General features: G+C 44.7%; 3 protein-coding genes across 3 annotated transcripts; all 3 read right to left on the bottom strand.

Moving 5' to 3' along the window:
* Positions 1–38,805: 38,805 nt before the first annotated feature.
* LOC125518189 (mediator of RNA polymerase II transcription subunit 15a-like) lies at positions 38,806–50,201 on the bottom strand. The gene is made up of 10 exons (XM_048683109.1): positions 49,902–50,201; positions 49,178–49,289; positions 48,104–48,206; positions 44,369–45,586; positions 43,474–43,544; positions 40,685–42,127; positions 39,787–40,128; positions 39,415–39,600; positions 39,251–39,339; positions 38,806–39,173 (listed from the first exon to the last, which is right to left on the bottom strand). The coding sequence occupies exons 1-10, from the start codon at positions 50,045–50,047 to the stop codon at positions 38,975–38,977; spliced, it is 3,909 nt and encodes a 1,302-aa protein (XP_048539066.1). The 5' UTR covers positions 50,048–50,201; the 3' UTR covers positions 38,806–38,974.
* A 2,985-nt stretch (positions 50,202–53,186) lies between these two features.
* Positions 53,187–55,966, bottom strand: LOC125524943 (coatomer subunit beta'-2-like). The gene is made up of 7 exons (XM_048689971.1): positions 55,897–55,966; positions 55,745–55,803; positions 54,550–55,347; positions 54,302–54,433; positions 54,056–54,201; positions 53,787–53,858; positions 53,187–53,633 (listed from the first exon to the last, which is right to left on the bottom strand). The coding sequence occupies exons 3-7, from the start codon at positions 54,886–54,888 to the stop codon at positions 53,510–53,512; spliced, it is 813 nt and encodes a 270-aa protein (XP_048545928.1). The 5' UTR covers positions 54,889–55,347; positions 55,745–55,803; positions 55,897–55,966; the 3' UTR covers positions 53,187–53,509.
* Positions 55,967–57,633: 1,667 nt separating this feature from the next.
* LOC125525372 (cysteine-rich receptor-like protein kinase 44) lies at positions 57,634–61,483 on the bottom strand. Its single transcript, XM_048690370.1, has 4 exons — positions 61,111–61,483; positions 60,736–60,955; positions 60,518–60,644; positions 57,634–57,932 (listed from the first exon to the last, which is right to left on the bottom strand). The coding sequence occupies exons 1-4, from the start codon at positions 61,394–61,396 to the stop codon at positions 57,708–57,710; spliced, it is 858 nt and encodes a 285-aa protein (XP_048546327.1). The 5' UTR covers positions 61,397–61,483; the 3' UTR covers positions 57,634–57,707.
* Positions 61,484–72,089: the final 10,606 nt, after the last annotated feature.

Genomic DNA, 72,089 nt, shown 5'->3' with positions numbered 1-72,089 from the left:
GGAAAGTTGCATGGCAATATATCTCGGAATGGCTATGGAAATGCCATAATAGGTAGGTATGGTGGCTGTTTTGAGGAAGATATAAGGAGGTTTGTGTGTGAAAGAGCGTATCATATCACGGGGTTTGGATGCACCGGCGAAGTTTGCACCAACTCTCAATGTGAGAAAGGGCAATGCACGGTACCGAAGATGCTAGCAATGATGGAAGGGTGAGAGTGCGTATAATCCATGGACTCAACATTAGTCATAAAGAACTCACATACTTATTGCAAAAATCTACAAGTCATCAAAAACCTCGGCACTACACGCATGCTCCTAGGGGGATAGATTGGTAGGAAAAGACCATCGCTCGTCCCCGACCGCCACTCATAAGGAAGACAATCAAAAAACACCTCATGTTTCAAGTTTGTTACACAACGTTTACCATACGTGCATGCTACGGGACTTGCAAACTTCAACACAAGCACTTCTCAAATTCACAACTACTAAACTAGCACGACTTTAATATTATTACCTCCATATCTCAAAACAATCATCAAGCATCAAACTTCTCTTAGTATTCAAAACACTCATAAATTTTTTTTACTAATCTTGAATACCTAGCATATTAGGATTATTTAAGAAAACCACCATGCTATTTAAGACTCTCGAAATAATCTAAGTGAAGCATGAGAGATCAATAGTTTCTATAAAACAAATCCACCACTGTGCTCTAAAAGATATAAGTGAAGCACTAGAGCAAATGACAAACTACTCCGAAAGATATAAGTGAAGATCAATGAGTAGTCGAATAATTATGCAACTATGTGAAGTTTCTCTAACATTTAATAATTTCATATCTTGGTTTTTTATTCAAACAGCAAGCAAACCATAAGTAAGTAAAATGACGCTCCAAGCAAAACACATATCATGTGGCGAATAAAAATATAGCTCCAAGTAAAGTTAACGATGAACGAAGACGAAGGAGGGGATGCCTTCCGGGGCATCCCCAAGCTTAGGCTCTTGGTTGTCCTTGAATATTACCTTGGGGTGCCTTGGGCATCCCCAATCTTAGGCTCTTGCCACTCCTTATTCGATAGTCCATCAAATCTTTACCCAAAACTTGAAAAATTCACAACACAAAACTTAACAGAAAACTCGTGAGCTCTGTTAGCGAAAGAAAGCAAAACACCACTTCAAGGTACTGTAATGAACTCATTCTTTATTTATATTGGTGTTAAACCTACTGTATTCCAACTTCTCTATGGTTTATAAACTATTTTACTAGCCATAGATTCATCAAAATAAGCAAACAACACACGAAAAACAGAATCTGTCAAAAACAGAACAGTCTGTAGTAATCTGCAACTAACTCAAACTTCTGGAACCCCAAAAATTCTAAAATAAATTGCTGGACCTGAGTAATTTATCTATTAATCATATTCAAAAAGAATTAACTAAATAGCACTCTCCAAATAAAAATGGCAGCAATTCTCGTGAGCGCTAAAGTTTCTGTTTTTTACAGCAAGATCAACAAGACTTTCCCCAAGTCTTCCCAACGGTTCTACTTGGCACAAACACTAATTAAACACATAAAACCACATCTAAACAGAGGCTAGATGAATTATTTATTACTAAACAGGAACAAAATTCAAGGAATAAAATAAAGTTGGGTTGCCTCACAACAAGCGCTATCGTTTAATGCCCCTAGCTAGGCATGATGATTTCAACGATGCTCACATAAAGGATAAGAATTGAAACATAAAGAGAGCATCATGAAGAATATGACTAGCACATTTAAGTCTAACCCACTCCCTATGCATAGGGATTTTGTGAGCAAACAACTAATGGGAACAATAATCAACTAGCATAATCAACTAATGGGAACAATAATCAAGTTTCCTCTCTATGTGCTTAAAGTTTCAAAGTTACGCTTGTTCTGCCTTCCTATGCTAGTTGATTATTTTATTTTTACCCCGCAAAAAAATAATCAACTATCATAGAAAGGCAGAACAAGCGTAACTTTGAAACTTTAAGCACATAGAGAGGAAACTTGATATTATTGCAATTCCTACAAGCATATACTCCTCCCTCAAAATAATTTTCAGTACCATCATGAATGAATTCAACAATATAACCAGCACCTAAAGCATTATTTTCATGATCTACAAGCATAGAAATTATATTACTCTCCACATAAGCAAAATTCTTCTCATTCGAAATAGTGGGAGTATCATAAAAAACTCGAATACTATAAATTGTTTCCACATTAAAAGAGTAATGTTCAGAAAAGGGGTAACCATAATCATGACAAGTTTTATAAATATAATCACTACTTTTATAGCATAAGTATCATCACAATAATCATCATAAGTAGGAGGCATGCTATCATCATTATAAATTTGCATATCAAAACTTGGGAGACTAAAAATATCATCTTCATTAAACATAGCATCCCCAAGCTTGGGACAAACATTAATTGCAGCAAATATATTCTCAAAAACATCATCTTCATCAAACATAGCATCCCCAAGCTTGGGCCTTTTCATATCATAAGCATAATCACTCTCATCATTAATAGTATGGATAGCACCAATAGTATAGCAAATATCATATTCTTCCAAGCAAGTGCCAAAAAGATTCTCAAGATCATAGGAAGTATCATTATCTTCCACAATTATATTTTCATGAGGCACAATAGTAATAGGAGCAACATTATTTGGGGGAGTTATCTTTTTACCTCTCTTCCTTTTTCTTTTCTTCTTCTTAACCACATCATGTGTGGGTTCAATTCTCTTTTTGGAGCTCCTTATTAATGAGATTGGTTGAATAGGAGGCTCCTCCTCGTTACCTGATTCATCATAAGAAATAATAGGAGGGTATTGGGAAGTCTCTTCCCTTTCATTAGTATTCTCTTCATCTTCTATTGTTTTCTTTTCTTTATGTAATTGGCAATATAAGGATTTTCAATGCAAGTCACCGCACAATACATATAAATTTCTTCTAGATCAAAGCCAAGAATTTTATAACGGGAAAATTCTGGAAGATAGTTAGTTATACGTTTCATTTCTTCATAGCCCACAAGAAAACTAAGTTCATTATAATGTGCAAGGGAAATCAAGTCATCACAATTTTTGGACACAATTAGATCATGAAACAATTTGCATCGGATAGCTAAATGACCACTTTCATTGCAAAGTCCGCAAGTATGGCCAAGAAAATTTAAATTTTCAGCACAATCATCTAGCCTTTCTTGCAACCATTTAGTTTTTAAATGCTTATGCCTCTTGCAATATCTATATTCCCTATTTGGTATATACTTGCAAACCCAATGCACTCCACAAAAATTGACATGTTTATAGGAGACATTTTCATCATAACTAGTGCAATCATTATTAGTACTATGGATATTCAAGGAGTTAATACTAACAACATTGCAATCATTCAAAGATTTAGTGCCAAAAATTTTAATGCATTCTTCTTCTAACACTTTGGCACAATTTTCCTTTCCATCATACTCACGAAAGATATTAAAAAGATGAAGCGTATGAGGCAAACTCAATTCCATATTTTTTTAGTTTTCTTTTTATAAACTAACTAGTGCTAAAACAAGAAACAAAAAGACTCGATTGCAAGATCTAAAGATATACCTTCAAGCACTCACCTCCCCGGCAACGGCGCCAGAAAAGAGCTTGATGTCTACTACACAATCTTCTTCTTGTAGACGTTGTTGGTGTTGGAAATATGCCCTAGAGGCAATAATAAATTGATTATTATTATATTTCCTTGTTCATGATAATCGTTTATTATCCATGCTAGAATTGTATTGATAGGAAACTCAGATACATGTGTGGATACATAGACAACACCATGTCCCTAGTAAGCCTCTAGTTGACTAGCTCGTTGATCAATAGATGGTTACGGTTTCCTGACCATGGACATTAGATGTCGTTGATAACGGGATCACATCATTAGGAGAATGATGTGATGGACAAGACCCAATCCTAAGCCTAGCACAAGATCATGTAGTTCGTATGCTAAAGCTTTTCCAATGTCAAGTATCATTTCCTTAGACCATGAGATTGTGCAACTCCCGGATACCGTAGGAGTGCTTTGGGTGTGCCAAACGTCACAACGTAACTGGGTGGCTATAAAGGTACACTATGGGTATCTCCGAAAGTGTCTGTTGGGTTGGCACGAATCGAGACTGGGATTTGTCACTCCGTGTAAACGGAGAGGTATCTCTGGGCCCACTCGGTAGGACATCATCATAATGTGCACAATGTGATCAAGGAGTTGATCACGGGATGATGTGTTACGGAACGAGTAAAGAGACTTGCCGGTAACGAGATTGAACAAGGTATCGGGATACCGACGATCGAATCTCGGGCAAGTATCGTACCGCTAGACAAAGGGAATTGTATACGGGATTGATTAAGTCCTTGACATCGTGGTTCATCCGATGAGATCATCGTGGAACATGTGGGAGCCAACATGGGTATCCAGATCCCGCTGTTGGTTATTGACCGGAGAACGTCTCGGTCATGTTTGCATGTCTGCCGAACCCGTAGGGTCTACACACTTAAGGTTCGATGACGCTAGGGTTGTAAAGGAAGTTTGTATGTGGTTACCGAATGTTGTTCGGAGTCCCGGATGAGATCCCGGACGTCACGAGGAGTTCCGGAATGGTCCGGAGGTAAAGATTTATATATGGGAAGTCCTGTTTTGGTCACCGGAAGAGTTTCGGGGTTTATCGGTAACGTACCGGGACCACCGGGAGGGTCCCAGGGGGTCCACCAAGTGGGGCCACCAACCCCAGAAGGTTGCGTGGGCCAAGAGTGGTGAGGGACCAGCCCCTTAGTGGGCTGGTGCGCCTCCCACAAGGGCCCATGGCGCCTAAGAGGTGGGAAGGGGGCAAACCCTAAAGGGGATGGGCCTTAGGGCCCATCTAGCTGCGCCTCCCTCTCCTCTCCCCTCTTGGCCGCCACCCCCTATGCCATCTAGGGCTGCCGCCCCCCCTAGGGGTGGGAACCCTAGAGGGGGTGCAGCCTCCTCCCCTTCCCCTATATATATGAGGCCTAGGGCTGTCCCATAACATACGTGATTCGATCTCTGCCTGATGGTGCAGCCCTCCCTCTCTTTCTCCTCATATCCCGTGGTGCTTGGTGAAGCCTTGCAGGATTGCCACGCTCCTCCATCACCACCACGCCGTTGTGCTGCTGCTGGATGGAGTCTTCCTCAACCTCTCCCTCTCTCCTTGCTGGATCAAGGCGTGGGAGACGTCACCGGGCTGCACGTGTGTTGAACGCGGAGGTGCCGTGCGTTCGGCACTTGGTCATCGGTGATTTGAATCACGACGAGTACGACTCCATCAACCCCGTTCACTTGAACGCTTCCGCTTAGCGATCTACAAGGGTATGTAGATGCACTCTCCTTCCCCTCGTTGCTAGTCTCTCCATAGATAGATCTTGGTGACACGTAGGAAAATTTTGAATTTCTGCTACGTTCCCCAACAGTTGGGCCTCCAAGTGCAGAGGTTTGTAGGACAGTAGCAAATTTTCCTCAAGTGGATGACCTAAGGTTTATCAATACGTAGGAGGCATAGGATGAAGATGGTCTCTCTCAAGCAACCCTGCAACCAAATAACAAAGAGTCTCTTGTGTCCCCAACACACCCAATACAATGGTAGATTGTATAGCTGCACTAGTTCGGCGAAGAGATGGTGATACAAGTGAAATATGGATAGTAGATAATGGTTTTTGTAATCTGAAAATATAAAAACAGCAAGGTAACTAATGATAAAAGTGAGCGTAAACGGTATTGTAATGCTAAGAAACAAGGCCTATGGTTCATACTTTCACTAGTGCAAGTTCTCTCAGCAATAATAACATAATTGGATCACATAACTATCCCTCAACATGCAACAAAGAGTCACTCCAAAGCCACTAATAGCGGAGAACAAATGAAGAGATTATGGTAGGGTACGAAACCACCTCAAAGTTATTCTTTCCAATCGATCCATTGGACTATTCCTATAAGTGTCACAAACAGCCCTAGAGTTTGTACTAGAATAACACCTTAAGATACAAATCAACCAAAACCCTAATGTCACCTAGATACTCCAATGTCACCTCAAGTATCCGTGGGTATGATTATACGATATGCATCACACAATCTCATATTCATCTATTCAACCAACACATAGAACCTAAAAGAGTGCCCCAAAGTTTCTACCGGAGAATCACGGCGAAAACGTGTGCCAACCCCTATGCACAGGTTCATGGGCGGAACCCGCAAGTTGATCACCAAAATATACATCAAGTGAATCACGTGATATCCCATTGTCACCATAGATACGCACGACAAGACATACATCAAGTGTTCACAAATCTTTAAAGACTCAATCCGATAAGATAACTTCAAAGGGGAAACTCAATCCATTACAAGAGAGTAGAGTGGGGAGAAAACATCATAAGATGCAACTATAATAGCAAAGCTCGTGATACATCAAGATCGTACCACCTCAAGAACACGAGAGAGAGAGAGATCAAACACATAGCTACTGGTACATACCCTCAGCCCCGGGGGAGAACTACTCCCTCCTCGTCATGGAGAGCACCGGGATGATGAAGATGGCCACCGAAGAGGTATTTCCCCCTCCGGAAGGGTGCCGGAATGGGTCTAGATTGGTTTTTGGTGGCTACGGAGGCTTCTGGCGGCGGAACTCCCGATCTATTGTGCTCCCCGATCGTTTTAGGGTATATGGAGATATATATAGGCGGAAGAAGTACGTCAGGGGGGCCACGAGGGCCCCACGTAGATGGAGGGCGCGCCCAGGGGGTGGGCGTGCCCCCCTGCCTCGTGGCTTCCTCGTTGCTTCCCTTACATGGACTCCAAGTCTCCCGGGTTGCCTCTGGTCCAAAAATAAGTTCCGTGAAGTTTCAGGTCAATTGGACTCCGTTTGATTTTCCTTTTCTGCGATACTCTAAAACAAGGAAAAAAACATAAACTGGCACTGGGCTCTGGGTTAATAGGTTAGTCCCAAAAATGATATAAAAGTGTATAATAAAGCCCATAAACATCCAAAACAGAAGATAATATAGCATGGAGCAATCAAAAATTATAGATACGTTGGAGACGTATCACACGGTTCCACTCTATTTGCAGCCTTGTCCACCATTGGCTGAAACTCTACCATGGACAGTGCCCGATCAGATATCGGCATTCCCAGGTATTTCATTAGGATAGAACCTAGTTCACAGTTCATCATGTGGGCAGCTCACAGTTGTGATTCCAAGTCACCACCCATAACAAAGGCCTCACTCTTGTCAAAATTAATTTTAAGCCCTGACATCTCCTCAAAGCACATAGGCAGGAATTTGAGATTGATAATCTCTTGCTCAGAGTTTTTGACAAATATCAGGGTGTCATCGGCGTATTGAAGATGGGTAATCCCCCCTGTAATGATTGATGACGCAACCCCAGATATGTGACCAGCCACCTTGGCATGGTCCAACATACCGGCTAGAGCATCGACAATAATGGTGAAGATGAGTGGCGATATAGGATCTCCTTGTCTAACCCCTCACTTGTTTGTAAAACATGGACCGATGTGGCCATTTATATTAACGGACGTTTGTCCCCTCTCACCAATTGTCGCATCCAGCTTATCCATGATTGCTCCCTGACTATAGCGCCAGAAAAGCTCATGTCTGCTAGGACTACGCGGTATTTCCCCAAAGAGGAAGGGATGATGCAGCACAGCGACGGTAGGTATTTCCCTCGGTGATGAAACCAAGGTTATTGAACCAGTAGGAGAACCAAGCAACACAACGTAAACAACACCTGCACACAAATAACAACACCTCGCAACCCGACATGTTAAAGGGGTTGTCAATCCCTTTCGGGTAACAATGCCAGAAATTTGTAGTAGATTGAAATAGTAGATCGTAAATAAAATAAAGTACAGCAAAGTATTTTTCGTATTATTAGTTTAATAGATCTGAACAAAATGCAAAGGAAAAGTAGATCGCATGCAAATATATGAGAAAGAAGACCCGGGGGCCGTAGGTTTCACTAGTGGCTTCTCTCGAGAAAAATAGCAAACGGTGGGTAAACAAATTACTGTTGGGAAATTGATAGAACCTCAAATAATTATTACAATATCCAGCCAATGATCATTACATAGGCATCACGCCAAGATTAGTAGACCGACTCCTACCTGCATCCACTACTATTACTCCACACATCGACCGTTATCCAGCATGCATCTAGTGTATTAAGTTCATGGAAAAACGGAGTAATGCAATAAGAACGATGACATGATGTAGACAAGATCCGTTTATCTATTGCGTAGATATAGATCCCATCTTTTTATCCTTAGTAGCAACGATACATATGTGTCGGTTCCCTTTCTGTCACTGGGATCAAGCACCGTAAGATCGAACCCACTACCGGGCACCTCTTCCCATTGCAAGATAAATAGATCAAGTTGGCCAAACAAAACCCAAATATCGGAGAAGAAATACGAGGCTATAAGAGATCATGCATATAAGAGATCAAAGAAACTCAAATAACTTTCATGGATATAAAAAGGTATGACTGATCATAAACTCAAAGTTCATCAGATCCCAACAAACACATCGCAAAGAGATTACATCATATGGATCTCTAAGAGACCATTGTATTGAAAATTCAGCGAGAGAGAGAGAAAGCCATCTAGCTACTAACTATGGATCCGAAGGTCTACAAAGAACTACTCACGCATCATCGAAGAGGCACCAATGGAGGTGGTGAACCCCATCCGAGATGGTGTCTAGATTGGATCTGGTGGTTCTGGACTCTGCGGCGGCTGGATGAATATTTCATCGACGCTTCTAGGGTTCTGGTATTTTTGGGGTATTTATAGAGCAAAGAGGCGGTCCGGGGGCACCCGAGGTGGGCACAACCCACCAGGGCGCGTCTGGGCCTCCTAGCGCCCCCTGGTGGGTTGTCCCCTCCTCGGGACTCCCCCCAGGTGCAACCAGGGCCCAACATGTTCCTTCTGGTCGATAAAACATCTCCGTAAAGTTTCGTCGCATTTGGACTCTGTCTGATATTGATTTTCTGTGATGTAAAAAAACACGGAAAAAATAGGAACTGGCACTTGGCGCTATGTCAATAGGTTATTACCAAAAAATGATATAAAATGATTATAAAACATCCAAGATTGATAATAAAATAGCATGGAACAATCAAAAAATTATAAATACGTTGGATACGTATCAGCATCCCCAAGCTTAACTCCTACTCGTCCTCGAGTAGGTAAGTGATAAAAACAGACTTTTTGATGTGGAGTGTTGTTTAACATGTCATATCATATTGTTTCCTTTATAACATGGACAATTGGACTTTTTATGTGATTCAAAGCAATAGTCTAGTTTTGACATAATAATTTAGATACTCAAGCATATCAACAAGCAACCATGCCTTTCAAAATACCAATGCTTAAATAAGTTATCCCTTGCCCACCATGCTCAAAGATTGATCCATTCATGAAACACACTTGAATATTAGCTACACCCAATACTTAAGTACAATCATATTGCCTCCTAGTTGGTGCTTTTATGAGAGAAGATGGAGACTCAAATTCAAAATAAAATTTGCATAAAGTAAAAGAAGGGCCCTTCGCAGAGGGAAGTAGGGATTTGTAGAGGTGCCAGAGCTCAAAGCGAAAAACTTAGAGATAGAAAACATTTTGGGAGGTGTATCCATCCCACCAACGAAAACGACTTAGAGTTCCCAACACTTCCCATGCTAGATATGCCATAGGCGGTTCCCAAATAGAAAATAAAGTTTATTCCTTTTTCCACCATGACTTTCACTTTCCATGGCTAACCGTATCCACGGGTGCCCTCCATACCAACACTTTCCAAGGAATTTATTATTTGACAACATAAAGTAAATTCAATTATTCTTTTTTGCATTTCGGGACTGGGCATCCCTAAGACCTTTGCCTTACTCTCTTGCAATGGCAAGTGAATAAACACTCATCTTGAGAATAACACATCCAGCATGGAAAATATTAGCCACCCCTCACCGCTCCGTGAGCGAAACAAACACACAAAAGAGAAGTTTACTTTGAAAAAGAGATGGCACATGCAAATTTGCTTAGAACGGCAAGAGAATGCCGCATATAGGTAGATATAGTGGACTCATGTGGAAAAACTAGGTTAAAGGTTTTTGGATGCACAAGTAGTGATCATACTTAGTGCAAAATGAAGGCTAGCAAAAGATTGGGAAGCGACCAACCAAGAAACGGATAATCTCATAAGCAAGCATTAAGCATAATTAACATCGAATAATGCACCACAAGTAGGATATAATTTTCATTGCATGATTATTGACTTTCGTACTTGCATAGGGAATCACAAACCTTAACACCAATATTCTTACTAGAGCACAATTACTCATCAACATAACTCACATATCACATCATCATATCTCAAAACTATTACTAAGAATCAAGTTTATTTTGTCCAATGATCTTCAAGAAAATTTTTTTCTTTATCCTTCTTGGATATCTATCACTTTGGGACTAATTTTCACATGTTGCTTTTCATAAGCTCAAACAAATATAAGTGAATATCATGAGCATAACAAATTTTCTTTCTCTCAAAATAATTTAAGTGAAGCAAGGAGAGAATTTCTTCAAAATTTTGCTAACTCTCAAATAAATCTAAGTGATGCAATAGAGCATTTCTTCAAAAATACTAAGCACACAGTGCTCAAAAAGATATAAGTGAAGCACTAGAGCAAGTCCATTGCTCATAAAAATTCAAGTGAAGCATAGAGAACAATTCTAACAAGTCATGACATAATTTTGGCTCTCTCAAATAGGTGTGTCCAGCAAGGATTGATGACTTAAAACACAAAATAAAACAAGCAAAGACTCATATCATACAAGACGCTCCAAGCAAAACACATGTCATGTGACGAATAAAAATATAGTTTCGAGTAAAATACCGATGATCGTTGGAAGAAAGCGGGGATGCCACTCGGGGGCATCCCCATGCTTAGTTGGTTGCTCATTTTTGGATAATAGCTTGGGATGCCGGGGCATCCCCAAGCTTAGGCTCTTCCATCCTTCCTTCATCCATCGTAAGATAACCCAAAACTTGAAAACTTCAATCACACAAAACTCAACAAAACCTTCATGAGATCCGTTAGTATAATAATAATAAATCACTACTATAAGTATTGTATCAAACCAATTCATATTTTGTTTTTGTATTATATCTACTGTATTCCAACTTTTCTATGGAAAAAACTCATCAAATAAAACCATAGAGCCATCAAAATAATCACACAACACAAAGAAAACAGAATCTGTCAAAACAGAACAGTCTGTAGAAATCTGACTATTTCGAATACTTCTGTAACACAAAAAATTCTGAAAAAATAGGACAGCCTGAGAAATTTGTATATTGATCTACTGCAAGTGGAATGGGTATTTTATCGCTCTCTGATAAAAATGAAAATTAATTGCGTAAGCGTAAAAGTTTATGTTTTTTCAGCAAGATCAAACAAATATCACCCAAGAAGATCCTAAAGGATTTACTTGGCACAAACACTAATTAAAACATAAAAACACAATCATAACAGTAGCATAATTGTGCTAACACACAAAAACAGGAAGCGAAAAAGCAAAAATAAAATTTATTCATTGGGTTGCCTCCCAATAAGCGCTATAGTTTTACGCACTTAGCTAGGCATAAGGCAAGGATCTAAGTTTTGTCTTCCAGAGTTTCGACAACTTTTGTAAGGGTTTTCTCAAACCCGAGAGGCTCTTTACGCTTCGCTAAATTCTCCGGGAAAGAAACCATCTTAAGATCCAAAATATCCAATCGCTTGTTGCAAAGAGTAATCAGGGTATTCATGCGATTGATACTACCATTGAGGTGTTTGAGGGGTTCGTTATATTTCTGTATTTCAACCATATGTTTATGCAAATCACCAAGTTTATCCAACAGTTGAACTCCCTCAGGGGTAAAAGAAATCCCCTTCTTTTGAGGAGGAATTCCCAAAATCCCTTCCAAAATTTCATAGGCAGCGCTTGCATCAAGTTCAATAAAATTTCCTTTAGCGGCAAAATTCAGAAGTTGTCTATGATGCAAAGCTAATCCTATGTAAAAATTACGAAGCAAAACCTTAGCATCCCCCTTTAGAATGGAAATACCATATGATTCCATAAGCCTATACCAGGCATCTTTCAAATTTTCTCCTTGTCTTTGTTTGAAGTAAAGAACTTCAAAATCTGGTGACAAAGGAGGAGTAGGGATGCTAGCCATCGGGACTAGAGACAAGAGATCGGCGAAAAAGAAAGGAGAATAAAACGGAAAAAAATTGTGAAGTGGGGGAGAGGAAAACGAGAGGCAAATGGAAAATAATGTAAATTGCGAGGAGATGAGATTTTTGATTAGGAACCTGGTTATGTTGAAGATCATCCTCGGCAACGGCGCTAGAAATTCCTATTAATTGCTCCCTTGCTATTGCACTAAAAAAGCTCTTGTCTGCTAGGACTATGTCAGTATTTCCCCAAAGAGGAAGGGATGATGCAGCACAGCGACGGTAGGTATTTCCCTCAATGATGAAACCAAGGTTATCGAACCAGTAGGAGAACCAAGCAACACAACGTAAACAGCACCTGCACACAAATAACAACACTTCGCAACCCGACGTGTTAAAGGGGTTGTCAATCCCTTTCGGGTAACAATGCTAGAAATTTGTAGTAGATTGAAATAATATATCGTAAATAAAATAAAGTGCAGCAAAGTATTTTTGTATTTTTGGTTTAATAGATCTAAATAAAAATGCAAAGGAAAAGTAGATCGCAAGCAAATATTTCAGAAAGAAGACCTGGGGGCGTGGGTTTTGTCGTGGATCTAAGACTGACAGTAGAATGGGGGGTAGGTATGAGGAGGCAAGATCCTAGCTATGGAGTAGTTGTACACACGAGTTTTACGAGTTCAGGCCCTTCTCGGAGGAAGTAACAGCCCTACGTCTCGGTGCCCTGAGGCGGTCGACTGGATTATACGTGTGTGTGTGTGTGTGTCTGTTTACAAAAGTGCGAACCCCTGTCCCAGAGGAGGGGGGTGGCTTATATAGAGTGCGCCAGGACCCCAGCTCCCCTCCGTTACACAAGGTTCAATGTTCATAAAGGTGGGGCGTTACTGGTAACGTCTACAATAAAGTGTTATAAATGCCCATAATGCTATGGTTTAAGTCGCGACCGTTGCAGAGTGGAGGGCTTCTCGTCTTCTGGTGGTCGAGTTTCTTCAAGGTGGTCGAGTGTCTTCAAGGAAGTCGAGTGAGCACATCTTCATGGTCGAGTGGATGATATTTTCTCTTCAACTGCTTCTGATTTTTTTGTAAAGATGTCCTCGGGGAGGGTATGCTGGACAGGTCCATGACCCTACCCTAGGTACATAGCTTCATCATTAGCCCCCGAATGGATCAGGGTTCAAATGAGGAAGGGGTTGAGAACACTTTCGACCCACTCTTTGTGCTATGAATATGCCTTGTCCTGAAACAATGAGTTGAGGAGACGACGTGGACTCCTTTCTCAGTCGCCTTGGTCCATTCTTGGTTGTTGTCGAGTGAACTTTCATGGTTGAATTCCGAATGATGATGTAGAGGGTGTTTGTCTTCAGTCTGACAGGTTGTTCCGCTCTCCGAGGATCTCGCGGGATTCGAATTTTGGGAAGTGCGTCAGACGGGAGGAAACGAGGTCATCGGGACGGATTAGGTAAGTCTCCTCGATCCTCGCGCCACCTTTTTCGCCACGCACTGCACACGCGACTATTGCGGGATTTGTTTAGATCGCTTGGGTCCACTAGTCAGCCACTTGGCGGAAGGTCTTATAAAAGGTCTCGGGCCAGGCCTCTGCTCCGCACGCCACCATTCTCTCTTCTCTTTCTCCCGATCTCTCTGCCACTCTCGCTTCCGCCTCGTCGCCGGACCTCCGCTCGAGCTCGATCTGCCACCATGGGGAAGGATAAGACGGCGGCGCTGGAACGCGTGAAGAAGGCGACCGCGAAGGCGAAGGGTAAGCGGACCAGCCGGGGAAGATCCTCCTCGACGTCCGGCCTGCCAGCGGGCTGGATCCAGGGCGACTGGATCCGCTCAGCAATCATGCAGGACGACCTCGACGACCTGGTGGAGGGGGGATTGATCCCCCACAAGTCGGCTCGGCTCCCGAGGGACGAAACTGAGCCGCAGCCTAGAGAGGGTGAGTGTGTCCTCCTAGCAACCCACGTAGATCGCGGATTCTCGCTGCCTCCCCACCCTTTCTTCCGGGGTTTTTTGAACTTCTTTGGGGCTCAGCTCCACCATTTCGCTCCAAACACCATAGTCTATCTGGCCGCTTTCGTGTCCATGTGCGAAAACTTCTTGGGCTGTCGACCGCACTGGGGGCTTTTCAAACACATCTTCACTTGCCGTTCCCAGTCGGTCAAAAAGGCCAAGTCGAGTGACGAGAGGACGCGGGTGATCCAGATGTGCGGTGGTCTGGGGATCCAGATGAGGAGCAAGAGTACTTTCCCAGTGATGATCCTTCCTGACTCGGTCTGGGGCTGGCAGTCGACTTGGTTTTACTGCAAGGATCAGCCAACCCGTGGCCAGTCGACTGGACTTCCTCCTTTCTCCTTGGCTCGAGTGGAGAAGCCTGCTCCCCTGAAGGTAGTTCCAGAAGAGAAGGCGCAGGTCAAGGAGCTAGTCGAACGGGTCGTCCAGCTTGTCCGCGACGGAGTGACCGGGATGGATCTGCTGAAGGTCTTTCTCGGTCGACGCATCCAACCTCTTCAGGCGTGCGATCATCCGATGTGGATGTACTCTGGGCTCGAAGATACCACTCGGATCCACCCGGAGGAGGTCAGCGAGGATATCTTGGAGAACTGGTTGAGGGGAATCACTGGCAACAAAGACAACCCTCGGGGATCCAGGAGGGCGATTCCATTCGACAACTCGCGCCAGCTGGAGCAGGTATATTTCTGTTTTATCAAGTATCTTTCCGATTCACCACGTGATGTCCCGTTTGTGGTCGACTGAATGTCTTTTGATTGTTATCCTTTCAGGCCCTCATTGAAATGTACTCGATGCCCAACGGAGTGCAGGACCCCGGCGCTGAAGAAGAAGGGAGCGGGGGCGAGAGCGGCGAGGAGCATTCGGAAGCCGAGGAGGACGAGGAGAGCAATGAATCAACCGATGAGGAACAAGTCGACTCGCCTCCTCGCAGGGAGAGGAGGTCCAAGCACACTCATGACCCGGCACGTGCTCCGGACTTGGTGGCTGCGCCGATCGAGCAATCCTCAAAGCGCCCCAGGACGTCTTCCTCGACGCTGACTGAGAAGCCTCCAAAGCAATCCAAGGTCGCGCCGCTTCCAGCGTCGAAAGTGCCGAAAGCCATCTCTTCCAAACCGCCCAAAGCTTTGCCTCGGATCAAAGTGACCGTTCCTACTATCTCCGGGTAACCATCTGACTTGTCCTTTATGTGGATTCAATTAACTGGGTGTAACTGATTGAATGCGGGCCTTTGCAGTGCTGCTACGTCAGGGACCTCTTCATACCAGTACCGGGATGAGGAAATGGAGGATGCGGTGACCTCTAACCCAGGTATGAACTCTTGCGATTTCGATTCTTGATCCTTTTAGGGTCGAGTGGTTCACTTGGGGTCGAATGTTCTGTCTGGCAGCTCCACCCAACATCATTGACCTTCCGGACGACGACGAAGATGTGGCTCCTAAGCCTAGGAAGAGCAAGAAGGTAACAGCTGGCAGGGTGGCTCGGCAGGAACCAACTGCAACGCCTCCCGTCTATCAAGCTGAAGATGCGGGCAGGGCCACTGTGACGTTCGCTGCACTCTTGCCGAGTGGGCACCCCACGCAGTCGACCGCGCCTGTGGTTCCTTCAACTATCCAACTCCACACCACGGAGCCTCAAGCAGCTGCACCTGGGTCGTCTGCACATTTTTTCACCAGCTACCCCGTCCCAGACAACCAGTCGGAAGCGGCTGCGGAAGCCATCCGACAGGCTGATATGATGATGGAGCGGGTGAAGATAGTGCACGAGAGCAGTCAGGCTGCCTACGACGCTAGTGCCGCTCTTCGGGCCAACGTCGAGGTGAGTAGACTTTCCGACTGTTTTTGTTCTCGAAAAATCTTCTTCTGCACATTCTCCTATTGTTCGCGTTGAATTAGAGCACCCACTGGGTGTTGCTGTCGTTTTTGGTAGTTTCGCTCTTCCACTCGGTCTGGGCGAGTGGGATCAGAACCAGTGGGGGCACGCCAAGTGCACCCACTGGGTGTAGTCCCCGAGACCGCGGTTGACTGCTGGCAGTCGACTGTGGTCTGAGTTATTCTTTTCTTGATGGCGCAATTGTTCTTTCTCTCTCTCTTTTCTTTACTCCTTGCACTCGACTCCGGCGGGCCGGGCGAGTGGGATCAGAACCGGTGGGGGCACGCCAAGTGCACCCACTGGGTGTACTCCCCGAGACCGCGGTCGACTGCTGGTAGTCGACTGGGGTCTGAACAGCTTGTTGTCCACTTCTTTAGGTTTTATTCATTCGGAAAGGAACTGCTTTCGAACCTATCGATTGACCTGTCTCTTGCCTCCTGCAGAAGTCTTGTACTCTTATCTCCAAGTTTGCCAAACTCGAAGAGAAGCAGAGGCAACTCAACTTAGACTTGGAATTGGCTCAGCAAAATCTGAAAAAAGCTCAAGACGAGGCCGCTGGTATGGAAGGTAACTGATTGCCGACTGAATTTCAATATATCTCTTTGATCTCTTTTTTGATTCGATTATTTCTTTTGCAGAGAAAATGAAGTTGGCTCTGGACAAGAAGGACTCGGACCTCGCCGCCGCGCAAAAAGCAGCCCAAGACAAAACCGCTCTCGCAGAGAAGAAGCTTGCTTCAGTCGGAACACTTGAAGGAGAGGTGACTAGACTGACATCTTGTCTTAATGAAGCTAACCGCGAAGTGACCAGCCTGAAGAAGGATAAGGTCGCCCTGAACGAAAAGTTGGAGTCTGCGATCCGCAAGAGGAACGACACAGAAGCTTATCTGAGGACCCTCGCCAAGAAGCTTTATCTCGTGCTGGGAGGTATTTCTTTTAATCCGACTGTGTTGATGTTTGCCATCGGATTTTGCTCGGTTGATTGAACTGACTTTTGGCTGCAGAACTTTTTCAAGACTTTGACGAAGAAACTGGGAGGGTCAAGACAGGTCTGGACCCTATCGCTTCCCCGGTCTGCGACGAAACTGCGATGAACGTGCTCCGACTGGAGTCCCGTATCGCCAGCGCCACGAGCTACCTCGCACGCCTAAAGGAGGTTGTCTCTCGAATCGACTCGACGCTTTGGCCGGAGGCGATGCTTCAGAATGATCTAGAATCTCTGATGACTCGACTGAACGAAATTCCTGACCGAGTGCAAGAATGGAAGAAATCCTCCGCCCGGTGTGGTGCTGACGTGGCGCTGTCCCTGGTGCGAGTCCATTGCAAGGAGGTTTGTGAAGACAAGCTGGCTGCGATCAAAGTCGCTAACACCAAAAAGCAGGACTTCCAGTCCTTCATGGAGACTTTCATTGTTGCCGCCACTCGGATCGCTGATGGGATCGATCTGGACTCATTCGTGGAGCCTGCCAGTCCTCCTCCGGCTGAGTGAACAATCTTATGAAACTTGGATACGCTTTAAATTTGCCTCGGAATGCCGAGGGGTTTCTGTAACCGTTAAACTCCTTCGGGCTTGGTGCCCGAGTACTTTTGATTCGCTGCTTGGAACCTTTTAGTATTTATCTGAATTTGGTTTATCTCCGAATGTGCTTGTGTTTGACTTCGGTTGGACTTTGCTTGCTGCACCTCTTCGTCCTTGTGGATAGGGATGGAGCGGACGTTGTATTTGTGCCGCAGCTCCGAAGGAGAAGGTCGAAGTCGACCTGCACCTCGTCGTCCTTGCGGATAGGGATGGAGCGGACGTTGTATTAGTGCCGCAGCTCCGAAGAAGAAGGTTGCAGTCGACCTGCACCTCGTCGTCCTTGCGGATAGGGATGGGTCTCAAACTTAGGCGAGTACTGGACTGCAGCTAAGCCCCCGAGTGGGAGGATTGCTCTCCACTCGGTAGGATTTTTCCAAACTTAGGCGAGTGCTGGACTGTCGTTAAGCCTCTTAGTGAGAGAACTTAGGCGAGTGCTCGACTGCAGCTAAGCCCCCGAGTGGGCGGACTGCTCTCCACTCGGTAGGATTTTTTCAAACTTAGGCGAGTGCTGGATTGCCGTTAAGCCTCTTAGTGAGAGAACTTAGGCGAGTGCTCGACTGCAGCTAAGCCCCCGAGTGGGCGGACTGCTCTCCACTCGGTAGGATTTTTTCAAACTTAGGCGAGTGCTGGATTGCCGTTAAGCCTCTTAGTGAGAGAACTTAGGCGAGTGCTCGACTGCAGCTAAGCCCCCGAGTGGCAGGACTGCTCTCCGCTCGGTAGGATTTTTTCAAACTTAGGCAAGTGCTGGACTGCCGTTAAGCCTCTTAGTGAGAGAACTTAGGCGAGTGCTCGACTGCAGCTAAGCCCCCCGAGTGGGAGGACTGCTCTCCACTCGGTGGGATTTTTTCAAACTTAGGCGAGTGCTGGACTGCCGTTAAGCCTCTTAGTGAGAGAACTTAGGCGAGTGCTCGACTGCAGCTAAGCCCCCGAGTGGAAGGATTGCTCTTCACTCGGTATGATTTTTTCAAACTTAGGCGAGTGCTGGACTGCCGTTAAGCCTCTTAGTGAGAGAACTTAGGCGAGTGCTCGACTGCATCTAAGCCCCCCGAGTGGGAGGACTGCTCTCCACTCGGTGGGATTTTTTCAAACTTAGGCGAGTGCTGGACTGCCGTTAAGCCTCTTAGTGAGAGAACTTAGGCGAGTGCTCGACTGCAGCTAAGCCCCCGAGTGGAAGGATTGCTCTTCACTCGGTAGGATTTTTTCAAACTTAGGCAAGTGTTGGACTTTCGTTAAGCCTCTTAGTGAGAGAACTTAGGCGAGTGCTCGACTGCAGCTAAGCCCCCCGAGTGGGAGGACTGCTCTCCACTCGGTAGGATTTTTTCAAACTTAGGCTAGTGCTGGACTACCATTAAGCCTCTTAGTGAGGGAACTTAGGCGAGTGCTTGACTGCAGCTAAGCCCCCGAGTGGAAGGATTGCTCTTCACTCGGTAGGATTTTTCCAAACTTAGGTGAGTGCTGGACTGCCATTAAGCCTCTTATTGAGAGAACTTAGGCGAGTGCTCGACTGCAGCTAAGCCCTCGAGTGGGAGGACTGCTCTCCACTCGGTAGGATTTTTTCAAACTTAGGCGAGTGCTGGACTGCCGTTAAGCCTCTTAGTGAGAGAACTTAGGCGAGTGCTCGACTGCAGCTAAGCCCCCGAGTGGGCGGACTGCTCTCCACTCGGTAGGATTTTTTCAAACTTAGGCGAGTGCTGGATTGCCGTTAAGCCTCTTAGTGAGAGAACTTAGGCGAGTGCTCGACTGCAGCTAAGCCCCCGAGTGGAAGGATTGCTCTTCACTCGGTAGGATTTTTTCGAACTTAGGTGGAATGGATTCGCGACTAAGCCCACCCACTGGGGGATTTTAGGAGTAAATAAGAACAACACAATCGAATGAGAGAACCGTAAGCTCTTGTCTTTGATAAACGAATTACAAAAGGTGTTGCTTATTACATTTTATTCGAACAAGTGTTTAAGTATAAAAGGGGCGGAGCAGCTCCGCGTTCCAAGCCCGTGGCTCGTCTTTCTGATGCTCGATACTGTAAAGATGGTATGCTCTGTTGTGGAGAACTTTGGTGACGATGAAGGGGCCTTCCCAAGTTGGAGCGAGCTTGTGTGGTTTCTGCTGATCCACTCGAAGAACCAAGTCTCCTTCTTGAAAGGCCCGACCCCTCACATTCCTGGCGTGGAATCGACGCAAATCTTGCTGATAAATGGTCGAGCTGATCAAGGCCATCTCTCTTTCCTCCTCTAAGAGATCGACTGAATCTTGCCGGGCATGCTCTGCTTCTGCTTCGGAGAAGAGTTCAACTCGGGGTGCGTTGTGGAGCAAGTCACTTGGCAGAACAGCTTCGGCTCCGTAGACTAAGAAGAAAGGAGTTCTTCCAGTCGACCGATTAGGAGTTGTCCTTAAACCCCACAGAACTGACGGAAGTTCATCAACCCAAGCACCCGCTGCGTGTTTGAGATCACGCATCAGTCGGGGCTTCAGTCCTTTGAGAATTAGGCCCTTGGCTCTTTCTGCTTGTCCGTTCGACTGCGGGTGAGCAACAGAAGCATAGTCGACTCGAGTGCCCTGAGAGGCACAGAAAATTCGAACTCATCGGAATCGAAGTTTGATCCGTTGTCCGTGATGATGCTGTGTGGGACTCCATATCGGAACGTCAATTCTCTGATAAAACTGACAGCGGTGCTAGCGTCAAGGTTCTTGATGGGTTTGGCTTCGATCCATTTGGTAAACTTGTCGACTGCAACGAGCACGTGAGTGAAGCCGCTTCTGCCGGTCCTCAGCGGTCCAACCATATCCAGTCCCCAAACAGCGAAGGGCCAGACGAGGGGGATGGTCTTCAGGGCTGACGCTGGCTTGTGAGACATATCGGAGTAAAATTGACAGCCTTCACATCTGTCGACTATATCTTTCGCCATCTCATTTGCTCGTGGCCAATAGAATCCAGCTCGGTATGCTTTAGCCACGATGGCCCGAGAGGACGCATGGTGACCACAGGTCCCCGAGTGGATGTCATTGAGGATCATTCGACCTTCTTCTGGTGTTATGCACTTCTGACCGACTCCAGTCACACTTTCTCTAAATAGCTGCCCTCTTATCACAGTAAAAGCTTTAGATCGGCGGATGATCTGTCGAGCTTCTTCTTCATCCTCTGGGAGCTCTTTCCTGAGGATGTACGCAATGTAGGGCACCGTCCAGTCGGGAGTAATGGCCAGAACCTCCATGATTAGGTCGACCACAGCTGGGACCTCGACTTCAGTCGGATCCGTGGCGCTCTTGGCTTGTGGGGGCTCTTCAATGAAAGGGTCTTCCTGAACTGTCGGTGTGTGAATATGCTCCAAGAACACATTGTTGGGAATGGCCTCTCTCTTGGAACCTATCTTTGCCAATTCACCGGGTGCTTGATTTTTCAATCGGGGGATGTGGTGGAGTTCTAACCCCTCGAATCTCAAGCTTTCTCACCGCGTTGCAGTAACTAGTCATGGCTGGGCTTCTGACGTCCCACTCCTTCATCACTTGATTAACTACCAAATCTAAGTCGCCATAGACCATGAGGCGACGGACGCCGAGTGAGATGGCCATGCGCAACCCATACAGGAGTGCTTCATACTCTGCTTCATTGTTGGAGGAATCAAAGTGAATCTGGAGGACATATCTGAGCTTGTCTCCTCGGGGGATACCAGAACTACTCCAACACCAGAACCGTTCAACATCTTGGATCCGTCAAAGAACATGGTCCAGTGCTCTGAGTGAACTTGAGTCGGCAGTTGCTGTTCGATCCACTCGGCGAGGAAATCTGCTATTGCTTGGGACTCGATAGCTTTCTTTGCCTCAAACTTGATATCCAAGGGAAGGAGTTCAATCGCCCATTTTGCCACTTGACCAGTTGCATCCCTGTTGTGGAGAATCTCTGACAATGGAGCGTCGCTGATGACTGTAATAGAGTGATCTGAGAAGTAGTGTGCAACCTTCTTCATGGTCATGTAAATTCCATAGACAAGCTTCTGATAGTGAGGATATCTCTGCTTTGACGGGGTCAGGACTTCAGAAATATAATAAACTGGGCGTTGAACTTTGTACGCTTTTCCTTCTTCTTCCCGCTCGACCGTAAGTACTGTACTGACGACTTGTCCAGTGGCTGCTATATAAAGCAAAAGAGGCTCTTTGCTGATTGGAGCAGCAAGCACCGGCTGGGTGGAAAGCAGGGCTTTTAGCTCTGCAAATGCTGTATCAGCTTCTGGAGTCCACTCGAACGCATCTGATTTCTTCATCAGTCGGTAAAGAGGCAGGGCCTTTTCATCGAGGCGAGAAATGAATCGACTTAGGGCGGCCAAGCAACCAGTAAGCTTCTGGACATCATGCACACGCACTGGGCGTTTCATCCGAAGTATAGCACCAACTTTCTCTGGGTTAGCATCGATTCCTCGTTCGGAAACAAGAAAACCGAGTAACTTTCCGCCTGGAACTCCAAATGTGTACTTTGATGGATTGAGCTTGATATCATACCTTCTGAGGTTGGCAAAGGTTTCAGCGAGGTCGGTCAGCAGGTCAGAACCTTTACGTGACTTGACCATAATGTCATCCATGTATGCTTCCACATTCCGACTGATCTGAGTGAGCAGGCACTTCTGAATCATTCGCATAAATGTGGCTCCGGCGTTCTTCAAGCCGAATGGCATTGTGACATAATAGAAGCACCCGAACGGGGTGATAAAAGCTGTCTTTATTTCATCGGGTCCGTACAGACGGATCTGGTGGTGTTGGGGAACGTAGCAGAAATTCAAAATTTTCCTACGTGTCACCAAGATCTATCTATGGAGAGACCAGCAACGAGGGGAAGGAGAGTGCATCTACATACCCTTGTAGATCGCTAAGCGGAAGCGTTCAAGTGAACGGGGTTGATGGAGTCGTACTCGTCGTGATTCAAATCACCGATGACCAAGTGCCGAACGCACGGCATCTCCGCGTTCAACACACGTGCAGCCCGGTGACGTCTCCCACGCCTTGATCCAGCAAGGAGAGAGGGAGAGGTTGAGGAAGACTCCATCCAGCAGTAGCACAACGGCGTGGTGGTGATGGAGGAGCGTGGCAATCCTGCAGGGCTTCGCCAAGCACCACAGAAGAGGAGGGAGAGAGAGAGATGCAGGGCTGCACCAACGAGAGATCGAATCGCGTGTATTATGGGCAGCCCTAGGCCTCATATATATAGGGGAGGGGAGGGGCTGCGCCCCCTCTAGGGTTCCCACCCCCTAGGGGGGCGGCAGCCCTAGATGGGGATCAAGGATGGCGGCCAAGAGGGGGAGAGGAGAGGGAGGCGCACCAATATGGGCCTTAAGGCCCATATCCCTTAGGGTTTGCCCCCTTTCCACCTCTTAGGCGCCATGGGCCCTTGTGGGAGGCGCACCAGCCCACTAAGGGGCTGGTCCCTCACCACTCTTAGCCCACGCAAGCCTCTGGGGTTGGTGGCCCCACTTGGTGGACCCCCGGGACCCTCCCGGTGGTCCCGGTACATTACCGATAAACCCCGAAACTCTTCCGGTGACCAAAACAGGACTTCCCATATATAAACCTTTACCTCCGGACCATTCCGCAACTCCTCGTGACGTCCGGGATCTCATCCGGGACTCCGAACAACATTTGGTAACCACATACAAACTTCCTTTACAACCCTAGCGTCATCGAACCTTAAGTGTGTAGACCCTACGGGTTCGGGAGACATGCAGACATGACCGAGACGTTATCCGGTCAATAACCAACAGCGGGATCTGGATACCCATGTTGGCTCCCACATGTTTCACGATGATCTCATTGGATGAACCACGATGTCAAGGACTTAATCAATCCCGTATACAATTCCCTTTGTCTATCGGTACGATACTTGCCCGAGATTCGATCGTCGGTATCCCGATACCTTGTTCAATCTCGTTACCGGCAAGTCTCTTTACTCGTTCCGTAACACATCATCCCGTGATAAACTCCTTGATCACATTGTGCACATTATGATGATGTCCTACCGAGTGGGCCCAGAGATACCTCTCCGTTTACACGGAGTGACAAATCCCAGTCTCGATTCGTGCCAACCCAACAGACACTTTCGGAGATACCCATAGTGTACCTTTATAGCCACCCAGTTACGTTGTGACGTTTGGCACACCCAAAGCACTCCTACGGTATCCGGGAGTTGCACAATCTCATGGTCTAAGGAAATGATACTTGACATTAGAAAAGCTTTAGCATACGAACTACATGATCTTGTGCTAGGCTTAGGATTGGGTCTTGTCCATCACATCATTCTCCTAATGATGTGATCCCGTTATCAACGACATCCAATGTCCATGGTCAGGAAACCGTAACCATCTATTGATCAACGAGCTAGTCAACTAGAGGCTTACTAGGGACATGGTGTTGTCTATGTATCCACACATGTATCTGAGTTTCCTATCAATACAATTCTAGCATGGATAATAAACGATTATCATGAACAAGGAAATATAATAATAACTAATTTATTATTGCCTCTAGGGCATATTTCCAACAGGTGGTACCTGGAGTAGGCATCCAAAAAGGACAAACGCTCGCACCCAGCAGTCGAGTCGACTATCTGATCGATGCGAGGGAGAGGGAAGTGATCTTTCGGGCAGGCCCGATTGATATGCTTGAAATCGATGCACATGCGGAGTGAGTCATCTTTCTTTGGGACATGACAACATTGGCTAACCACTCGGAGTGGTAAATCTCTTGGATAAACTCAGCTGCCAAAAGCCGAGCCACCTCTTCACCGATTGCTTTTCTTTTCTGGACGGCGGACCGTCGAAGATGCTCTTTGACTGGTTTCACTTTCGGGTCGACTCGCAAACGATGCTCAGCCAGTCCCCTGGGAACACCTGGCATGTCAGAAGACTTCCATGCAAAGATATGTCCCAGTTCTCACGGAGGAACTGGATAAGCGCTTCTTCCTATTTGGAGACGAGTGTGGTCGAAATGTGGGTCGGAGCTGCATTGGAGTCCGTCGGGTGAATGTGAACAGACTTTGTCTCGCCAGACGACTGGAATGCTGAATCCATGGCTGGCTTCTTGGCTCACAACAAGTCACTTGGGTCTGCATTTTTCTGGTATTCTTGCAATTCTACCACGGCCATCTGGGCATCGGCGATCTTTGAGCCCTTCTGGAAACACTCTTCCGCCTTTTTCTGATTACCAGAGATAGTGATCACTCCTTTGGGACCAGGCATCTTCAGTTTGAGGTACACGTAACAAGGTCGAGCCATGAATCGTGCATAAGCTGGCCTGCCCAGAATTGCATGATACGCACTCTGAAAATCCACGACTTCAAACGTCAACTTTTCTTTGAGGTAATTTTTGGCATCACCGAAAACCACGTCAAGTGCAATCTGACCGAGGGACGCAGCCTTCTTGCCTGGGATGACCCCATGGAAACTCATGTGGCTTTCACTGAGTCTGGACATCGGAATGCCCATTCCTTTCAACGTTTCTGCGTACAGAATGTTCAGGCCACTGCCACCGTCCATCAGGACCTTTGTCAGTCGAGTGCCTTTGACCACCGGGTCGACCACCAGCGCTTGCCTCCCAAGGGTGGCGATGTGCGCTGGGTGATCAAACTGGTCAAACGTAATGGCAGTCTGCGACCATTTCAAGTAATTGGGTGTCGTCGGAGCGATCATGTTCACTTCTCTGTTGATGACTTTCAATCGACTCTTGTTTTCAACATCAGCAAAAATCATCAGAGTGGAATTCACGTGAGGATAACCATCATCATCTTCCCCTTCACTCTCAGCCTTGTCTACCTCCTTCTCCTTTTCCTTGGGCTGTTTCTCTCGGAACTGCTGGATCAGGAGCCGACACTGTCGAGTGGTATGCTTCGGGTAAATGAAATTACCTTCTTCGTCTTTTTTGGTGTGGATATGGCACGGCAGATCCAACACGTCATTTCCATCTTGATCTTTTACTTTCTTGGGGTTCCACGGCCCTTTGGGCTTCCCCTTGAACTTTCCTTGAACCACAGCCAAGGCCTCACCCGGAGCAGCTGGTTCGGCCTTGCGTTTTTGTTTCTGACTGGAGTTTCCTCCTCCGGCTTCATGGGCGACTGCTTTGTGCTTGCCGCTCCGCAGTCGCTCCTCCTCTTCACCATTGGCATACTTGGTGGCGATTTCCATCATCCGAGTCAAAGTCATGTTTCCTATCCAACCGAATTTCAGATTCAACTCTCGGTACCTGACGCCTTCCTTGAAAGCACAAATTGCCTGATGATCAGACACATCTTCCACCATGTGGTGCAGGGTGATCCACCTCTGGATATAATCTCTCAAAGTTTCATTCAGTTTCTGGACGCAACACTGTAATTCTGTCAAACCTGCTGGCCGCTTGCAAGTACCCTCAAACGTTCTTACAAACACTCGGGCGAGATCTTCCCAAGTATAGATGCTGCCAGGCGCCAACTGATTCAGCCACGCCCTAGCCGAGCCCTCCAACATCAGAGGAAGGTGTTTCATGGCCACCTCATCATTGCCGCCACCAATCTGGTCAGCCACTCGGTAGTCTTCGAGCCAGGTGTCAGGCTTGGACTCTCCGGTGAACTTACTGACTCCAGTCGCCAACCTGAAGTTGGGGGGAATCACTGCAGCTCTGATAGCTCTGCTGAAGCACTCTGGGCCAGAGACATGCACCCTGTTGCTAGTTTGCGGGCCTCTGTCATGGCCATCTCGGTGAGCTCTGTTTCTGTCGACCAAGCCTTGTACGAGAATAGATCTCGCATCAAAGCCTGGCTCCCTGGGGTCAACTGGAATACCTCTTCCGACGCTATTAGGGCGCCTGTCTTCTTGTGGCCGCGGCACGTACGACCCACTCCTTGGAGGAGGCGTGGGCACTCGACGGCGACCATCGCGACCGGCTCGACGATCATACTGCTCCTGGTTTCTGTACTGATCACGCCGCTCTCCACGTCCCTCACGCCTCGGGGGCGATCTCGGGCTATGGGCCGACTGGACCGTATCTGCGATCACAGATCTGCTATGGATCCTATCTCGCGACTAAGACACGGCCTTATTCTGCTCTCCTGCTGCCCGGAGCAAGTCCTGATCTGCGCCAGACCTCGGCCAGCTTCTGACTGGGAAGGTTGAATTGACTCTGCTATCCGGGCCGCAGCTGCTAGGCTTTGGATCGGTGTTCGGTATACTTGAGCCGGAGGTGGAAAAAGTTGGCGTCGGCTGGACTCAGGAGCACGTTGACGAGCGCGATCATCGAGTGCGCGCTGTAGGTTCTCCAGCCGAGTGCGCTCAGCCAGATTGGCCAAGCGAGCCTGTTCCAAGGCTTGGGCCTCGGGCGTTTCTCCAACTATAGGAGTATGCAGGGCATCCATGTTTCGGCGACGAAGTTCTTCTCTCTGCTGCGAGGAGAGAGGCCCGGGGCGGTACTCCTCGTGAACGCGCGACGGATCGCCGTTCCCGTCACCTCCGTCTTCACGATCGAAGCCAGGAGGACCGCGTGGTCCATTGACCATCAGGACTTCCGCTGCCGAGTCATTGCTGCCGCACTCGGATGCAGTCTCTACGGAGCCAGTCGACAGATCAAACAGGCCGTAGAGAGACTCGTCGAGCTCGAGCGCCGCGACTTGAGGGGTGGCCGACTGGCGGGCCACCGCATGCTTCACCCACCGTTGAACCCTCGACCGGCCGGTGCGCTTGTTCCGGTGGGTCACGGGAAGGGGGAAATCCGTAGGAGTCGACTGGCACTGGGTCGACGGTTGCCGCAGGAGGACGCACGCGTGAAAGTGCGTTGCCCCGCAGGCGGGGAGCGCATCGACGTCGAGTGGTGCCTCCTGAAGCCAAGCGGAGTCGTCGGCGACAAACACGAGCGCACCGAGACGGATCTCGTGGCCCTCAGCCAAACCTCCGCCTGGAACCATGATGATGGGGATCGGAAAAATTGCAACTTCTCCAATAAGTCGCTAAGACACCTGCCCCACGGTGGGCGCCAACTGTCGTGGATCTAAGACTGACAGTAGAATGGGGGTAGGTATGAGGAGGCAAGATCCTAGCTATGGAGTAGTTGTACACACGAGTTTTATGAGTTCAGGCCCTTCTCGGAGGAAGTAACAGCCCTACGTCTCGGTGCCCTGAGGCAGTCAACTGGATTATACGTGTGTGTGTGTGTGTGTGTGTTTACAAAAGTGCGAACCCCTGTCCCAGAGGAGGAGGGTGGCTTATATAGAGTGCGCCAGGACCCCAGCTCCCCTCCGTTACACAGGGTTCAATGTTCATAAAGGTGGGGCGTTACTGGTAACGTCTACAATAAAGTGTTATAAATGCCCATAATGCTATGGTTTAAGTCGCGACCATTGCAAAGTGGAGGGCTTCTCGTCTTCTGGTGGTCGAGTGTCTTCAAGGTGGTCGAGTGTCTTCAAGGAAGTCGAGTGAGCACATCTTCATGGTCGAGTGGATGATATTTTCTCTTCGACTGCTTCTGATTCTTTGTAAAGATGTCCTTGGGGAGGGTATGCTGGACAGGTCCATGACCCTACCCTAGGTACATAGCTTCATCAGGTTTCACTAGTGGCTTCTCTCGAGAAAAATAGCAAACGATGGGTAAACAAATTACTGTTGGGAAATTGATAGAACCTCAAATAATTATGACGATATCCAAGCAATGATCATTACATAGGCATCACGTCCATGATTAGTAGATCGACTCTTGCCTGCATCCACTACTATTACTCCACACATTAACCGCTATCCAGCATGCATAGTGTATTAAGTTCATGGAAAACGGAGTAATGCAATAAGAACGATGACATGATATAGACAAGATCCATTTATCTATTGCGTAGATATATATCCCATCTTTTTATCCTTAGTAGCAACGATACATATGTGTCGGTTCCCTTTCTGTCACTGGGATCAAGGACCCTAAGATGGAACCCACTACCGGGCACCTCTTCTCATTGCAAGATAAATAGATCAAGTTGGCCAAACATAACCCAAATATCGGAGAAGAAATACGAGGCTATAAGAGATCATGCATATAAGAGATCAAAGAAACTCAAATAACTTTCATGGATATAAAAAGGTATGACTGATATTAAACTCAAAGTTCATCAGATCCCAACAAACACGCCGCAAAAAGAGTTACATCATATGGATCTCCAAGAGACCATTGTATTGAGAATTCAGCGAGAGAGAGAGAGAGAGAGAGAGAGAGAGAGAAAGCCATCTAGCTACTAACTAAAGACCCGAAGGTATACAAAGAACTACTCATGCATCATCGGAGAGGCACCAATGGAGGTGGTGAACCCCATCCGAGATGGTGTCTAGATTGGATTTCGTGGTTCTGGACTATGCGGCGGCTGGATGAATATTTCGTTAATGCTTCTAGGGTTCTGGTATTTTTGGGGTATTTGTATAGCAAAGAGGTGGTTCGGGGGGCACCCGAGGTGGGCACAACCCACCAAGGTGCGCCAGGACCTCCTGGCATGCCCTGGTGGGTTGTCCCCTCCCCGGGACTCCCCCCAGGTGAAACCAGGGCCCAACATGTTCCTTCTGGTCCATAAAAAAATCTCCGTAAAGTTTCGTGGCATTTGGATTCCGTCTAATATTGATTTTCTGCGATGTAAAAAACATGGAAAAAACAGGAACTGGCACTTGGCACTATGTCAATAGGTTAGTACCAAAAAAATGATATAAAATGACTATAAAATGATTATAAAACATCCAAGATTGATAATAAAACAGCATGGAACAATCAAAAATTATAGATACGTTGGAGACATATCAATCCACAATGGATCAAAGCCTTTAGCCTTCAACACCTCATCTAGGAAATCCCACCTCACTCTATCGTAAGCTTTCTCGAAACCGATTTTAAGTATGAACACTTCCTCCTTTGTGCGCTGAACCTCATGCAATACTTCATTTAAGACTACCACCCCATCTAGTATACTACAGCCTCGAATGAATGTCGTTTGACATGGGTCCACCACTTTATTCGCTACCGGTGCCAGGCGTGTTGCAAACCCCTTCGCGAAGAGCCTGAAACTCACATTAATGAGGGTAATGGGGCGAAATTGTCTAATGTTGTCGGCGCCCGGGACCTTTGGGAGGAGAGCCAAAACTCCATAATTTAACCTTTTCACATCGATTTTTCCAAGCGTGAACTCCTGGACCAGGTTGGCGAATTGTGGCCCCACCAGATTCCAAAATTTCTTATAGAACGATACCGGAAAACCATCAGGGCTAGGGGTCGTGTTCCCTCTCATCTCTTTAAGGTTATTCGTGATCTCCTCAAAGGTGAAAGGTTGCATTAGTGCCATGTTATCCGTTTCTGACACAATACGGTTACCCTCCTAGAACTGTGGGCCTAGGGATGCTGTTCCACCACCCGTCGATCCCAGCAGCTCTCTATACAAACCATCAATATGCCCTCGCAACTCGCTTAATCCCGAGAAGGTGTTTTCCCTCTCTCTTAAAATACTTATTGTGCATCTCCTTCTGCGGCCATTTTCTATGGTGTGGAAGAATTCCGTACTCGCGTCACCTTTGAGGATCCAGCGTTGTTGCCCTCTTTGCTGCCAATAAATGTCTTCGCATGTTAGAACGAAGACCATCTCATCCTCTGCCGCATATCTACGTGCCCACTCCTCTTGGGATAAGCCTACTGAATCAGCTTTGTATCTAGGGTTTTTATTTCTGCGATTAACGCCTCCTTCCACGCCCGTGTCTGACCGCCCACATTCGCCCTCCATCCTCTCAAGTGATGACGCGATCTCCGGATGCAGTGTTGCCATTCGTCCAGCGCATCACAAAGAGGGCCATGTCTATGCGAGCGATTTGCCCTTGCTGCCACCCAAATTGACACCATCCTCTCAGCAAACACCGGTTGCAATAACCACTGACGTTCAAAGAAGAATCTCCTTGGTGGTCGACGAATTTCTTCCCCATATTGCAAGATGAGGGGGCAGTGGTCCGATCCAAGATGCATCTCGGCCATGAGAGAGCACGCGGGAAACTTGGCTTCACACTCCGTGGATACAAAACCCGATCTAAGACACACCACACAGGGTTGTCCTGGTTATTCGTCCAAGTGAAATGAGCTCCCCCACGTTGAAGCTTGAGAAGTTGGAGGTCCGCCACCCAATCATTGAAATTTTCGACCAAGCCTGGGTTGTTAATCCTATGATTACTCTTATCTTCGGTTGATCTAATAAGATTGAAATCCCCTCCAATAACCATCGGATTTTGTGAAGACGTAATTTTTCTACACAATTCCCTCAAAAAATCTAGTGATCTAGCATGATCCGCGGGACCATATACGACAAGCAACTCCCATTTGAAGTTGTTATTTTTCTGCGCCATCTCAGCCCCCAAAAAGAATTCGCCCCTCAAGAATGAAATCTGGTCGAAGGTGTCTTTATTTAAACCCAACAATATTCCCCCCGATCGACCAGTTGCCGGCACCCACTCCCATTGGAACGCCGTGCCCCCCCCCCCCAGCGAATCGACCTCCCATGTCGTGAAGGAGTGTCGGATTGTTTCCTGTAACCCCACAAAGTCTAGTCGTTGCTCTTTAATATATTCAATAAGCTATCGCCGGCGATCCCTCTGCCTGAACCCCCGCAGGTTCCATATTATGCATGCCCTTCATTGAGCCACTATGGGGGAACGGGCCCCCGCCCCTTCAAGATCATCTGGGATACCACCCTGAGCACTCCTGCCTCTGCCCCGGCCACGCCCTCGGCCGACAGCCCGCCCATGTCCTCGGCCCCGACCAGTAGATGCCCTGGTCGATGGTAATGCCTCCTCCCTGGCATTACCCCCCACCATGGCTCCCCGGGCCTCGGCCTCCGCTTCAGCCGCCACCACACGTGTCATATCCCTCCATGCAATGGCCTCGGCGATGCTTGCCTGGGCTGCCTCCTTAGCCCAAAACGAATCTAGCACCTCTAGAGGGGATCGCTCCTTGGATCCCAAAACCACATTGCTATCCTTGGCCACTCTCAACAGGTGTGCATTAGAGGTCAACGCAAGAACCTTAAAAGATGACATAGATCGAGTAGTGGGCTTTGATATTATACCTGGGAGAGACCTGCCAGCCTTGAGCTTCATCGCCTTGTCCATCATCTTGGATGCCTTGGTGCTTGCGGCCCTGGCACTAGACCGTGCAGCGCGAACCAGAGATGTAGAGATGCCCTTCTTCCGCCTTGGAGACACCTCCTCATGCTGCTCCTCGTTGTTTCTGACCGCCTCAAAGGCACACTACTAGGAAAAAGGGCTATAGATGATATAGACATGAATGGTGCACCGTGTATGTGGTGCGCCACTGCTAATGGCGCACCGTGGGATATACTAATGGCGCACTGCGTGGTGCACCATTAGTATACCGGATACTAATAGGTGCGCCATTAATAAAAAATTCTAATGGCGTGATGCTAGTGGCGCACCTGTAGTGCGCCATTAGTAGCCAAAACAGGTGCGCCACTAGCAGGCCTTTTTCTAGTAGTGGCGACCACATTGTCCTCAATCGTCATCATGTTGTCCAGGAAATCTTCTCCCTCAAAGCGATCCAGGAGCTGTGTCGGGGCAATGTCCGCTGTCTTGGGCTGGGCCACCTCCCCGGTGTTGATCGCGATAGACGCCACGGAGCGCAACGCGGGGAGGAGCATGGGGTCTTGGAGCTAGGAGTCGGCGTCGCGCTTGGGATGGGTGATTCAACCATGGTAATGCCCGAGCCGACCGCCCGCAGCCCACCTTTGCCTGCTAGTAAGGACCCGGCCTCGCCCGCCACCTTAGTAGAGCCATCATCCGAGACCTCGCGAAGCTGGCCCGCGCCAGATAGATTGGAACCATACTGATCAACTTCAAGCGGCACCAAGCCCATCTCCCTTCTTAACTTACGCGGCGTGTCCACCGGCGGCAGCCGGACATCCCCCGGCCGCACCCGCACAGGGGATTTCCCGCCCATGACCTGATCAGCAACAGACAGGGTAACCTGACGGCCCAACCCTCTTGAAGCCCCGGCGGCCGTCCTGCTGACCGCAGTTGTCGTTGCAAAAGATTTGGCCTTGGCGCCGGCCGCATCCCAGTCCGCGGTCGTCAGACTAGGCGCCGATTCCTCCCCACCGTCTTGTTCCTCATCCGATGGAGGGACTGCCAGAGGAGATTGAGGAGGAGCTGGTGGAGCAAGGGGGCCTCCAGTCTCGATTTCCACACGCATCAGAAACCCGTTTTGAGCCCTGAAAACCTCATAAGTGCCCTTCATCAGGGTCGGGTCCCTGCACCAAATCTTGGCCCGAACCGATGCTCCACGGATGCCCCCATGTCAGGCATCACAATTGACAGATCATTGATTGTCACCACCTTGCCGACCACCCGGAGGAATTCCCTGATCAACGGAGCTTGGCGCAGCTGATCAGGGGTCCCGTACACCAGCACCCATCCCTCCTGCAGCTGGGAAACGGCACGGGGCTCGCTGAAGGGCTCACCAACCTCGGCCTTGTGCTCGTTGATAGGCAAGTTGAACGTGCCGCTTTTCTTGGCCATGCGCAGCACATCCTTGGAGGGATACACGACTGAAAAACAATTCTTGCGCACCTCCGTGACCTGCCAGTCCCACTCCGAGTCCCACATGTCATTCAAATCCGCTCTCAAGGACTCCTCTGTTGCCTCCCCTTCGGTAATGACCAAAGATGCAGCATTGGCAGGGATATGCACCTCCTCCTCAACTCCTCCCTCCAACGCATAAAAGCCCTGGCCTTTGACGCCGAACCCATACATGACCAGCTCAGGCTTAGCCTGCCGAGAAGGACACTGCCCTGATGTATGCCCCTCTTGCTTGCACACAAAACATAGCAGGTCAAATTAACATCCGATTTGGTAGTGGCCCTTCCTCCCGCATTTGAAGCATAGCACCTCCGACAAGTCACCACCCGATCCCCCGCGGCCCCCAGCTGGCGCCCGCCTGGCTGGTCTCTCAGATCCAATCTCCCCCTTCCAACCGCGTCAGTCTCCCTCACCACCCCACTGACACGACGCGCCCGCCCCCTGCCAATTCTGCATCCTTTGCTGGCCTTGGATGGGGGAGGCCCGGCGGAGGTGGTGGGAGAGGCAAAGAACCCTCCGTGTATGACTCCCTCCCCCGGGATGCCAAGCGTCGAGAGCGCGACCACGAGTCACGAGCCTCGCCCGAACCCCGGCCAGCCACCGACTGTGTCTCCCTGCAAGTCGACAACTTGGCCCGGAGATCTCTTTCCTGCCTGATCCCCTGCTCCGAGACCTGGAGCTCCTCGCACGGCCGCTTGTTTCGGCCATGGCTCTGCATCTCCATCCCCACCGCCTTCTCCACCAGACGAGGCACCGCCGCCGCCAAAATGAACCTCATTGTGCACCCCCACTCCTGATGTCTCTAGGTGCGGCAGGAAACCCTAATGCGGAAACTAGATCCGCCCTAGGCAGCCACCACCAGCGCTTTATACGTAGTGCGCCCTGCCTGGGCTTCGGCGCTAGGACGATGCACCCAACAGGACCAAGAGCTGGGGAGGCAAGGCCCGGGCCACCAACTCCGTGAAGCTGAAGGCTAAAGTAGGGCTAGGCCTACCTGCTGGCCCACTCCCATGGTCCACCCCCGCACGACCCATCTCACTCTCCGTCGCAAGCCCACCAAGACGGCCCAACGGCGGAAACTTCAAGCTGGAGAGCACCGGCGGCGCCGGCGCCGCGCACCCCCCACCGGCCAGGGACCCCCCCTGTCGATCCTCTACACCACCCTGGCGGCCTCTGACCCACACGACCGACCCCCTCCCCAGAAGCACACCGCTCCCCGGACCACCGCAGATTTGAGCCCGGAGCCATCGTGCCTCCCGATCCCTCCTACGCCGCCTGCGCCGGGAGCTATCTGGAAGTGCAGCTCTTCCTCCGACGCACCGGCATCCACCCCTGAAGCTTGCTCGCCCCCTCTGCCTCCACCCTTCTTCCCTCCATGGGTCTTCCCGTCCCCGCACATCACGTCTCTCTCTCCCGCTGAGATCCCCATCGGCTCCCATGGCCTCCCTGTCCGCCCCCACCCCCGAGCCCCTGGGCATAGCCAACCCATCCTCGGCGCCCGTCCCTCTCCCTGGGCTGGCGGCGCCGCCCTGAGGCCCGCCCTCTCCATCAGATTCCTCCTCGGCGACCTCCTCGGCTGCCGCCCCGAGGAGCCAGAACCGACCGCCCCAAGCACGCTCACCACGCCCTCCCGCCTCAGCGGACGAGCCCACACTGGCCGGGGTCGACCCCTCCGAACCGCATCCCGGCAGCCCCGGCGTCGGGGGTCCCCCTCCATCGACCACCGATGCCACCGGAGCGGGGGAGGGCGCGTCGCAGGAGCATACCACGCCAACGGTCATATTTGTCTCCTTGTGAGCAGTGAAATATGGCTTAAGATTGAATCTGATTATATCATTAACATACCCCTCGATATTCCCTGCTAATCGACCGGTGTAAAATCGTGAAATGGGCACAACAGAGGCGGAACTTGGCAACTATATTGGTCACCAACGATTCTCGACCCTCGACCCTATAGACCGAGGAACTTGGCAACTATATTCCCTGCTAATCGATCGGTGTAAAATCGTGAAATGGGCACAGCTGAGATGTTGATCTAGTGCACGACAGAGCAATAAAGCATAGAAAATGTAGAGGCGATGGGGTCGATGAGCAGGACCGCTACCTTTACTCGGTGCCGCCGGGCCGTCGCGGCCGCGACCGCGCGCCCGCCCGGCAGCGCAACTGCGTGACGGTGGGGTCCCTGAGCTCAGCCCCGGCGCACTGGGCGCCCGATGCATTGCTCCCGCCGGTGGCCAGCCCCGTCATCGCCGGCTTCTGGATTTGGGGAAGAAGATGCGCACCTCGGGTGAAACGAACAGGCGAGAGAGCACGGGGGAGGAATACACTAGCAGTGAGATTGGGCTGACTGAGATAACGACGTGGGCTTGATGGGCGCTCGGCCCGGCTAAAATGGATAACAAACAAGATGGCAACACTTACCCGCCCAGTCCGGCCTTTCGGAAACCACTTAAGTCTAGATTTCTGATAGGTATCCTCGTAGATGGCCTCCAGCGTCAACAAATATGTTCATCCTCTCATACATATCCGATTTGGGGTCCATTTGTAAACCTACGGACAGTACCGGACGGGCCACTCTAGTCCGCCCAAACAGATGGTTGCAGCCTCGAGATATGCTCTACAAGATAAACGTTGATGCATCGGTGGCCGGGAACAGACGAGGAGGGGCTATAGCTGCTATATGCCGTGACCATGAGGGTATTTTCCAGGGGGCTTCATCTCTGGTTATCAGAGGGGTCTATGATCCCCCAACTCTGGAAGTTTTGGCTATCAGGGAGGCGCTAGCCCTAGCTGATGATTTGAATCTGCAAAGGATACATGTTGCATCTAACTGCAAGGTGGCAGTGGACGACATCAAGAAGAGGAACATGGCGAGCTACGAAGCCATTATAAATGAAATTATCGATCACAGCTGTATGCTTTTGGTTTGTAGCTTTGTCCATGAATTTAGGAGCTCGAATTTCGAGGCTCACGATCTAGCGAAGCGAGGTTTGAATTTGGGGGTGGGCCGCCATGTTTGGTTAGGCCACCCCGGTGATCTTTGTTTTGTACCTGTAAACATTATGACCATTTGAATAAAAGCTTCGCGAGATTGTCTCAAAAAAAACTTAAGTCTAGCTAGGTTCCCGGCTTTCTACTACCAAAAGCCCTAATCCCATGCGAATCTCTCTTTTTTTGAGGGAAAATCCCATGCCAATTTCTTTTTTTATGGAAAATCCCATGCCAATCTTTAACTCTAGCTAGGTTTCTGCTACCGTAAGCCGTTGCGCTTTGCGCTAGTGGCTTCGTTTAGCACCCTGAGCCTTACAATGCAAGGGGCTTAGCGAATGTGCTTAGAAAAATGAACATGGGTCCTCTTAAAAAAATGAACTTGTTTTTTTAACCATCAATGTTTTTGTCAGAGGGTACATGCTTAACTAAGTATACAGTGTATAGAAATAAGCATCGCTGTTTAAGAAAAAATTGGTTTGTTTTGCTAAGCGCCTTTGCATTGTACAAGGCATAATCACTCTGGGGTGTGGTCTGGTCTCGCCATCGCTCCTTCTTTATTTGTGTTTTTCCTCGGCATGTTTGATTGGTGGAAAATAGTGGTAGGTAGTGAGAATTTAAGGGTTACGAAATTCCCATTCCTTTTCCCAAATGTAGCCAAACACGTTGTTGAGGTTTGAGGTCAACTGGTATTAAGAAGCGTCCGTATGTAACATATGAAGGTGTGCCTCCATTTCTTTGAGTTCAAACACCAACTTCTACCTGCCACGCAACCTCAGCAGCTCTACTCGTATTTACCACAGGTTCCTTTCAGGGTACCAAAATGTAGGTGAAATCTTACCCAGCTCAATTTGATGGCTCTCTTTGTTGGTTAATTTGTTGAAAGGAGCTATTGAACCCCCCCCCCCCCTACTAATGCTATCACTCATCTTCATCTTGGCAGCACTTATCAAAATCTCATGAGACATTAAGAAGTAAAACAACGAACAAAAAGATCAACAAACATGTCAGGAGAGAAAGGGATGGAAAAAAGGGCGGCAAAGAGTGTGGGGGTGGGGGGGGGGGGCGGGGGGAGAAAAGAGAAGAGAAGAAAGGAAAGAAAAGGAAAGACAATAAAAGAGAATAAAAAAAGCAGAGGAAATAAAAGAGAGAAAACTAAAATAAAATGAAATACAATTTGTGGAGTGTTGTCTGTCGGCAAAGCATAAACATCAACAAAAAGAAGAAATAAAAAATGTTTTGTCGAGTGCCTCTCCTCCATCAACCATGGCTAACAGGGATACGTGTCCTGATTTCTTGAGCGGCAGTCGATGTTTTTCTGGCCTGCACTTTGTCGGGTGTCCTAGTTTTGCCGAGTATTTTTTTCGCCCTCTATTTAGCAGGTGCTTTGACGAGTGGCCAACCAAAAAAACTCGGCAAAGACCTAGACGAGTGACCAACCAAAAAATACTCGGCAAAGAGCTAGACACTCGTTAACTCCATCGATTACTCATCATTTGTGGGTCACCGTCTCACACATTGGTGTGTTGCGTGAAGGGTACTAACTCCGACAGTTATGATGAACCAACTTGTAGTTGGATGGTTATGAGAACAGTGGTATTCTCAACTCATCAGGATTTAAATCCTGATGCTCGCATAGACTTTGTCAATGTCAAGATGATATGCGTGTATAAGAACATCTTGATGGTTAGAAGGTGCTCATAAAGATAAAGTATATGTGTGTGTGTTCATAAGGATAAGTATATACGCATATATCTGAACAGCTGCATCTATATTGTGTTCTTAAAAAAAATCATAGAAATAAATGTATACACGTATATCTGAACACCTGCGTCTGTACTGCCCGCGTTCTCGGAGAGAAAAAACTCCAACGGTTACGGTAGTAGCTAGTTGCAAGCTGAGTTGCCGCTATGTCACATACGTACCAAAAGGCAGTGTCTTCTAAAAAAAAGCTGAGCCGTTTTATTCTTTCTTAGCGAAAATAATATATTTTTCCTTAAAATATACTTCCTCCGCCTTAAAATAAGTGTCTCTAGTGCTAGTACAAAGTTGAGTACTTCTGTTAACAAAGATAATTTTTAAAAAAATTGGGTTGTGCGTGTCCACATGATAATGATTTTTTTTGTTTGTCACTACACTTTACATTCTGGTGGAAAAGAAATACCCATCCGTTCCTTTATAAGGTGTTTTTGTTTTTTCTCGAATGCATGTTTGACAAGTATTTAGAAAAATATATCAATAACCATAATACAAAATTTATATCATTTGATTCATCATGAAAAATACTTTCATATTTTATCTATTAGGTATTATAGCTGTTGTTATTTTATTTTATAATCTTGTTCAAACTTTTAAATGATTGACTTGCACAAAAATCAATGCAACTTATATTCTAGAACAGAGGGAGTACATTCTTCGAATTCCGACAATGTGAAACAAAATAAGCATCAGCCTATAAGAACATCTAACCAAAGTTTCATTCATACAACATTTATTTATTTTGATTAGGTCATCATTTTTTTATTTTGGTGAAAGTTGCCGTCTGAGCATGTTCATGCCTCTAGCCGGGACATATATAATTTATACATAATTCAAGGACAAACCATAATAGACGGATCAAGCACCTACACTACACAGGTCTCCCAGCGACCATAACTCGAACTGAAGCTTCCTCCACCACTCTTCTGGGCATACTCCGCAATGGCTCCGCGCGCGCAAGCATCCCACGTCCTTGCGATTTCTCGCAGTGACATGGGCTCCTCTAGGCCCCGCAGCAATACGCCAAATTTTGACTTCGCTTTGCTAGACAGGTCGTCCGAGTTTCTGATGCACAACATAGTTAGTTCAATCTTCACCTAAACAACTTTGGCAAATAATGAGTGAGCAGAGTGGCTACAGACCTTTGTTCGTCCAGAAACTTGTCGAGGAGCACCGGGGAGCATTTAGGGTAGCCAGCAGGGACAAGCAACCTCAGCGGCATAATCGGACTCTGCCACATTTCAACAAGAGGAAATGAGCAGATGTCCACAACATCGAGTATGCGTGCTTTCTTTCAAAAACTTACCGTCTGTGCAGACGCCAACATGGACTTCAAGCTCGGACTAACAGCCACAGCAGTATATGTGCATTTGATGACTGTCCCTTCAGATGTGGCAGCGGGTGACTCATCATCATCCTCGCATACACGGAGCGTCGTATCTATGAGCCCTTGGTTTATCTCCTCGATCTCCTCCAAGAGAGCATGATTTACCTGCACAAAGATGAATCAAATGCCAGTGTAAATGCAAGGCAGCCAACAATTAACAACATCTGAGTCAAAGGAACTATTACATTCCCTTCTATGGAAAGGGTAAATAAATAAATAACCACTACTTGAAGTATAACCACTGGTTCGAATAATCTTCTCTTCATTTCTCAACAGATAATCTTAACATACCTCAATTTTTCGCCGCTTGGCACGCGAGGTTGCGGTTGACTGTAGATCAGGGGTATCTACACTAAATGTTTGCTTGAAGCTATCGTCGACACTTCCAGCTGATGACACGTTAAGAGGCATGGCACTTATATCACGCTTCATTTTCTTCGATGCACCACTTCCATCATTTGCTATGAAATTCCTGGCTTGTAACCGGCACTTTGTCATAGCAACTAAATCTTCACCAACAGCAGTTCTCGAACCATTACCGGGTGCTGACCCAGCAATCCTGTCCATCATGCTGACAACAGATCGAATGTCGCTAACTGCAGCATTAAGAGACTCGCGCTGTGTTGTTCGCAACTGCATGTGACATGACATTGAATATAAAATAGGCAACAAATAATAATTAGAATAGTATGAACTAATTTACAGCATTAAACTGAATCATGCAAATGGCTTCTTATGTACTACTACAACAGCAGGACAGGCTGCCGGACAACAAATCTGGATTCTCTAGTAATGAAACCAGTTCAATTCTTGCTACACATGCTTTCAAATATTAGGATAGCAAGAATGGACATGGATAGGCAGCATTGCTATCATCTGAAATACTAATTGACCGAAGTGAAGTGTATTTTTCATGTTACACATGCTTTAGAATCTTCAGATGGTGAGGACGAAAATGATTATGCACCATTCTTATCATATGAACTAATTGATGTGGACCAGAAAAGAGCATGATATATCTAACTCCTATAATCAAATTCCAATTCTTGGCCATCATTTTTTTAAGTCAGTATGCTTCAGAATAGTTTGGCTAAATTTGAAAATAGTCAAGTTCTACAATACATTCAGAACAAAACTGATTAAGAACAAAAAATTACAGACAGTAAACATAAAATGGCAAGACACTTACTGCTTTCAGTAAGCGGTCCATAGGCCTTTCTGCTGCATTTGATTTGGTTGGAACTTGAGTTGGCATGTTAGCCTGATTTCCATCCACACTTGTAAATTCTGCTAGTAAGGGTGATGCTGATATTCCTGGTGTATTCACAGCAATCGATTGTGTCTGGGGCGCTAGGGAGGTTTGCTGATGTCCAGTCTGCCCAGTATTAGTAAGTGATGATATATTGGAGTGTTGTTTGTCTGAATCCACTGGTATAGGAGAGGGGGCAACAGATGGGGATGGCGATGGAACATATGGTGAGTTAGCTGAATTCAATGGTGTCCCAGTCTTGACTTGAGATGGCAACAGGTTGTGCTGATCAACCTGAGGAGAATGGTGTGAAATTTGTGGAGATGATTGTTGGAGGTTTTGTGGTGACGAAATTGGGAAAGCACCACCCTGTTTCAACTGCGGATGATAGTAGTTACTGCGTTGGCCCAAGTGCTGTTGATAAATTCCAGGTTTCACTGCAGTTCCTTGTCTAGCCTTTGACTCATTAACATCATTTCCAGCATGAAGCTGTGGAACCTGCATCTGTACTTGCTGCTGTTTCTGTGACTGTTGCTGTATTGGGAACTGTTGTTGAAGCATTTGTTGCTTTTGCTGGTACTGCTGAAACATCTGACGCTTCATTTGCTGGCTCTGCATCATATGATGATCCTGCTGTTGCTGCTTCAGCTGCTGTAATGAACTTGCATTTGCTTGCATGGAGTTACCATTAGGTTGCATCGTGCTCATTGAGTTATGAGATAGCATGCCACTACTTGTCTGCGGTTGTGTATTCATTGTTCCCTGCATCAGCCCAGTGTTTCCCTGTTGTAATGCGCCACTCACCGAACCATGCTGCAAAGAATTCAAATTGCCTCCTTGAGCAGCCTCCATATTAGAGACAGCCTGATGCTGTATGTTTGCACCATTTTGCTGTGTGGGGGCACTGAAGTTTGTTGTTGGAGGCACAGGGACATGCTGCATACCAGCTACACCAGAGGACTGTAATCCAGTGCTCATACTTGACAAACTTGCTTGAGGATTAGTATGACTATCATGCTGCTGCAAATTCTGGGAAGTCTGTTGCTGCTGTAAAATGCTGGAATTAGGAGCTTGTCCTGCAGGTGGCTGGAACTGTTGCTGTATTTGTGGCTGCACTGGCTTCCTTCTTTGTGAACTTAAGATACTGATAATCTGTTTCTCGTATTGAGGAACTTTGTCCCTCATAGCAGGTTGGATAGTACTTTTGCTAATTTGCAGCAGTTGTAATATACGGTCCAACATATTTTTAAAGTTCTTCATTCTATCATACTGCTCAGATGGCTTTTGAGGTGGCATAATGCTGTCAACATGTTGTAGCTTCATAGATATCTTATTGGACAAATCACTGAGTTCTGCAAAGTATTGGTCCTTCAAGCTCTTAATCTGTCGATAACGAAGACCACATACATATAAACTTGGTGCAGAAGCTATATAGAGATGATAAAAGAAAAGCTAATAGACCATGGTTTGTCAATAAGCCAGCAAATATGGCACTGGCAAGATATTTCAAGTAGCTTTTCAAAGCATACAAATCTAAAACAAAATAAGAAACTATGATGCCCATTAAATAAGATCATTTAATAAAGATTGCTAACTGCCTTGAGGCTTTGCTATATCTAGATACTCTGTATGGTTGTATGCTCCATACTCCACATTGATACAGAATACGGAATACGGTATATATATATACATATAATATATGCTCCCTTCGTCCGAAAATAAGTGTCACTTACTAAATTTGTACTAAATCAGTGACACTTATTTTGGGACGGAGGGAATATCTTATAAGAAGAATGCCAGAATGTAGTGCATCTACACACTAGACTATTGTGCTGTATGAATTCTGGTTCCAGTTCAAGAAGAAGAATTTGTTGGAACACAGACCAAAAGAAAAGGAGATGGGCAACATTAAGAACAAAAGTAAAAGGCCCCAACATACAACGGCATGTTGTTTCATCTTCTAACAATCTAGATCAGGGAAATCTCCCCCTAGAGTTCATGTCTTTTTGTGGCTCTTTGCTAATAATAAAATTATGACAAAGGACAATCTCTTGAAAGGGGGGATTGACAAGAACCCTGATTGCTTATTCTGTTCTGAACCTGAGAGTGTGCATCACCTCTTCTTTAGGTGTGTAGGGGCAAAACAGACCTGGCAAGTACGATTGATAATCTCTGTTGGCAAAACTTTCTCTCTCCGGTGCTCCGGGTAATAGGGCAGCTTTACCTTCGCCACCAAGGAGCGCCAAGTCGCCTGCTGCTGGACTGCCACACTGGGAGCTGAAGGCCATGGCTATCAGCCCTGTGACGCCTCTGGAGCTGACAACTTCGCCAAATCAATCGCCGCTGAAGAGGTCGAAGATTGAGCTCACACCTTTGGCTTGCATTGCCGCAACAACCTCTTCTCTGTAATTGTTGTGTGGCTCCACCGCCTAAATTAACGCCTTCTCCTAGTTACTTTCTAGCCTTCTGAACTTTGAGATGATCCTCCACCCCTAGCTGCTTTTAGCCTTGCCTTTTTGTTTTATTTTGTGCCCTCACTTTTAAACAGCAAAGACTTTGTTACAATCTGGTTTCTTTTGATAATGGAACCGGGGAGGCCTTTGTAGCTCCCTGATGCTCTAAAAAAGATCAGCAATCTCAAGCTTTGTTCTAGGGGCCTCTCTCTATGAATTTTAGGATGTTCCAAAAAGGGAATTGCTAAAAAGGATTATATCAGTATCATGTCTTACCATTTGATAGATCTCCTCTTGCCAATCACCTGCACCTGCAAGGCCTGTTTGAGTGGTAGAGTCCGCAGATGCTGCATAAAAAGCAAGGTTGTCAAGGAGTACCAGGATACAATGAACAAGCCAACAAATAACAAGCTACAAACACATTATAGGATGGAATGCAGGGGCAATTGGGATACTTTTGAACCAAATCGAACAATCACAGAAGATCCATATGGTCAGCTTTAGTCATCATGAATATTGCACAGTAGCATTTCCAGAAAATTTCAACAAATAAGAAAACCGAATGCGTTGAACAAAAGTCACAGAAGATCAACATGGTCAGTTTAGTCAACATGATGATTACAGTGTACTAGATCACTAAACATCGCAATATATAGAGCTTGGTTGGCTTGATGCCAAAAGTAAGGGAAAAAGAGAGATATTGTATCTTATCTGGATACAGTTCTTATCAGGTAAGACAAGATAATTATTCTTTTTCTGTCACAGAATATATTAAATGGAAGCTCCATTAGATACACCACTAAGATATAGGTAATGCATATGATACAACACAAGATACAATGCACTGGAGTGCCCTTATGGTTCAGTAAGAGTTAGGATACAAGAATCCAGGTTGTAGTCTAATAAAGACATTGTATTATGGTCCAAAATGTAACTGTTGGCAAGAAAAGTATGGGCATGGAGGGTCTTGATGGGCAACACGCATTTTCCCCTGAACTTCTCTACATGTGTAAGGCAAAAATAACGAGTCCAGATCGATTAGCTAGTTTAGACTGCAGAAGGAAAGTAAGGTCACAATAGAAAGATAAACATAAGAATACGGAGAAAAAGAAGAGGGAGAACAATAAGAGCATACGATGGATCTACAATGAAAGTATATGTGAAAACTTACTACTAGAGGAAACTTCTTGAAGGCCCCTCTGTGCCTGAATAAATTGCTTTTGTTGATCCATGTTATTTTGTTGCAAGAGCATGCCTCCTGAAGTTTGAAGTCTTTGCTGCATGGAGGATTGCTGCTGCATCCCTAATTGCTGTTGTAGTTGATTAGGCTGGGACTGGAACTGCGACATAAGATGTTGTTGTGATTGCTGAAGTTGGTTGTTTTGGGACTGAGGTTGCATCAAACCCATTGGTGACTGCTGAGCATGCTGTTGTTGCTGTGTTTGCTGAGCTTTCATTTGCAGCATATGCATCCGCTGCTGCTGTTGATTTTGTTGCTGCTGCTGTAAACTTGACATGTTTGCCTGAGAGCCCAATTGTTGTGGCTGATGCAAAGGCATAGACTGCTGGTTCAACATCTGCTGCTGTGTTTGCTGCATGTTCAAAAGATTATTTGACTGAGCTGGTAGCCTCTGTTGCTGCTGCATCTCCACAGCACCATTCTGTTGACCAATTAGCTGATTTCGCTCTAAATTTGGTTGTTGTCCCATCAACTGTTGCTGCTGCTGCTGCTGCTGCTGTAAAGGAATATTGGGCTGCTGACGCTGCAGAGAAGGCTGTTGATGCATGGACGGCTGTGCTTGTTGTTGCTGCCTCCCAACAGATTGCTGAGGTTGCTGGAGTAATGATGGAACAGATTGTTGTACGGAATTCAATTGATTTTGTTGAATACCACTCTGAGTAACTGACTGCCTGGACATTGGCTGTGTCTGTGGAACGGTAGACTGCACAGGGTGAAGGCCAGATGACATCTGCATCATGGATTGCTGTGTAGATTGCATCTGTGTTGGCTGCAACAAAGATTGCTGCTGCTGAATATGCGGTTGCATGAGTGAATTCTGCTGCAATTTCTGCTTCATCAGCATTTGCTGCTGCTGATAAATTAATTGCTGTGATTGTTGCTGTTGCTGCCTTCCTGCCATTTGCCTCTGTGCAGCATAAATATCTTGTGAAGTACCTTGCGCCAAGCCATTATTCATTGTGTTCTGTGGCATGACAGACACATTCTGCATCGTTGATGTTTGGTTGACACCTGGCAAGTTCTGTCCAATATTAGTGAGTGAAGAAGCCTGTACAGATGTAGTATTTGGTTGCCGGGCCTGTTGCTGAGACATCAAGGGAATTGCTGATGGCTGTGCTTGATTACTGCCTTCTGAAGGAAGTCCAGGGGCTGTTTCAGAAAAGGTACCATACGTTATGAAAATATCTTGTGAACAAATACTTCTTGTGGAACAGTAACAGGCACACAAAGCGCTGAAAGCAGCATCTTACATATAAAATTAAGACATTTTGCGTTCTCCACTAGAAAAAAATACATGTACTAAAGCAATTAAAGGGCAGGCAACGTGATTTGCTTTAGACTAGAGAACATGCAAATAAGTGTTGGCATATCTTTTCATTAAGACGACAGTCAACATAAGTACAGCTGAGAGCTGACCAACTGATTTAGCAGCTAACAGTTAGTTCTTTTAGGCAAGCTGAGAAGAAGACCGCATCTGAGTAGTTGCAGAAGTTTTACTTGCCAACCCATTCATTTTACCCCTTGGTCCTATCACATGTGGTATTCTGCTTACTCAGAAGGTAGATGCTAGACTTACGGCATCACTATATACCTCAGCAACTTAACTATAAAAGGTTATCCTTGAAATAAAAAAGGAAAAATTATAACATATATTTTTGTAAAACCTTAATTATTTTGAAAATTCAGAAGGATTCAATAGTCAAATGATGACATGTTGCTAAGTTGTTTAATAGCCAGTCCAGATAAACTTTTTTGAGTTCCCTAAAAAATATATACACGTCTTTTCAAATATTCAGCCTGAAAAAATGTTTCCCTGAATTTCCTTTGAACCCATTATATGATTATTATTTTATCCTAATGTTCTCAAATTTTATATTTTCTTTCTTAAATTGCTGCTTTGGTGTGTAAGATGATGCCACGTCAGCATCTCCAACAGCTCCCCTTTCCCATCCCCATTCTATATATCAAGGGAGTTGGGCCAAAAATACTGCTCCAACATCCCCGATCCCAATACCCTCCCCAATAGTGGGCGCAATAAACTGCTCCGTTCCCCGCCCGAGCAGCCCCCCCCCCCCTGCACCCTCAGCCGGCGGCGACACCCAGGGCAGGAGCACCGCTAAGCTCGTGTCCCGTCCCTGCCGGCATCATGGGAGAGAATGGAGGCGCCATGCCGGGCAGCAGCGAACAAGCCGAGGGCGACAATGGCCATGCCACCGCCAGCCTCCTTCACTGCGACCCCACCGGCGTTCTTCATCGCACCACCACCGGCGAAGACATCGATATGGACGATGCCCACGAGGTGTTTGACTACACGCCCGAAATGTATATTTTTTATTTTTCATTCTTTTGTTTTTGCTATATTAATAAAATTCAATGCAAAGTTTGAAAATTTGAATGATGGTGTCGATGCAATGCTCATTAGTTTCATGTTTGCGTATATGTAGTGAGCAATCATATCTCAACATGATGAACGAGTCTGTCGGCATAGATGGCATTTTATTGTCCACTCAGCTTGAGGCTGATGATGCTCCCGTTGGGGATGCCCCAACAAAACTCCTAGCTTGTCGGCGACCACTAATGCCAAACAAGAGGCCATCAGGGAGTGGGGGGGGGGGGGGGGGGGGGGGGGGGGTTGGTAGTTCACAGTTAAAAACAACCAAGTTTCAAAGTTCAAGGTTGAAAAGTGAACTTTTGCAATAGCTCAACTTAAAAAGTGAACCTTTTCAATGCTACTGCTAACACATGCATCGTTGTTAAAACCGACCAGAGCGCTAGTCTGACCAGAATAAACCCGAACCAAGCCTGTTCCAATCTAGTTCACAGTGAAGGCTGTTTAGCCGATCAACCTGCTGTTTGGAAAACCAGGTTGAAGAACCCAAACTGACGCTGGACCACGGGTCAATAAAATATTCTGTGTGTGCAAAGACTCGGACTGTCTTCAAGGTAGCAAGGTGGACTACCCGAGTTGAATAACTAACTGAACTGTTTGTTTGTTATCTTCATACTTAACATTGTTTCTACCATATACTAAAAAAACATACAATAATATTATACTCCCTCCGTTCCTCTTTTCTTTGCGCATAACTCCCAGCCCAAATACCAAGGAGCCATTTGGATAGAATATTTTGGACTACTTTGCCCTTAAGCTGGTGTGATCTGCATGAGATACGGGGAAGCAGGCGTGATTAATGAGCATGCAGCGATTGGTTCGTTCCTCCCTCTGCTTCGTTCTACTCATTCCACCCCACACGCGTCCAATCTCCTCTCTGCATGCATGCAGAGGAGTAATTGCTAGGAAACGAAGGAGGAGGGTAGATTAGGAAAGTAGTGCTTGTTTTGGCTGAGGCGCAGACTAAATAGGAAAAAACCACAAAAAGTTATACGCAGACTATTTAGGATCGGAGGGAGTATCTGAACCAACAGATTGAACCGCCGAACCGGTGGTCTGACCACTGAACTGAGGCACTTACCGTGTCGCTCTGGGTTCAATAAATACGCACACACAACACAAGCTAGATGTGAAATTCTCATACATTATGCCGGAGAGGGGAGGGTGATGTAATGCAATAAAGCACATAATCTCAGCACTTGATGGAATAAAATATTGACATTCAAGCAAAGATGATAAATTGTGCAACACTCAGTTTATTGTATATGACACCTTACTGGAGTTATTTTGATTTGGAATCACTTGAGCATTTCCAGCAGCCTGTTGTGTCTTCGTCTCCATAGAGAGCATTTTCAGAGAAATCTTCCGCAAATAATCAGACTGAGTAATACAAAAGAAAATGGTGTGAAGTTCTATACCAAATTAGTAATAGTGGCTTGCAATCAACAGTTCTGATGCAAGCAGTTTAGCATGGTAGAGAAGGTGTCTCTGCTCTTAACAATTGAATTCAATAAATGCTATCTAAGCAGCAAAACACAGCACCTCGAATAAGTGATATGAACAGTAAATCCAAATCAAAATAGTGACACTGTACCCCAACTTTATCAAATAAACAAATATTCACCATAACTGAGTTAGGCAATATGATGAAGAGTTGTAGATTGCTCCAAGGTTTGCAACAAATAAGCCAGACGAACAGAAATTCAAAATGGAAATGGTGGTATGATACACCCCAACCAAACAAATACAATTGAATTTTTTTACCAGACTGGAGTATATGCAACTCAGATAAAGCCCGTTCAAATGGAGGGAAGGAGGAAGCAAGGTCTTGTTTTATTTTTAGTCCGAGAAAAATGATTGTATACCACTGTGAATCCCATGGTCTTGGGTAGTACTATCCTTCCAACATAAGATACTTTTATTTCATCTATAACAAATTCAGATGCATGGACACATGGCATAGAAACATGAATTGGAAGAGTAAGTAACTGCAGACGCTTAAGGTACAAGCGTACGAGATTCACCATGTGATCGATGATAACCAAGATTAGGATTAGTGTTTTGGTCTATCATTTATGTAACATACATTAAAAATATAGTAGCTTGTTAACTTACATTATGTATGTACACTAAATGTGAAAAATAACTGGGATGTGCTGCAAATAGTTTGAGTCCCGGCAGCACATAATTTTTTTGTTTGTTCTCAAGCATGAGAAAAATCAGGATGTATTCACAATTGGAGGCAGTTCTACTGTATTATTATACCATAAACTCTGTTTCTAGAAGAAAACCCCATAACTAATATTTGTGTGCTCTGCTCAGAGAAGCAGTGAAGATAGGTTAAAAAAAACCTGATTGGTTGCTGCAGTATAGATCTTCTCTTCGAATCGCACGGCGATCTTTTGAAGTTCATTCACTCCGTCTGGCGCAGACGCTGGCAGATGCTTCTTCAGAGTTTCCGTTCTGCACGCATCACGCAGAATTTGAATAAATTCAGGGGACGCATTGCTTCTCAGCAGTTGTGCGCAATAAAACATGCCGCATCTGAGATGTAAAGTGGAACGAGAGCAGGCAGCGCAGCCAATACAGACAACCAATCATCAATCATAATATGCAAAATTTCCTTGCGGAAGCATTCGAGGAACCCTAGTTCAGGAACAAAACTAACAAAATGGTTTACCCTAGCTACGTACGCGGTGAAACAAAGGTTATGATATTCTGTGGCATGGCAAATTCGCACGTCTTGGCCAACAAACTCGTGTCAAAATGGTCAGATATAATTCTGGTCTGGTTAATAAAGTAAATTGGGTGGATGGATTCGAAGCGGGTGCCCTACAGGCTGATTAGTGAATTCGACTACCGGGGAATTTCGACTAATCAAGAACAGACGCACAAACTGGGCGCTCTGTGCGTAGATCGAGGGCGAATAGGTTGCCGCCGCTAGCTAGATCGAGGCTCTATCAGATCGACCGACGACAAAATTGACCCGAAAAGGGGGACGAAGGATCGAATCATAGGATTAGAGGAGGGGAAAGCGAACCCAATCGGATCAGATCGATCGGGGGCCCTGCTTACATCTTGTTGACGATCCTGGCGCGGGCGTCGGGCTGGAGCCCGGCGCGCCAGTCGCCCCCGGCGGGGGGCGGCGGCGCGTTCGGGTCAACGCCCCCGCCCCCGGCGGCGGGATCCGACCCCTGGGTGGGGCGCCAGTTGGCGTCCATGGCCCGGATCGGCGGGTGGCGTGCGCTGCTGGGTAGGGCTCGGGGGGATGGAGGTGGGGTGTGGAGGTGGAGGTGGAGGCGGTGCCACCGCCTGGGGTTTGTATATAGTACAGTGCGGACCGGACGACGGCGACGAGGTGGTCAAGCCTGGCCGCCGCGGTCTCCGATAATAATAACCCACCGACCTGATTAATAAATAACCGGAAATACGACCCCGATAGCGCGTTTCTCAGTTTCGGTTCCGGAGCAGGCCGAGCCGCGTTGAGTAGTGGTCGGGTGTTTCCTGCTACGTTCGCGCGAGCTGCTGCGCCCGTTCATTTTTTATTTATATATATTTACTAATTGGAGCCATCATCCTTTTTCTAAGAAAAAAATATTAATACCGTCAATCTTTTTAATACGGTTTTCTATAACTCCCGAATGTGCCGCGTTTAGACATCTGGTCCCGAACGTGTCAGATTAATTGCACAAATCGTAAAGCACTAGGCAGAGACATTGTCATCAGAGAACCCGCTCGCTGAAAATTCGCTCGTCCCAAACACAACCTTGTCCACGCCCACTCTCTCCATTCCCCATCCTGCCTTCTCCCATCCGCTCCACGCCCCCAGCTCCCCACCGCCGTCCCCAGCTCGCCGGCGCCGTCATATCATATCCTCGCCGCCACAATACAGTAATAAAAAGGACAAAAAATAAATAGTTATAAATAAAAGTAATAAAACTACAATAATATAAATTAAAAAACTACAGTACAACACAATATAAAAATGATCACCACCTACCAAAAAATAGAAAGGACAAAAAATTGAAGTCTCAAAATATAATATAATAATGTTCACATTGACAAAATGATATTATTAAACACGTTCTAGTCAATTAAGAATAAATAGTTATACATAAAAGTAATTCCAAAAGGTAAAATTAAACTATAGTATAATATAATATAGAAATGATCACCACCTACCCACAAATAAAAAGGACAAAAAATTGAAGCCTCATAATATAATATAGTAATGTTCACATTGACAAAATAATGTTATTAAACACATTCTAATCAATTAAGAATAAATAGTTATAAATAAAAGTAATTCCAAAAAATAAAATAAAACTATGATATAATATAGAAATGATCACCACCTACCAACAAATAAAAGGGACAAAGAATTGAAGTCTCAAAGTATAATATAATAATGTTCATATTGACAAAATAATATTATTAAACACATTCTAATCAATTAAGAATAAATGGTTATAAATAAAAGTAATTCCAAAAAATAAAATAAAACTATGATATAATATAAAAATGATCACCACCTACCAACAAATAAAAGGGACAAAGAATTGAAGTCTCAAAATATAATATAATAATGTTCATATTGACAAAATAATATTATTAAACACATTCTAATCAATTAAGAATAAATGGTTATAAATAAAAGTAATTCCAAAAAATAAAATAAAACTATGATATAATATAAAAATGATCACCACCTACCAACAAATAAAAGGGACAAAGAATTGAAGTCTCAAAATATAATATAATAATGTTCATATTGACAAAATAATATTATTAAACACATTCTAATCAATTAAGAATAAATGGTTATAAATAAAAGTAATTCCAAAAAATAAAATAAAACTATGATATAATATAAAAATGATCACCACCTACCAACAAATAAAAGGGACAAAGAATTGAAGTCTCAAAATATAATATAATAATGTTCATATTGACAAAATAATATTATTAAACACATTCTAATCAATTAAGAATAAATGGTTATAAATAAAAGTAATTCCAAAAAATAAAATAAAACTATGATATAATATAAAAATGATCACCACCTACCAACAAATAAAAGGGACAAAGAATTGAAGTCTCAAAATATAATATAATAATGTTCATATTGACAAAATAATATTATTAAACACATTCTAATCAATTAAGAATAAATGGTTATAAATAAAAGTAATTCCAAAAAATAAAATAAAACTATGATATATATAAAACTTTTCCTAAAAACTTGTTCATAATACTTCAAGCCATAAATGTTTTGCTCTTTAGAAACCATCAAGATCTCTTCTGAGCAAATCTGCTGCTCATCAAAATCTAACAATTAATCGGGATTCAGATTCCCGTGAAGATCCTGACAGATTCGGAGGCTAAGGACAAGGTCATCCTCCACCGGGTAGGACCATGGAGACATAAAACCCAGGGAACATGGAGGCCCAAGCCCATATATTCTACAAACCAAGACAAGGCAACAACATGGGGGTTTGATGACTCGACATGGGCACCCGCAGGAGGATTACTTCACTCGGCACGCAAGGACATTCTTCACTTGGAGTAACAGGAGCCCAACAGCCCGAAGCATTAATAGAGACGTCCACTCAGCATTGAGGCCTGGTGTTATATACCACCAATAGCAATTAGACAACTCATAGTGGGGAATAACTTAGACTAGTAACATGTATATGTTACCTGTGTATGTTACTACCTCTATAGTGGGAAGTAATATATATGTGGTGTCATGCAACACTTCATTTATTAGCTTGTAGACTAATCTTGTCTTGATATGTGTGATGTTACTCATAGTGTGAGTAACTAGTTATGTTACTCAAATCATCTCTCTCCTCATTAAATCATTGACATATAAGCAATTTTGCTGAGTTGGACTTTATGTTACTCTTAAAGTTACTCCCAGTATAGATAGTCTTAGAACGTCCATTATCTTTGGTAGTTGACACGAATTATTTCTCTTTATCTCACATGTAACGTAAATAGCAGCAGCCCAGGGGGTATAGCGAACTCTCTATATAGTCTACCCCTGGTGTCCAGATACGGGTTCAGAAACCTTTGTATTCACAAATCCATACGCAAGAAACATCTCTACGTGAGAACATGACTAGGGCTTTTACCTCCACCGAAGAGGGGTCTGAACCTGTATAATCCTTGTGTCACCTACTTGTGTTCGAGAAATCAAGCCTCGTCCTACTATCCTCTTACTGTTAATAGCTAGATGGTTTGGATTGACTCGTAAATTCTCTTTTTTCTGGTTAACTCGTAAATTCTCTTTTTCTGATTAACCCATAAATTACCTTTAATCTATAGTATAATACATAGATGGATCGGATCCCCAACCATTAGATTGTTACTTTATAGAGTATCTCTTCATTCAGAAGTCATCACCTGGACCATTTTCAAGCAAATGTATATGCCCCTGCACTCTCGAGCAAAAATAACTAATCTTCATGAAATCATCAACTTCTACACACAATCTAGATAATGCCCACCTCTGTGAGAGAGTTGGCTGGTTGTTGAGCTCCGAACGACACTTTTCATCTCCAAAAAGCAATCGTTCAAATTCCAGATCTAGGAATTCATGATGTTGGACACGGTGGTCAACTACGTAGACGTGCCATATGTATCACTTCGAGAAAAATGAGTTATACTCCAAAGTGGTACTAGCTTTGGATTTCCAAATTTGTCGCTGATAAGGAATTCTCATTGCTGCCTGTGCTACCACCTTGTTCCTCTTCATCACGAATTTCCATCAACGACACTCCAGTTTTGTGTGCAACTACAAGCCTGCAGATAGATAAACGAACACATGCTTTTACTAATCTATAATCATAGGAAACGAAAAGGATGTAATCATGTAAATGACCACACCATCTATATAGCTAAGCATGCTACGAAGGGGAAGTAAGAAAACTAATAAGAACTAGAAATATTGATTACCTTCCTGATCCCACCAAACATGCGAGACCCACAACCCATCCACTGTCATGAAAGTTATGTATTCTCTTGAGCCTGGAAAATATGAAGCACTCAGTAATTTACCATTATAGAGGCTAACCGGCATGTGCGTGTGCACGCGCGTGCGTGCAATGTCATGTAGAGGTGCCATGTTCTCAAGGTGTGTGTGTGTGTGTGTGTGTGTGTGTTCGCGTGCGTGCGTGTGTGTGTGTGTGTGTGTGTGTGTGATAAGGACATACTCTAGTGGTTACCTGAAATCATTTGAGCTCCACGCGTGAACATCACCATCCTTTGTACCTGTAATTAGAACTGGAAGATTGGGATGGGAAACGACCTGAAAAACTGCAGACTCATGTTCAAGTGTATGAACGCACTCCTTCTTGTCCATGTCCCATATCTGATTTGAAAAAGAAGAAAGAAAAAAGAAACAAGGCACAGATATATTAGAAATGTTAGATGCATGTTGTATTAATGTACTTCCCAACATGATAGCCGACCTTGGCAGTCGCATCCCAAGAGCCACTAATCAAATACTGCTGACCATCACGCGTGAAGAAATCCAGGAAGTTCACTACATGCCTATGCCCAAACAGAGTATACTTGGATTTGGGAGAATCAAGACTCCAAACCTGAACACCAACCATAAGAGCTTCCAGTCAAGGTATAGTAGAAAATGAAACATACTCCGCCTTCATCATTGAATCAAAGATTGCTTAGCAAAGTAATAAGAGAGAGAAAGCAAAACCTTTATTGTAGCATCATGCGAAGCACTTGCAAAACTGTTGGTGTCCTCCGGGTTAAATTTTAGGGCCATGATAGCAGCCGAGTGCTCTTCAAATGTCTGTATGCAATTACGGTCCCAAAGCTTTATTTCGGTAGCACATCCTGACAGCACATACGGCTGGGTTGGATGAACGGCTAATGTACACCAAACATCTGCACGACCCAGAGCTCTGAAACTCGTGACTTTTTGCATTTCCTTTTCGTAGTTGTACACATGGACGACACAGTCAGATGACACTGCCACAAACCACCCCTTTCGTGCAATGAACTTCACATCCGTAACTGCAGTGAGAACGATCATCTTATTAGCATATCAGTGTACATATGGTGGAAGAAACTTATGTCGACAAACAAGTCAGAGAGCTTGCCAGGTTCTGCTGAGACCTTAGTCAAACCGGCCACTTTCTGCCAGTAAACACAACTGACTAAATTGTTAGTCCAATGTAAGCAAATATGACCTAAATACACACTCAACAACTGCTGAAATACTGCCATGAGAAAACAGTGGGTAAAAACATTTGCCATCTACCATCACCAAACACAGGCTTTTCCTGGTATTTGGCAATCAAAAGAAACTGTATATGCTCTTATGAATAAAATCAAAATTGCTTGGGCTGCGAGCATCTTTTTTGTACAGAGGGCACGAGGTAATAAATTTCTTTCTTTGTCTTAAATAGTAACTACCAAAGCAATACAGTAACTTGCCTGTGTGTCATAGTTCCATGTCTTAACATTCCCAAGTGAGGTACCCACTATAATCCTGTATGATAAGAAGGTATTAAATGCAGGATAATCGCAACTAGTGCATTCACTTGAAAAGGAGGTTTAGGCCTCCTTTGGTTCATAGGAATATTGTAGGAATTGCAAAGGATAGAAACTTTGTAGGAAAAATTCCTTTGGAGCCCTTTGGTTTGTAGGAATGGATTCCTATTCTTATGTAGGATAGGAATCAATCCTTCACGTTTCAAAAAAAAAACATTGACCAAGACTCAATGGAAAAATTCCTATCCTATGCATCAAATGACATCTCTTTATCTATAGGATTTGAGATGCATGTCATCTCACTTCCTATGATTTTTCTATTCCTATACTATTCCTATCATATGAACCGAAGGAGGCCTTAATATTCAAATGCCCATATTATTCTATGCACTTACAACGGCTCTTTCTGATGTGCATCTATGCAATAGATTTTCCCAGCTGTATCATCTATGATCTGACCAAGCAAAATTCATGTGAACATTTGAGAAACCACCCCCAAGATGGAGGATCTGGGAAGAGAGGAAAATGAAAATCCCAAAACCAATACCTGTATTAAAGGTGGCATTGTCTGCTGTGTTGTTAGTGCATCAAAGAAGAAAAACAAAATGAAGCATCAGTACAATTCACTAAAGCATCAGTAAAAGAAAATCAAAATATAAGTCACAAGACCACAAAATGTATATTGTAAACTATATTTTCTGTTCGTGATTTTACATAATAAAAAGTATTTTTTTTACAATCGATATATATTTTCTTACATTCTCGTTTGACTACCGACATCAGGAAAAATTACGAGAAGTAAAAATATGGTTCAGTGATGTAAAAATAGAGGGGGTGAACAATAACTATTCTTCACCCTGGTGATGAATAGTCTGACCCTACAAATATAAGGGGACTACTGTGATTATATGGACGTATCAAAATAACTAAAAAAAAGAATTTGATCTAGAAGTATATTAATTTGGCATTCCAACTACAATCAAAGATCATTTGCACCGACCACTAATTAGATAGACAAAGTTGTGTAAGTTAATATTCTTAGAATGACGCACCTCATTGGCATCAAAAACCACATCCAAATGCACCTCATCAACCATGGTGTCCGCCTCTTTAATGAGCTTGTTTGTAGTTATATCCTCAATTGCAAGGCCATCAATCATCACTTTGGTCCACACAGTAGATTCATTGGCACGATCTGTGAGGGCATTGCCCTGCGGTTGCAATGTTATTCCAACATTACACTTTGGATCGTGGCGTGATAATGCCTTTCTGTGGGTGGGTGCAGTATGCAGGGGTCTTACACCACTGGTAACCAATACTAGTTCACATATCCTAACTGAACAAAAAAAATCACTCGAAATATCGGACCCCGAAAGCTATAGTTTCCCTTTCTGAAATTTGTCTTCATTACTTTTCTGATATTGTTTGCTTTTACTTGCACCATTATTCATTACACACAGGTTTCATTTGTATCGGCTGATAATTAACTAGACAAAGCATTGCAAAAAGTTTTATTTCTTAGATTAGCGATCCTAGTGGTTGTATCAGGTGTTGATGCGCGCGCGCGCGCACACACACACACACAACTGGTGAGACATATCAACAAACAAAATTATGACTTGTGATTGTCAGCAAGAGTTAAATTTATTCCTATTGATTTAATACTTCTTGAAAAAGGAAATAAGTGTAAGCTAATCTAATCTACATATAATAGGACTACTGACTATATTGTGGTATTAAAATAATTGAAGAATCAATTTGATCGAGATGTTTATTAATTCGTCTCTCTAACTACAATGAATGATCATGCGTGCTCAATGCTAACTAAATGCAAAGCTTTGCAAGTTAGTATTCTTAGACAACTCACCTCACTGATTTTGTCACTTGCTTCTTGTGGCTCACTTACATCAAAAACCACATCTAAATTCACCTCATCAACCACATTCACTGTCTCTTTGATGAACATGCTTTTAGTAATATCCTCAAATGCAATACCATCATTCACTTTGGTGCTCCACACAACAAACTCATTGGCACGCTGCATATCTATCGGCACATTGCCTTGCGCCTGCAGTGTTATTTCAATGTTACACTTGGAACGTGGTGGCATAATGTCTTTCTGCGGTTGTGTGTTGTATGACTTGGGGCTCATATTTTGGACATTGAAGGCAATGTAAGAGTCCGTCTCATTGGTTAGCTGAATCTCGCAGGACATCTGTTTGTTAAGGGCAAAAGGAAAATGTAGTTTGAGTGGCTCAATTCCAAGCATATCATCCTCCTCTAGGCAAGAGCTTATCTGCAAGAAAAGTGCAGGACATATATGTATTCAGTATGATAAAGATACATGGCCAGGGACATTCAAGAGTTTACCTCCCCAAATGTATATTCGTTGGCATTGTTGATTTCCTCATTTACAACTTCCATGTGGCTGATATCATTTATTATATCCCATATAAAGGGCCGCTTGGATGGTTCACGTTCTTGGCAGAGTAACCCAATTTCGATGCATTTTGCTACTTGTTGGTAGACCAATGGTGTTTCCTTTCCAGATTTTTTCCATCTGTGTCTCCATCTCCTAAGTACCTGTCATCCCACAAAATATGGCTTAAATAGAATAAATCAAAGAGTTTAAAAAAATAACCTCAAAAGTGATGGGACATGATGACTCGTACCACAAAACCCTTGTATGCGTCTCTCTCCTCTACACATAGTTAGATGCAGGTGCTAGATGCCTAGGATCGATGCAAAAAGTCTATCATCAAGCACGTAAGCTCCTAATATCTTTTCCCAAATGAGCATCCCATGTGTTCTTTTTGCTTCAAGAGAGATGAAAAAGGCTTGATACATAAAAAAATCATAGAGATAAATGTGGATGACCATAGATGGATTTTCTCGTTGCATGCACGTAGTGAAGGTGTGGGTACTGATTCGTCCTTCTGGGAATTGTTGATTTTATATATAACCTACTTTTGTGTTTAATCTAAACTATGTTTTTAATCTTATGCAAACTATTTTGATTATAGGAATTACGTGAATATATCTGGTGCAAATATGGTTGTATATATGTAGCCTTTTGATGCAGGTGCAAATATGGTTGAATATATCTCGTTGTATATATGTACTTGAACAATCTTTTGATAGTAGGCTAAAATTGGCTTTATGCAAAATAAAATTTAGAGCTTTCCATTTTAGCCATATCCTTGCATATAGATGATAGGTCTCACTTGGGTGTCACTTGTCGGTACACTCAATATACTGACCTGCATGACTGCAACTTATCATGTCAAAGATTTTATATGACGAGTAACGGATGCGACGTAGGGTTACGATGTCCATACTCAACTTTGTCAGCGGCGCTGATGGGACTCCATAGTTTTATTTGTTATTTTTTGCTGTGTGAACTAGCCTGTGGGCTATGAGGTAATAAATACTCTGGATTTACGTTATATTCTTACATGTGATTTTTTTGTGGTATTTTATCAAGTACTGTTTGTGCTAGCTGCTAATTAAGATTCAGTTCAGATAGTAGCATAGTGACCACAGGGATTCAGATACTACCATATCTGGGTCGTTACACATTCTCCCAAAAATACGGCAACCAAGGAAAACACATATTGGACGCTTGGTCATTTTATTTACTTCAAGCCCGCACGCTAGGGCACTCGTTGACTCAAACCCTTAAGAATTCAAGAAGAATAATCTATTACTTGAACTAACACTACTACACCGACATACAAAAAATACTATTAACACTACGAGACTAACATATAAAAACCATAAAGATGCGGGTGACCACCGAGATGGACTTGGGGTGGTGGAGGAGGCGCCGCACAAGGTAGTTGAGGGGGGAATGGCTTCTAGCGCCCATAGTCAGGGCGAATCCCTAGCCAGGACACGCACATGTGTGTAGAGGGGAAAGAGGAAGTTGGAGCCGACATCAAGGTTGATAGTTTATGCCGTGCAATTGAATCACATCTCACCAGAAAAGCCAGAGAGAGGAAGTTGGAGCCCTCTAAGTAGGGGGTACATCAATGAAACGGTTCTTTCGACAAGAGGCCTTAGGCAAAATCTCACTTACAGAACCCCCCCCCCCCCCGCCAGGGGACTACATCCTTGCTCGTGATGAGCCCCCTGTAGGCTAGGAGGCCAAGGCCTTTTTCAGTGTATGTGGACGTTGGAAATGGTCTTCTTGACATGGAAAGCTTGTCATTGCAGGACCAAGTGTCATTGGGCGCCCCATGTCATGCCCATTTACAAGTCAGCAGCAAGATGAAGAATTAACCATGATGCCTTGGTCTATTTCCCGCATCGAAGCTCCGTGTGGTTACATCCATCAATACCCTATTCATGCCCAAAACCCCAAGGTTTACAAAGAGATTGTAAGACGTGGGGTGCGTGAAACTAGGAATAAATACACACGGTGTGAACAAGATCTTTCAGAGATGTCATATGGGTCGTGTCATCATCATTTTGACTGGATAGGATGGAGTTTGCTTCAACCATATGCGAGATTATCACAATAACAAAAAAATTTCTAGGAAAGTGTGCAAGAGGACAACCACAATTGAAGTTATGAAACATCTGTCAAGCTTTAGCGAATCTAGTGTTTTAGCCATCCGTCCACATACATCCTTGCAATCACCCCCAAAAGATACAAGATCTTCAAGGCAGGACGTAGAACTTTTACCCATGTTGGGGGCCTAAACCTATGTAGATCTGTCTTTCGTATCATCATTCTCATCAGTGCATCGCCCACGGGATCTTGTGTCAACCCTAGTCCCTCAATTTTTACTTGACTATGTAGAAACGACTGACCCAAATCATGCACTGATACCGGTGCCACATGGCTTAAATATAAATGTTTCTAGCCATCATATGAAGCTACCATGTGTTGGCACCGATTTAAAACGGTGGAACGAGTGATATGGAACTCAATATGGTGAGCTGCTAAAGGGTTTACATTCCGGTGATGTGCTTGTTTTTGAGTAAGACCATCACGTTGCTTATATTTTCATTCTAAATATGTTCTTATACTAGATAATCCATCCAACACTGTAATATGCAAATTAAGTAGGATTATTAAGAAAATGGTAACCAATATGCAAGGTAGAAAGTTAGGATATTTCTACAAAAAAGATTGTCTGCATGGCGAGATAGAACCCTCTTACAGTGTTGCTATTATTGAGGATCTCCTTTCCTCCCGTCACTAGCTCGATAATTATTTTGCCCAAACTGTACATGTCTGATTTGAATGACATATTTCCTTCAGATATGTACTCTGGAGCACAATATCCTCTGCAAGAAGGTCGGCATTTCAATGTATTACAGCATTAGAAAATGTGAAAGAAGATGCCGAGAAATTATGTTGTTTTGATGCATAGCTTACAGTGATCCGAGACGGTCTTCACTCATGGTTTTTGACTTTTCATCAAGTCTTGATAAACCGAAATCTGTGATTTTCGGCACCATATCATTATCTAGTAGTATATTGCCAGGTTTCAAATCCATATGATATATGTGCTTCTCCGAGTGCAGATGATGCAAACCTTCACAGATTCCTCTAATTATTCCATAGCGTGTATTCCATTCCAGTCCTCTTAATTCATCTACATAATGCAAAAAGTAACAGTGAGCGATAAAAGTTTCCATCATTTGATTTGTGCATGCGCTAAATTGCATTATGAATGTATATATCACATCTTGATCATGGAAAATAAAGATAAGTTAGTAAAGATAAGAGCTTGTTGCAAGAATGACGTACCAGTAACATACTTTTGTAGACTTCCATTGCTGATATACTCAAAACAGAGTAGTCTTTCTCTTACCTCAGCATAAATATGTCGTTTTGATCCTGCAATTTGTATGGCTATCTGATCTGTGCTAGCACAGAAGCCAAGAAAGCGTACGACATTTTTATGTTTAATGTTCAACAGGCTGTCAACTTCTCGATAAAATAAAGTCTCATTGATTGAATGACTGTTCCTTATCCTCTTTACAGCAATGTTCCCATTACGAAGCACTCCCTGTTTAACTTCTCTTGTGAGCATTCAAAAAGTGTTTAGCTGAATTTGAAGATACTGTGCAAGAAAGATAATACAGAAGTTTGGGATGCAGCGACGAAAGCCCCTTTTTTCCCGAGAGAGCACACCTAATGTTACAGTACAATTGCACCACCACACATGCACATATATGCTAGGAAAAAGGTTTGTAGCTCCATGACAACCTTAAGGCGGTTCCATTTTCCGAATTGATGTTGGATACTATGTTCGACCCTAGGAACAGAATTCCGTAATATAAGACACAAAGAATATACCCGGTTGTCTGACTTCAATATATACCAGATACTGCTAGAATCAAGTGGCATCTTGCAGACGAATGTAACATCTATATATGGTATTTACTAGTTGGCAACACCGATTATCTTCTATATCTAAATAGCCCCCACTAACATATTTCTCTCAACATGCAAGCATGCCACATCATCAAGCAACATGCATGGCAAAAGGCCCACCATAATATGCATTCATGCACATGAAAATGTCCACCTCAACATGCAAACATATATTAGATATTTTACAATACATTAATCAAACACAATAAAGCGTATGGATTTGCAATTTTAGTTTACGTAGTATCACTATTCACGTTCCATAGAAAACACATATCATCGAAATGTATTGCAAATATTCCCGCAACAACGTGCGGAGTATCATCTAGTTAACATAGTTTTGCTAACTCGAGGACTGCTCAAGCCAATATAACAATTCCAAGTGCGATCTCTAGATATCATATGCCTAATTTATGGTTAAAAAGCAATTTACCTTATAAACAGTTGCAAATCCACCGTGACCGATTTCTCGATCATCCGAGAAATTTTCTGTGATATCCTTCAAAAGTGCGAGTGATAGATTTGTCGGCTTCTCTCTTCCATCAAGTATATGCTCCAGGACCTCATGATCCATGTACGATGTATCTGATGTGCAATCAGTTTGACAGTATGCAGTATCAACATTAGCAAAAAGAGGTTTGTTTCAGATCAGCGCTATTTAAGGCAGCATATGGTAATTTTAGAACAATTGTCTATAGTAAATCGTTCGTGCACCGACCAATATTTAAGGCAACTGTATTCTACCTTTTGTGATCTTCAACGAAATAAGGAAACGCAAATGTGCAGTGCAATAGTGGGCGCCTGAGTTTATGCTTTACATATTTATGCATTTGAAGAAATCCATTCAAGTTTATTTGTGTGCATCATGTTAAAGCTTATGCACCCACAATCAAGGGCCGAGGTAGGTCCTGGGCAAAATCCTGTAGAAAGCCCTAGTGCAAGGCCCAAAAACTCTACCGAAGACTTATTATTGGCGGTTTTTCTGACCTTTGATGTGCTCACGATGGAATCAAGTTAGTTGTGGAGATTTTACTTGTTCCACTAAGCCGGCCACAAAAATTAATTCCAAATGCAGCTAATGTATGCATTCCTTTGAGATAAGACGATTAATTGCAGCTTTTTTTTTTCTTTACGTCTAAGTATTACTCCCTCTGTCTCATATTAACTTTCGGTCAAACGGAGTTAATCCTTCGAGCTTGTGGATGAATAATACGCCTTCCTCCATTCTATCCCTTATTGAACAATGTATCCTTATTTGATATCAAATAAAAACCACCATGATGGCACTGCCTCAAAAAAAAAACTTTCTAAATTTTAATTGCAAAGTTTGTGCCTCTCCTTACCATGTTCTTCACAAAGCCAGCAATGGGAGATCCCGTTGCCGGTAAAACAGAGGCGGTCACGGTGTTGTTGCTTTATAAGATCCACATCTTGCTATATATGCCGAACCACTCAAGTGGACTGAGACGGTGTTAGCTGATGGAAGTTGGTTGAGAAGATGGTCCCTTGTTTGGTGTTGATCCTAGAGTAGTAGATACACTCTTTTATTTTGTTTTGCTTTGTTATGTTGAACTTCTCTAAGGCTAGTAATCCCCTCGGACAGTCTGGCAGGTTCGACACATGTTTTCTCAGCTTTGCAAGTTCGTGACCAATGTGCACATTTGTGCAAGTTCATAGATTTTTTTTCACTCTTGAGGAGCCTACACTTTTGAGATAAGAAAACTAATCACATTCTCCCCTCTTTATTTACATCTTAAAGTATTAGCTTTCTAGTACTTTGGGTTTTAATTGCAAGGTTTGTGCCTCTCCATGTTCTTCACATGGAGAGGAGGTCAAGGTGTCGTTGCTCTCTTAAGATCCAGAAACTGATATGCCCTAGGGCATCCCCGATCCCCTAAATTTTAAAGGAGTAAACAGCCGAGTAAACGAGCAGATATGCTCCTTAAAAAATGGCCGTTCCTAGCCGACCCCCTAAATTTAACGGAGCAAAATTTTATTTGGCTTAAGCATTTCATGAAACACTTGCTATGCAGCAAGCAGCGATGATGGTGACCACGCCATCAACGTCGGAGAGCATGTCGGACACGCATGTCGCAGTAGGTCACGTGCCCGGTCACCATGCATTGTCGGTGCTGCCGATCACCGTCGTGTCTAGCCTTCGGCTGCCCGTGCGGCCGCAGCAGGTTCGGCGTCCTGTACCACGGAGTGCTCGCGGACGGATCGGTGGTGCTGCTATGGGAAAAAAAAAATTCCTATACGACCGGGTCGTACAGGACCAATCGTGAGACCCTTTCCTGCATGCGACACCTGGCGATACAAATCTTAAAGCAACAACCATCTCAAATCTCTCCAGCGCCCCGAAACTACAGCCACCCAGCCACCGTTGTGATGCTCGACGGCACATCACCGCCGGCGTGCTCCTCGACGGCACATCGTCTCGGCACAACCCCAGCTCAGCGCGCTCCATTCCCGTCAGAAACGGCGACGTCGTCGCCGGCCGAGCTTATGGCAGCTTGTCCCCGCCGGCCACGGCGATGTTCGTGGGCACCTCCACTCACGGCACGGCCGGCTGCATGCATCCTTTGGCTGCGTCCAAATTCACGTCGCCAGTGTTTTAGTAAGTTAGATATGTCTCGGCATCTGTAGATGATTCAATGAGCACGTTAATTTGTTGGTGCTTGAATTGAGCTTGAGGATCTGAGGAGCGTCGTCGTGGAGGCTGGGGAGAGCAGCAGGGGGCCAGGGATGGAGCTCCAGTGCTTCCGCGACAGAGCGAGAATAAGACTAGTGGTGGCGGCGGCTGCGGAGACGAGCGAGCGCTGGCGGCGGCGGCGACAATGACAAGCGAGCTTTGGCGGCGGCGAAGAAAGAGGATTAGGGATTTGGTAGACGGGATTCACAATTTGCTACCTGGGACTGTGCTTTGAGATTCGTTTATCCAGGTGTCAGGCGCTGGGCAGGGTCTCACGAACGACAGCGTACGACCTGGTCGCATAAGATTTTCGACGTGACGAGGGGCTGGAGTACATGCACTACGGCGTAAAGCCGGGATCTACCACTACGAAGATCTACATGCACTACGGCGCGAAGCGAGGGGGCTGGAGTACATACTCTACATGCACAACGACGTGGAGTGCATGCGCGTGGCGGACTTCGGGCTGGCACGCCGGAGCCGGGACGGGCAGTCGCACCTGACAACGCGCTGGAGGTGATGAGCGGCCCGCCCACGCTGGACCTCGCGGAGCCATCCCGGATGGTGCTGGTCACGGACTGGGCGTGGACGCTCGTCAAGGCCGCCCGGACGAGGGAGGTGCCGGGGGGCTCTGCTTCGGGAGAAAGATTGCCGGGCGACCGTGGCGGCCATGGAGAGGTTCGTGCTCGTCGGTCTGTCGGTCGCAGACGAGAAGGTATCCACCAGCATGCGCCTGCGCCTGACGAGCGAAAAGGGCCGCGAGGTCGCCGACGAGGCCCAAAGCCGCCGTCGAGGGAGTACTTGACAAGGGGGCTTCACACGAGTCGCCAGGTGGCCACGCACACGAAGGAAGTTTTCACTCCAACCCGTCACGGAGGAGTATTTTTATGAGATAGGGAGGCTGTGGAGTAAAAATTTACCCCTCTAACGATTATAAGGGATCGGCTAAGTGCTGGCTAGAGGATAAAAAAATGATTTTACTCCTCTAAAGCTTTTTAGAGTATCGTCAAGATGCTTTCACAAAGTTACACATCAGGTGGACCAAGAGGATGTTGGTTGGTTGATGTCCGTTGAGCTGAAAAGATGCTCTCTTGTTTAGTGTTGATCATAGAGTAGTACGTATATTTGGTTCTGTGGGGCCTTAGCATGATAACTTTTCAACTATTTACAACAACAAGTTTTATCGACTCCAGCGAGAGAGGGGCGATGACGGCGGCATGCCTTCGGCTCGCTTCAGCGTTTGTAGTCGTCACTATGTAGTCTACATATCTGGATGCAATTTTTATTATTTTTGGTTTCCGTTGTACTATTATAATTGAAAATGAATAGATTAATTTTTTAAGTACTACGTACCCTCCTTTCTTTTGCTCATTTTATTATGTTCAACTTTTCTAGAGCTTATCCCCGAAGACATCCTAGCTTTCTATAACACTAGATGGAACAAACTTCTCTATGTAATTTTTTTTTTTTGCGGGAGTTCTCCATGTGCAATATGTAATACATATCTGCTTCATAACTAAGAAGCTACTTAGCAAAGTTGTGTTTTTTTCAGATCAGAAGTGTCAAGATAGAATTTAAAAGAACATATACAAACTGTATTAATCGACATGAAAAATATTTGACAAGTAAATGGCTGGAGTACTAACCTGGAGGCTCAATCAGCCAGGATGGGGCTAGCTACTAAAGAAACATCCAAGAAGAGAGGAATAGCAAGATGAGACATGATCCACCTACCAGCAGCTAGTTGGGTTTATAGACAGAGCCATTAAGTGTGGGCGATATCAGGTGGGTGACTAAGTCCAAGTTTGGATGTAATGTAATTAAAAGGACTAAACGACTTACCGTTATAGAAAGTCAAGGTCCTTTTAGCAGTGCATGATGCATCATCCTTATCACAATTGTTACTTTTTGTAACATTCGGCAGTCTAGAAACTAGTATGCGAGCGCTAAGATTTGCCAACATTCTAGCTTTCTATAACACTGGACATTCTAACTTTCTATAACAACGGTAAATTATAGATCTTGGACACACGTGAGCCATTTAAACCAGAAAGAAGGAAGTACCTTCGATCGAGATCAAATTGAGTTGGCGACTTCTTTTATGCCTCAACTCCCTCCTCAATCGTTGATTAAGAAAAAAACACCACATTGTTCAGGTTTATTAGTCTTCGTCGTATTTTAGGTCAAATTTTGACCATAAATTTAAGTCGTATGCTAAAAAATATTGTAGGATCCATATTTAAAAGTAGTTTCCAAAGTACTATTTTCTATTACATATAAATCACATTTTCCAAGTTAAATCTATTGACCCCAAATACGAAGAGGCTCTACTTGGCCACTATGCCAGTTAATAAATTGTTTATTCCTAGTGCAAAGGTCATGGCATTGGGTGGAGGTGGAAGAAGACATCAATGAAGGATGATCGTAGCACCAATTAATAAATTATTGATTCCTATAGTGCGATCATGACATTGGGTGGAGGTGGAACGGTCGTAGCAATATCCTTGCAGTCAATGTAGGTCACTCTTTTCTTATTGGACCGGACTAACTGGTGATCGTTCCAATTATAGGGACAAATATGAATGACCCGTTTTCTACCCGGTCGCTATCATATGTCCCGCGCATGCGCATGCCCACTGATTTTCTCCCTTCTTCCGAAAACCGCATGTCCCAACACTAAATCACCGGTGTTTTTCGCCGTGTTCATTTCTAGTCACAAAAGAAATAAAAAAATAAATGAAGTGCTGGAAGGAGGACTTGAACCCAAGTCTATTGAATAGCTACTAGCCAAATAACCAACTCAACCACCTTTACTTATTGTCCACCATACATGAAAAAAGGGTATTTGGCCCCTTCTTCTTCCTACCATGTTAGCAAAAAAAGTTAATTTTTGCTTTGATAACTTTGGCATGAGCATCCTAGTAACTTTAACATGAGCCTCCTGATACCTATAACATGAGAAAACCGATAACTATAGCATGAGATGACCGGTAACTTTACACATAGGTTATTAGGGCATGTTTCAATAACTTTTACCCCGGTGGAAGTTACGAAAATGTTTTAACGTAAGTTATGATATTTGTGGTGCTTAGATTACCATCTAATTTACACATGAGTTAATGGGGATATATTTCAACAACAACAAAAATCTCCGAGTCAAAGTTATCATGGTGTTTATACGCAAGTTATCAAGTCTATGATGCGTAAATTACCATACCAGTTACACATGAGTTACCGGGGTATGTTCAACAACTACCCCCCCCCCCCCCCCCCGAGAGGAAGTTGCCATGGTGTTTGAACGTAAGTTATCATGTTTGCGTTGCGGTCCATAAATTATCATCCTATTTGCACAGAATATACCGGGGGTATGTTTCAACAAAACATTTCCTTGGGTCAAAGTTACCATGATGTTTATACATAAGTTATTAGGTCTAGAGCGCGTATTACCATGATGTTTACACATAAGTTACCAGGGATATGTTTCAAAAAATTATTTCCCTAGATTAAAGTTGCCATGTTGTTTATACGTAAGTTATCCGGTCTATGGTGCATAAATTAACATCTTATTTACATGGAAGTTATAGTGATATGTTTCAACCTCTTTTTTATTCGGGTGAAAATTATCATGTCGTCTATACATAAATTATCAGGTCCATGGTGCATAAATCACCATGTGAGTATATAAAAGTTACCTGGGGAATGTGTCAATAACTCCTCAAGGTCAAAGTTAATAAGGTGTTTAAATTTGTACGTATGTTATCAAGGTTGTGGTGCGTAAATTACCTTTTACACAGAGAATTACCAGGGTATATTTGAAACAGTGTTTGGAATTAATATTCATGCACTAATAAGAAGGGATGAATGGTCAAATAGTGTTTTTTCTTTCAACTAGAACCAAACAAGGGGGAGTTGGCAAATGGGCTAAGAGATTAGTGTTGAAGTCTTGAGTTTAATTCTCGGCTTCAGCGTGAATTTTTTGCCTACAAAACTGCAAACGTACTCTACGTCAACATCAAGTATGAAAACTGCTATCATGAAGGGAAAAATAGTCATGGTTAATGCTCACCTGCCCATGCCCACGCAGAAATTAAGATTCCCATTAAGAGCGCAAATTAGGATCACACAAAATCATGATACCAAAAGCGATAGGTAAATGATTGTGATGGGATGACCAACCGACACTCGGTCGGTCGCTCTCGCTTGCACGCGTGTGATGTGGGGGACATGTGTCGCTATCTCCCTTGACCTTATCCTTTCGCTGGAAATTAGGAGTCCCACTAAGAGCACAAATTAGGATCACACAAAATCATGATCCCATTAAAAGCGCTAGGTAAATGATTGTGATGGGATGACCAACCAAGTACTCGACCGATCGCTCTCACTCGCAGGCGTGCGATGTGGGCCACAGATGTCGCTATCTCCCCTTGACCTTATCCCTTTGCTGGTTGTGATGCTCTCCTCCACTTCTTTTCTTCTTCCTCCATCCACACATCTCCTTCTCTATCTCTATCTCTATATTCTCTCAACGAGGAAGTTGTTGCCTTGCGCGCCACTGCTGCAAGCTGTTGTCCCTCGTGCGTGCCCCCGGTTCAACAACATTGTGCCCAATCCCCCCCTCTTCTGATGCAAGGCGTTGCTCTCGCCACGTGTTGCCATTGCTACAAGTGAGGGAGGCCATGGACGACGAGCTGCTCCCCCTGTGAGCTCGACGCGACAACGCTCGCACACCCCTACGGATGCAACACCTTTTTTTCAAGGCGGCGTGCTCCTGCTATGGCTTTGTTTTTGATTTAGCTGTTTGCAGCCTTTTTATTTGTTGATTCCAGCTTTTTATTTCACCCGTCACAACAATTTCATTAAGCAGCACCAACTTTTGATTCACCAATTTTTTTGCTCATAGTAGCATTTTGCGTCGCTAGTTCCAACTTTTGATTTCGCCAATCGCAGCAATCCCCTTTTTGACAGTAGCATCTTTTTTGATTCGCCAATTGTAGCATTTTATTTCGGCAGTAGTAGCTTTTTACCGGAGGATGTGGGATCAATGATGAATTTTTTGCTACAACCGGAGACACCTATTGCCATCGCGACTGTAAGCACAGGCCCGCGGAGTTGCAGCTAGCGGTGCTATATACTAGATGTGCTTTAACGATGGGAGATTGCGACCTGCTGCAAGCGGTTCCTCGAGGGGGAGCTTTATCTGCATGAGCTCCGTCGAGCGACATCATTGGAGGTCTTGTGAGAGGCATCTACCAGTCCGGCAAGGGGGCGTTGCCGGCCATGAAGCACAGCGGTAGTGATTTGGCGCGTGAATCACTCGTGGGTTGTGTGGGGATGAGAAACGGACTATTATTTTGCATGGTCATTTTTTCTGCTGCAATGCATCCTAATCTAATGGTTTTTATCGGTTGAATCGGAGGGCTTGCTCATGGCCAACCAAAATTTGGGCCGGGGTACCGACGGCTAGCACCGCTCAAAGCGCTAATTTTCACATGGCTGATATCCATGCGTGAACACAAAATCACGACCCCATTAAAAGCGTCAATTATCGCATGCAATCATGATCCCATTAAAAAGTGGCAATTATTCTCACGTTGACTCTCCTCTCAGTTTATGATGTCTACTACGCAATTTTTATTCTTGTAGACTCGGTTGGGCTTCAAACGCAGAGTTTTGTACGACAGTGGTAAATTTCCCAACTGGATGACCTAGGGTTTATCAATTCATAAGAGGTGTAGAATGAAGGTGGTCTCTCTCTCAAACAACCCTGCAATCAAAAACAAAAAATATTTTGTGTCCCCAACACACCTAATACAATGGTAAATTGTATAGGTACACTAGTTCGGCGAATAGATGATGATACAAGTGTAGAATAGATAGTATAATAGGTTTTTATAATCTGAATAAACAAAACAATAAGGTAGCAAGTACCAAAAGTGAGCACAAATGGTATTTCAATGCTTAGAAACAAGGCATAGGATTCATAATTTCACTACTACAATCTCTCAAGTGCTAACATAATTGAATCATATAACAATTTCTCAATGTGCGACAAAGAATCACTCCAAAGTTCTTATCAATAGCGAAAAGCATAAGATGAAATTGTTGTAGGTAGTGAACCATCTCAAAGTTATCATTTCTGATCAATATAATCTATTGAGTAATCCCTATAAGTGCCACAAACAACCCTAAAGTTCGTACTAAAATAACATCATAAGATATGCATCAATTAACTTTAATGTTATCTAGATACTCTAATGTCACCACAAGTATCCGTGAGTTAATTATTTGACATGCATGACATACATCAAGTGTTCCAAAATCCAAAAAACTCAATCCGATAATAATGAAACCTCGAAGAAAAAAACCTAATTCATCACAACAAGATAGAGAGTGAAGAACACCACATGATCCAACTATATTAACAAAGCTCGTGGTACATCAAGAACATGAGAGAGAGAGAGCGCGTTGATTTCATGCGTGTGGGACCCACAAGCTCAGACGACACCCCCTATCTGAGGACTGCAAGATCGTTCAAATCTATATAAAAAGTACGGTTGGCCAAATAAATTTTTCGTTTCTTATTACTATCTTATTAGAAATGAAAACCCTGGTTTCACATAGAGCTCGCCAAACGGGCCTGCCTGGCACGACACGGCCCGCCCACCTTAATCATGCATGGCATGACACGACCCGCCCACCTTAATCATGCATGGCACCTCATGACCCGTCGTGGCACGTTTAATAGTCAGGGCGTGCCGTGCCGGCCCGCGTACTGCAGCTTGCAGCCCAACCACGGCCCATGTGCTAATCGAGCTGGCCCACCAGCACGCCAGACATGTAGGCCCACCTCCTGTTTGGCATGTGGGGCTATTTCTACCTACTGGGCTGATATTAGGTCATATATCTTTCCCTAATAATAAAGCACAGACTGCTTCTGGTCGTCCGTCATTTAAATTGCCCTTAAAACTACCGTAAATTACCCACCATGCCACCCATAAGCGAAGAAAATGATTCAAATTTTTTTGTCAAAGTCGCAGTTTGGTTCGGTTCTTAAAGGGCGAGACCCTAAAGGAATCACTACGACGTGTGAGATGTAGTGGCGAGACCCTTCTTTTCTCTCTTTATGCAGCATAGCTCTCCTCCTCCCCAGCACGAGTCCATGGGCCGGCCCATGTTATATTATTTTAATTTGTTTTTTATTTTTAAAATTAATTCAGGATTTTTTTTAAATTCTAAATTTAAAAAGTTGCAAGTGTTGAAAAAAATGTTCATGAAATCATAAAATATTCAGGAATTCAAAAAAAGGTTCAGGAAATCATGAAATGTTCACGGATTCAAAAAATGTAGATGATTTAAGAAAGGTTTGAATATTATAAAAAATCATGATTTTTAAAAATATATTCAGCAAATATAAAACTTTCATGATTTTGAAAATGACCATTTATTCAAAATATGTTCGTGAATTGGAAGAAAATGTCTATGAAATTTTAAAAAATGTTCACAGAAACTAACAAGGTCGCAAATTTCAAAATTTGTTCCCTAATTTTTAAAAAGTTCACCGATTCAAAAATGTTCGCTGAGTAAAAAAATTGTCCATGCATTTCAAAAAAAGATAAGTAGACATCAATCAATAAAATTGGATCACATGGACACATCAGCT

Source organism: Triticum urartu, chromosome 7, assembly GCF_003073215.2.
Source record: "Triticum urartu cultivar G1812 chromosome 7, Tu2.1, whole genome shotgun sequence".
Taxonomy (NCBI): domain Eukaryota; kingdom Viridiplantae; phylum Streptophyta; class Magnoliopsida; order Poales; family Poaceae; genus Triticum; species Triticum urartu.
This window is presented reverse-complemented; position numbering and strand designations above follow the sequence as displayed.

What these genes read in the sequence shown, in the direction of transcription:
- LOC125524943 (XM_048689971.1), bottom strand. Translation starts at nt 54,888, where the DNA reads ATGATCGTTCTCACTGCAGTTACGGATGTGAAGTTCATTGCACGAAAG. An exon ending in CGCATGATGCTACAATAAAG is followed by an intron (nt 54,434 to 54,549) that starts GTTTTGCTTTCT and finishes GTTGGTGTTCAG; the next exon opens with GTTTGGAGTCTTGATTCTCC. An exon ending in TGGAGCTCAAATGATTTCAG is followed by an intron (nt 53,859 to 54,055) that starts GTAACCACTAGA and finishes CATATTTTCCAG; the next exon opens with GCTCAAGAGAATACATAACT.
- LOC125525372 (XM_048690370.1), bottom strand. Translation starts at nt 61,396, where the DNA reads ATGCTCACAAGAGAAGTTAAACAGGGAGTGCTTCGTAATGGGAACATT. An exon ending in GAAGACCGTCTCGGATCACT is followed by an intron (nt 60,645 to 60,735) that starts GTAAGCTATGCA and finishes ACCTTCTTGCAG; the next exon opens with AGGATATTGTGCTCCAGAGT. An exon ending in TCCTCAATAATAGCAACACT is followed by an intron (nt 57,933 to 60,517) that starts GTAAGAGGGTTC and finishes GTGGGATGACAG; the next exon opens with GTACTTAGGAGATGGAGACA.
- LOC125518189 (XM_048683109.1), bottom strand. Translation starts at nt 50,047, where the DNA reads ATGGACGCCAACTGGCGCCCCACCCAGGGGTCGGATCCCGCCGCCGGG. An exon ending in TCAAGAAGTTTCCTCTAGTA is followed by an intron (nt 43,545 to 44,368) that starts GTAAGTTTTCAC and finishes CTTTTTATGCAG; the next exon opens with CATCTGCGGACTCTACCACT. An exon ending in AAGAGGAGATCTATCAAATG is followed by an intron (nt 42,128 to 43,473) that starts GTAAGACATGAT and finishes CGTTATCGACAG; the next exon opens with ATTAAGAGCTTGAAGGACCA.